The sequence below is a fragment of the Nannobrachium achirus genome (genome assembly GCF_963921795.1).
Source record: "Nannobrachium achirus genome assembly, chromosome: 5".
Lineage (NCBI taxonomy): Eukaryota > Metazoa > Chordata > Actinopteri > Myctophiformes > Myctophidae > Nannobrachium > Nannobrachium achirus.
The window spans coordinates 62,763,841-62,835,929 of record NC_137814.1 but is presented as its reverse complement, the minus strand read 5'-3'; the positions used below and the strand labels follow the sequence as shown (position 1 = coordinate 62,835,929).

Below are 72,089 nucleotides of genomic sequence, written 5' to 3'. Positions count from 1 at the left end.
CAGCGCGCCGCATCCAGTTGGTTACCGTGCGGCACAACGTGCGTCGATACCACGATGCGACGCTGCACAGCCGTCCGCGTTCAGTGTGTGCTCCCCTGTCACTGACGCGCGACACCTTGTTTTCATATCGATATTCACGTTGCGACACAAGCATAAATTATTCGAAGATTATCCCAGTTTGTTAAAAGAAACCAGAGCACTAGCGCAAAATATCTCTGCTCCATTGAACATTCTGTTCTCCCTGCTTTAATGGGTTGTTTCTCTTCAATCAAGTAATGCCCCCAAATGATTTTGGAGGAGTCCCCAGCCCAGATGACAGTGAAGTCATAATTTAAGGACCCTTTTAATAAAGAAAGAAACGGGAAAAGACCATTACTGCATGAAGCCTGGTGGGCGAGGTTATTACTGTATCAACAAACTACTACTAAAAAAAAAACAACAACACATCAGCCATTGTAAAAAAAATAAAAATAAGAAAGGAATCCCTAATTATGTAAGATGAACAATAATGAGGGCAAGTGGTCATGACCTGAGGGCAAGTAGAACATGACCTGTACTTTCCAGACTGACAAGTGCCTCTGAGACCATGGTGTCAACCCCTGGTTGGTACTTTTTTGTATCTTAGCCTACTATTTAAGATTGACCGACATAATAAAAATAAGCGAATATAAATATATTTATATATATATATATATATATATATATATATATATATATATATATATATATTAATTGTTTTATTTTTTCCCCGGACCCGGGCCTGTTTCAAAAAAATATTTGTGGACCTTCAAGATTTGTATTTGAGGACCCCTGATCTATCTGTTCCACGGACTATGAGAGAACCCTTATTGCTGGTGATACTAACTTGCATGTGGACACTGTTACTGATCTTACAGCTATGAGTTTCTTACAGTTACTGCATTCCCTTGATTTTGATCAGCATGTTACCGGGCCAACCCACAATCAAGGCCACACCCTTGATCTTGTGATCTCTAAAGGGCTAAATATTTCTATGGACAGGATTATCGCTAAGCCTGATTTATCAGACCACTATTTACTGTGTTTTAATATGACTGTCTCTGATCTAGAAAAAAACAATAGAGAATATACTATAAAAAAGAGATTTTTCGGTTCCTCGGCAGCAGAAGAGTTTGCCAGCCTTCTTGCGTGTGCACCCCGCCTTCCGGATATTCCCTCAGTAAATGATATGGTTCAACGTTTTAATCTTAAATTGGAGTCAGCTCTGGATATAGTGGCTCCTATGAAAACTAAAAAGAAATATAATTCCAAAGTAACACCCTGGATAAACGATCATATACGTTCACTCAAAAAACAATGCCGCAGAGCAGAGCGAGCTTGGAGAAAAAATAAATTAACAATCCACCTACAGATATTTAAGGCGTCAACAGCCACCTATAATAAAACCATGCGTCTGGCTAGGCAGGCCTATTTTTCCGGAATTATTAATGAGAATAAGAACAATGCTAGGGTCTTATTCTCTACCATTGAACGCCTTTTAAACCCCCCCCAGTCCTACAAGCAGTCACTCCCTGCCTCTAAAGCAAAGTGTAATGAGTTTGCATCCTTCTTTGACAACAAAATTGTTAACATTCGAGCTGGTATTACGAATAATACTGTCACAAATGCAAATGCGGTTAATGGTGCCATGTGTAAAAGCATCGATAAATCTAGGGGGAGCCTAGTATCATTTTGTGCAATTGATGAAGAGGAACTTCGTAAAACCATATCGCAAATGACATCGTCTTCTTGCTCGCTGGATGCAATACCCACGCCGTTTCTTAAAGAGGTTGTAGACTGTGTTATTGAAGATATCCTAAAAATAGTAAACAGCTCTATACAATCAGGTGTCTTTCCAGACTCACTGAAAACGGCTGTAGTTAAACCCTTACTCAAAAAACCCAACCTTGACCCGTCCGTGCTGGATAATTATCGACCCATCTCTAATTTGCCTTTTCTGGGCAAGGTCCTAGAAAAAATTATCTTTCATCAATTGGATGTGTTTCTGCAGAACAATAAGGTGCACAACAAATTCCAATCCGGCTTCAGGAAAGGACACAGCACAGAAACTGCACTTTTAAAAGTTATTAATGATCTTAGGGTGGCTGCTGATAACAAAGATGTGTCCGTTCTCCTACTGCTGGACCAATCGGCGGCTTTTGACACAATTGACCATACAATTCTAATACAACGTCTCGAACACTGGGTAGGACTGTCAGGTACAGCTCTGTCCTGGTTTTGCTCTTATCTGACAGGCAGAAGCTACTCTGTTAATCTAGCTGACTTCGAGTCAAACAAACACAACATCTGCTCTGGTATTCCACAGGGCTCGATTCTTGGTCCTTTATTATTCTCCCTCTATATACTGCCGCTGGGAGAACTTATTTCCGCTCACGGTGTGAATTTCCATTTCTATGCTGATGACACCCAGTTGTACCTTTCGGTGGCTACGGACGACCCCTGTGCTCTAGACCCATTGCTGACGTGCGTGTCCAGCATAAAATGCTGGATGAGTGAGAACTTTCTCAAGCTAAATGAGGACAAGACAGAAGTTCTCATAATAGGTTCTACTGCCCAGAGAGAATCAATAATAAATAGACTTGGTAACCTGGCTAAAGAAAATAACACCTCTGTTAAGAACCTGGGGGTGATCATTGATGCTGAATTAAATTTTAATACACACATTAATCATGTCACGAAGATTGCCTTCTTTCACCTTAGAAATATTGCGCGAATTAGAGCCTATCTGTCGCTGAACGATGCAAAAACGCTGATCCACGCTTTTGTTTTCTCTCGGCTTGATTACTGCAACGCACTTCTCTCTGGTCTGCCAAAGAAAACAACTGACAGATTACAACTTGTTCAAAATGCAGCAGCCAGAGTTTTAACAAAAACTAAGATAAGAGAACATATTACTCCAGTTTTAGCGTCGCTACACTGGCTCCCGGTTGTTTTTAGGATTGATTTTAAAATTCTTTTACTTGTTTATAAAGCTCTAAATGGTCTGGCACCTTCGTACCTCTATAACTGCCTGCATAGATATGTTCCAACCCGCCCACTCAGGTCCTCTAGTGCAGACCTACTTGAGGTGCCAACAATGACATATAAAAAATATGGTGAGGCAGCTTTCTGCTTCTATGGACCGACAGCTTGGAATAAACTACCACTACACCTAAGACAGGCAGCCTCGGTGGATAGCTTTAAAGCACAGCTCAAGACCTATTTCTTTACTCTTGCTTTTAGCTAAATTTTTTAATCCCTATGCTGCTATTGACGTCCGCACGGCTCTGAAATTGTTCTTCAATGTTCTATGCTTTTATTTTTTCTTGCTTTATTGTAATCATTTTACTTATCTCTTTTTTATGTATGTTTTATTTCTATTTTACTTTTTCTCTGTTAAGCACGTGTGCTTCATTTTATGCTCTGTAAAGCACTTTGAGCTGCATTTCATGTCATGAAAGGTGCTATACAAATAAAGTTTTATTATTATTATTATTATTATTATTATTACCCCTATCGTTAAATCGGTCCACGAAGCCGAGGTCCTAGGGCTGGTGTACACGACAAATTTCCAAACCCCGCTGTGTGTTCCCTGGGGGCGTGAAAAATAAGGGGGTGGGCTCTACATGTCCTCTGGGACCCCATCTACGTATGGACACCACTTGTTCGCCCATCCGTCTTACGGATGCTTTTTTATTCCATTTTATTTGTTTTAGGGTCCTATCTTGCAGTTCAAGCCTATTTCCACAGGGTGGCAGGCTACTTTCCCAACCTACTGGAGGTGAACATGCAGGGGCGTCAATTGGGTATGGCAAGCTATGGCAGCTTCCATACCTTGGCTACAGGGGGGAAATAATTAAATGTACTTTTCATCGTGCCTGTTGCTAAGGTATGGCAACATGATTGGTGTCTTGCAAGACACCAGTCATGTTGCCATACCTTAGCCTTTCCTGAACTGACGCCGCTGTGAACATGTGTACACAGCCAGCATATTACTCAATGCCAAACTTTGCACACACACTCCTTGCCTGCCAATCCACAACCTCCACCCCTCCAGGGACCCCCAGGGCTTATCTCCCGATTAGGACACTTTCCAGCATAGTGACATGCAGAACAAACTGTCCATATACGGTAGTATGGTTTACATAAAAGTCAGTTGTCTTTCACACACACACACACACACACACACACACACACATATATATATATATATATATATATATATATATATATATATATATTCATTTATTTATTTCATAAATATTTTTCATCACAATTGGGTTTGTGGGGAGCCATCCCTGCTTCAAGCTGTCACAGCACGGCACCAACACTTCAAACTAGTTAAAAAACCCAATACAGCAGATCTACAAGCACCTCACAGATCTACAAGCACCTCGCACATGCCAGGGACAGAGTAGGTTGGCCTGCATAAGCCTTGCTGTCAACACACTATACTACACCACTCAGGCCACCAAGCCAGGTGTGGTCAATTAGTGCCTTCTTTTGATCAGTGGCTTCTGCTTGATGAGTGGCACCAGTCTGTCTTTGTTCCCTGGTCAGTCAAGTTCACTGGGAGAGAATGTTTCAGATCAGTGCAAGTGTATTTGTTTTCCATTTGGACTTACTGTGTTTTGTTGGTACAGTATGCGTGCGACTAACTAATATTTCTGATAATTCCAATTTGTTTGTTGTTTAATTAGCCGGATTGTGAATGCCCTGCATTTTTCTTTCATCTTTAGAACCACACGTGTGTAACAAAACAGAGTGGTGATCATTTGGTGTGGGTGAAGAGAAGAAAAACATTTCATTAAAGGAGTAGTTCACCCCCAAAGTGACTTTTTTTCTATTGAACTCAAGTCTCCATGGCGTGAGTAATACATTGAAAAAATAAGTCATTTTGGGGGTGAACTACTCCTTGAATGTCAGTTTTGTGGTGTTTTGACTGGACACCCTGAGGATATTGCCAGATAGACAGACAGACAGACAGACAGACAGACAGACAGACAGACAGAGAATTGTAGGCCTTGCATTTATTTGACTTGGTTCCAACAGATGGCGAAAATAGCTAATCTTCAAGCTCACAATGCCTCACTGTTTGGACAAAGAGTTGAGGCGTTACATTTTGTAAAACACGGCCTTGTGAAAATAGCAGATCTACATGCTCACAACACCTCACAACGCAGGGCGGCGTGAGCATGTAGATCTGATATTTTCACAATTTCTGCCCCTAATATTTAATTTATCATTTTAAAAGTATTAAAAAGTCCTTAAATTGTCTCTTTAGAAATGTGCAGATAGCCTCTGTATACTGTTGAGTGGAAAAACAATGTTTCACATTAAGCTAAACATTTGGGACCACCCAAGATCATTTGGAGACCCCTCTAGGGGTCCCATAGTTGAACCACTGACTTATAAGGGGAGTATGGAGACCCCTCTAGGGGTCCCATAGTTGAACCACTGACTTATAAGGGGAGTATATGAGGCTGGATCCGTCTGGAACACTGCACTAGGCTCTCGCCAGCTCTGTAGCTCTCCACACTTGAACAGTTGTGTCCTTAAATTCAATTATAATAATTAACCCCTGTATATACGGGCAATAGTTTTACATGACTTTGTGTACACAGCCAATAGTTTTACATGAACATGTCTAGGCTTTAGTACTGTACTGCCTCGTATAGCCCAACAGAGCCCAGCACAGAACAGCACAGCCCACCAGAGCCCAATACAGCCCCCCAGAGCCCAACAGAGTCCAGCAAACCTAAGTCCAGCCCAGTCCTGCCGAGTAGGAGTATAGACCGGGGAAAGGGGGTAGTTAGATGACTCCACCAGGCCATTACTGTCCAGATCTGGCTTGAATAGGCCAGACCAGGGTAGACAGGACTGCACCAGACTCCACCAGGCTGCTCCAGCCAGCTCTGTAGATCCTTGCACATGCGATTAACCACTGTGTACACGGGCAATAGTTTTAAGTTTTACATGAACCCTCAGAGGGACACTGTGGGCTTATCAAGTGGTCCATGGCCGGTTCTCAAAGTGAGGTCGGGGGGCCCACAGTGTCCCTCTGAGGGGACACGGCACAGACCGTGTACACGAAGGGCAGGAGCAAGTGTTCAAGTCCCATAGAATCTATGGGAAATGTACACAGGCGTGTACAAAGTCACCAGTAGTTTTACATGAACCCTCAGAGGGACACTGTGGGCTTATCAAGTGGTCCATGGTCGGTTCTCAAAGTGAGGTCGGGGACCCTCAGAGGGACACTGTGGGCTTATCAAGTGGTCCATGGTCGGTCCTCAAAGTGAGGTCGGGGGACCCTCAGAGGGACACTGTGGGCTTATCAAGTGGTCCATGGTCGGTTCTCAAAGTGAGGTCGGGGGCCCACAGTGTCCCTCTGAGGGGACACGGCACAGACCGTGTACACGAAGGGCAGGAGCAAGTGTTCAAGTCCCATAGAATCTATGGGAAATGTACACAGGCGTGTACAAAGTCACCAGTAGTTTTACATGAACCGTCAGAGGGACACTGTGGGCTTATCAAGTGGTCCATGGTCGGTTCTCAAAGTGAGGTCGGGGGACCCTCAGAGGGACACTGTGGGCTTATCAAGTGGTCCATGGCCGGTTCTCAAAGTGAGGTCGGGGGGCCCACAATGTCCCTCTGAGGGGACACGGCACAGATTGTGTACACGAAGGGCAGGAGCAAGTGTTCAAGTCCCATAGAATCTATGGGAAATGTACACAGGCGTGTACAAAGTCACCAGTAGTTTTACATGAACCCTCAGAGGGACACTGTGGGCTTATCAAGTGGTCCATGGTCGGTTCTCAAAGTGAGGTCGGGGACCCTCAGAGGGACACTGTGGGCTTATCAAGTGGTCCATGGTCGGTTCTCAAAGTGAGGTCGGGGGACCCTCAGAGGGACACTGTCGGCTTATCAAGTGGTCCATGGTCGGTTCTCAAAGTGAGGTCGGGGGACCCTCAGAGGGACACTGTGGGCTTATCAAGTGGTCCATGGTCGGTTCTCAAAGTGAGGTCGAGGGACCCTCAGAGGGACACCGTGGGCTTATCAAGTGGTCCATGGTCGGTTCTCAAAGTGAGATCGGGGGACCCTCAGAGGGACACTGTGGGCTTATCAAGTGGTCCATGGTCGGTTCTCAAAGTGAGGTACATCCTCAAAGTCCCTCCTTCCCAAACAAAGACGAACCAACCAAGGGTGCACAAGGCAGCGGTGTGCGATGGACTAGAAATATCCATTTAAAACTATTGGTCATGTACACACAAACTAAGGCTCCTGTACACAGTGTTTGGTCTCAATTGTGTGAGCAGCTAAAGGGCAGACAACAGCCTAGAACAACCTAATGGTGCCTATTAAGACTCTAGTACACCCTTTGGCCTCGACAAGCCTGATCATCCTACTATAGCTAGTACCCCCCTCACCAACTTTGTGCTCCCACTTGATAAGCCCAGTGTCCCTCTGAGGGTCCCCCGACCTCACTTTGAGAACCGACCATGGACCACTTGATAAGCCCACGGTGTCCCTCTGAGGGTCCCTCGACCTCACTTTGAGAACCGACCATGGACCACTTGATAAGCCCACAGTGTCCCTCTGAGGGTTCATGTAAAACTACTGGTGACTTTGTACACGCCTGTGTACATTTCCCATAGATTCTATGGGACTTGAACACTTGCTCCTGCCCTTCGTGTACACGGTCTGTGCCGTGTCCCCTCAGAGGGACACTGTGGGCCCCCCGACCTCACTTTGAGAACCGGCCATGGACCACTTGATAAGCCCACAGTGTCCCTCTGAGGGTTCATGTAAAACTTAAAACTATTGCCCGTGTACACAGTGGTTAATCGCATGTGCAAGGATCTACAGAGCTGGCTGGAGCAGCCTGGTGGAGTCTGGTGCAGTCCTGTCTACCCTGGTCTGGCCTATTCAAGCCAGATCTGGACAGTAATGGCCTGGTGGAGTCATCTAACTACCCCCTTTCCCCGGTCTATACTCCTACTCGGCAGGACTGGGCTGGACTTAGGTTTGCTGGACTCTGTTGGGCTCTGGGGGGCTGTATTGGGCTCTGGTGGGCTGTGCTGTTCTGTGCTGGGCTCTGTTGGGCTATACGATGCAGTACAGTACTAAAGCCTAGACATGTTCATGTAAAACTATTGGCCGTGTACACAAAGTCATGTAAAACTATTGCCTGTGTACACAGTGGCTTTTTCCTTGACCTTTCGAGTTAGGAGTGTCGTAGAGACACGAGACCGGGTTTGTTGGATTCAGCGTCAAAAAGTAAGTCAGAATAAGTGTCTTTTATCCGAATGAATGTGTAATCGTGTTGGTGGCGTGCAAATTTCGTGTCTTTTTCGCAATCATAAAGGGTTCAAAGTGTCGGAGAGACACGAAACCCATTCCATCGGATCAGGCATCCTTCAAATATGAAAAGTGTTTCCTGCGTAAAACAAACAGATTTTTTTATTGATTTTAAGGACAAAAATTCGGGTTTCGGTGTCTTTTTCGCAATCGTAAAGGGTTCAAAGTGTCGGAGAGACACGAAACCCATTCCATCAGATCGGGCATGCTTCAAATATGAAACGTGTGTCCTGCCTGAAACAAAACATATTTTTTTGATTTTTTTATTCATTTTAAGGACAAAGGGCCTGTTTTGACGCCTAAAACGACCCTTTTCCTTGACCTTTCGAGTTAGGAGTGCCGTGTACACAGGATCTACAGAGCTGGCTGGAGCATGGAGCAGCCTGGTGGAGTCTGGTGCAGTCATCTAACTACCCCCCTTCCCTGGTCTATACTCCTATTGGGCAGGACTGGGCTGGACTTAGGTTTGCTGGAGTCTATGGGCTCTGGTAGGCTGTATTGGGCTCTGGTGGGCCGTGTTGTGCTGTGATGGGCTCTGTTGGGCTACACGAGACAGTACAGTACTAAAGCCTGAACATGTTCATGTAAAACTATTGGCTGTGTACACAAAGTCATGTAAAACTATTGCCCGTATATACAGGGGTTAATTATTATAATTGAATTTAAGGACACAACTGTTCAAGTGTGGAGAGCTACAGAGCTGGCGAGAGCCTAGTGCAGTGTTCCAGACGGATCCAGCCTCATATACTCCCCTTATAAGTTAGTGGTTCAACTATGGGACCCCTAGAGGGGTCTCCATACTCCCCTTATAAGTCAGTGGTTCAACTATGGGACCCCTAGAGGGGTCTCCAAATGATCTTGGGTGGTCCCAAATGTTTAGCTTAATGTGAAACATTGTTTTTCCACTCAACAGTATACAGAGGCTATCTGCACATTTCTAAAGAGACAATTTAAGGACTTTTTAATACTTTTAAAATGATAAATTAAATATTAGGGGCAGAAATTGTGAAAATATCAGATCTACATGCTCACGCCGCCCTGCGTTGTGAGCATGTAGATCTGCTATTTTCACAAGGCCGTGTTTTACAAAATGTAACGCCTCAACTCTTTGTCCAAACAGTGAGGCATTGTGAGCTTGAAGATTAGCTATTTTCGCCATCTGTTGGAACCAAGTCAAATAAATGCAAGGCCTACAATTGTCTGTCTGTCTGTCTGTCTGTCTGTCTGTCTGTCTGTCTGTCTGTCTGTCTGTCTGTCTGTCTGGCAATATCCTCAGGGTGTCCAGTCAAAACACCACAAAACTGACATTCAAGGAGTAGTTCACCCCCAAAATGACTTATTTTTTCAATGTATTACTCACGCCATGGAGACTTGAGTTCAATAGAAAAAAAGTCACTTTGGGGGTGAACTACTCCTTTAATTAAATGTTTTTCTTCTCTTCACCCACACCAAATGATCACCACTCTGTTTTGTTACACACGTGTGGTTCTAAAGATGAAAGAAAAATGCAGGGCATTCACAATCCGGCTAATTAAACAACAAACAAATTGGAATTATCAGAAATATTAGTTAGTCGCACGCATACTGTACCAACAAAACACAGTAAGTCCAAATGGAAAACAAATACACTTGCACTGATCTGAAACATTCTCTCCCAGTGAACTTGACTGACCAGGGAACAAAGACAGACTGGTGCCACTCATCAAGCAGAAGCCACTGATCAAAAGAAGGCACTAATTGACCACACCTGGCTTGGTGGCCTGAGTGGTGTAGTATAGTGTGTTGACAGCAAGGCTTATGCAGGCCAACCTACTCTGTCCCTGGCATGTGCGAGGTGCTTGTAGATCTGTGAGGTGCTTGTAGATCTGCTGTATTGGGTTTTTTAACTAGTTTGAAGTGTTGGTGCCGTGCTGTGACAGCTTGAAGCAGGGATGGCTCCCCACAAACCCAATTGTGATGAAAAATATTTATGAAATAAATAAATGAAATATATATATATATATATATATATATATATATATATATATATATATGTATATATATATATATATGTATATATATATATATGTGTGTGTGTGTGTGTGTGTGTGTGTGTGTGTGTGTGTGTGTGTGTGTGTGAAAGACAACTGACTTTTATGTAAACCATACTATATGGACAGTTTGTTCTGCATGTCACTATGCTGGAAAGTGTCCTAATCGGGAGATAAGCCCTGGGGGTCCCTGGAGGGGTGGAGGTTGTGGATTGGCAGGCAAGGAGTGTGTGTGCAAAGTTTGGCATTGAGTAATATGCTGGCTGTGTACACATGTTCACAGCGGCGTCAGTTCAGGAAAGGCTAAGGTATGGCAACATGACTGGTGTCTTGCAAGACACCAATCATGTTGCCATACCTTAGCAACAGGCACGATGAAAAGTACATTTAATTATTTCCCCCCTGTAGCCAACGTATGGATAAGCCCACAGTGTCCCTCTGAGGGTCCCCCGACCTCACTTTGAGAACCACCACGGACCACTTGATAAGCCCACAGTGTCCCTCTGAGGGTTCATGTAAAACTACTGGTCGTGGACACCACCTAGGGCCTGTGTACATATGGCTCTCTGCTGCCCCCCATTAAGAAACTATAGACGGCACAGACCGTGTACACGAAGGGCAGGAGCAAGTGGTCAAGTCCCATAGAATCTATGGGAAATGTACGAAGTCGTGTACAAAGTCACCGGTTGGTCCACGAGCCATAGTTTTTTCCATTGTAGCTCCCTACAGTGTACACGACTTTGATTATTATTATTATAAAGGCAAGAATCGTACTCTTGTGTGCCATGTATGGTATGTGACAAATAAAAGAATGCTACTTTTGAATCATGTGGTTGTCTGATTCCTCTTTATTTGCTCTTTGTGTAATGGGGGAATTTCATGTACATAGTGACTATCAGAGCGTATAGGGCTGTCCTGGATAATATTGTCTAGTCTAAGTGGACATGCCTAGCCTCTGTGCAATGGCTGCAACTGCATCTTATAACATAGGCTTACAACTTATAGGTGATTACATCAAATCACCTTAAAATTGGACTGTTCATGAGGTCAGTTATGAGGTCATGCTATAAACAAACTGAATATAGATTTCATAATTAGAAGTTTGCATAAGAAAAAGTACAGGGCAGTACATTTCAGATACAAGGTTTACTACAAAATAAATATAAACAATAGTAGTCTATAAAGGAAAAACAAGAAAAAAGACATAATTAAAAAGGTCAGACCTCAGATATAAAACACAACATACATTACAGTTTGTTTAAAAGTAGCCTACAGTTTCATGACAGTACAAATCACTGGTACAAGGTCAACTAAAAGGAAATCCTAGTAAGCTTTTTGGCTTATTTACAGAGGAACCACTTTCGATATCTCATATAACATTGAAAGACAGACGGATAGAAGTAGGTACCCTGCAAAGGGAATTGTCTTTAACAAAAGGGGAAACAATAAAAAAAGCAGTTCTAAAAAATAATAATAATGAAGTGAAATAGGAGATATTTCCAAAGGCAAGAGGGAGGTAGGTATATGCCTTGGTCTACGGTCAGGGGGAGGCTTTGTCTTTTGTTTATACCAGTTCGAGTTTCTAATACTAGACTAACTTTATATCATGCATCATATTTACAATGTCGATTATCATCTTGCAAACAAAAGAACAGATTCGAAAGTTGATCACAAGCCCTAAAAGTCCCAAAGTTATCACAATAAATGCAACGTTTCATTGTGTGCATAACTACTCCATTTGGGCACACTTTTACGCATGATGTTCGGTAATTACGTAAATCTACACTTTTATATGTATATAAAACTAAATACTAGAATCAGCTTTCTCTAACCGAATGTACATTGGACGTTCATGACGTACGACGGTAGAGCCTCCCAAGGGCAAGACAATGACGTCACAACCCTACATATCCAGGAAGTGGTCATTACATCCCACTAGCCAATGGCTGCTAGCTAACTAGCACTGGGACTGAACCTTGATGTTTCTACCGGGCTTATAACGTGCTGGGGGCCTGATAGTACATGCTTGTTCTTTTCCGAACAGAGAATGATCAAGAAATGGCAAAAATATTATTATAAATGAAATTTCGGACTCCTGCCACGATGTTTCATTACAACCAATGTGGACTATCATAAGTTTAATCATGGATGGGAGAGATGGTAACAACTCTTGGAGTGATTTCGAAAGGATATTCACGGTGGCACCAGGAAGGCATACAGTGGTTGCATTAAAGAAGCGTACGTTCCTAACTATACTATCACCAATTATAAGTGTGGTGGGAGCAAAAAGTGGACGTGGGGCAGAGAATGGCTGTGTGGAACTAGTGGATGTGGACGGGACCGTGGATTCGATGGAAGTGGACGGTACAGATGGTGTGGAGGGGACGGTGGATAGCTGTGTGTCTCCACTGGACACAGGGGAGACAGAGGATAACTGAGAGGCCTGTTGAGTGGGCACAGTGGGCTTGGGGCGGGACAGGGGGGGCCCAGTCTGACTGTTTAACTTGTAATGTCATGAGAGGTATAGAGCGGGCTAGTGTGAGGCAGTGCAGAACAAACAAACAAACTCCAAAGCATAAAGTTTACTTGAATAAATCAGGTCAGGCCAACATCAGGCAACTTCATAATAGAGCATAAAGCTTTCCCAAAGGGAGAATAATGTCTTTCAAGTCCCAAAATCAAAGTCCGTAATCATACTTAACAAAATTATAATCTTGACCGCTTTGAGGCCTGGGGTCCAATCCCTTCCTTCCAGTTCCTCTTTGTCCTCTCTTCCCTGTGTCCTCTGTTTGTTTGCTCTCCCATGTAATCTCCCAGCTCTGCCTCAATTAGGTGCCTCACACACCTGCACCTGTCCATGTGCTGAGGCACCCTGGGAAATGTAGTTTTCATTATGGCGGCCATTTTGTGAGAGGGAATATAGCACCCATCTACAACCTGTCCCCTCGTGATGCAACAAACTTTACAGCTGACAATAACATCCTGCGGCGATCCTTTGCTTGAGCAGTCACTGGGACTGTCATGGAACCGGGTCACGGGGACGAGGTGCGCACCAGGGAGCGGCGGACCGTGTCAGATGGCCGGCGCAATTCTGCGGATTCAGGGGGAGAATAAGGGGACGAGGCCCCCGGTTCCAATACCACAGGGGGAGTATTGGGCCCCGGGAGCGTGGGAAAGTCCAGCAGGGAATATCTATTACTAATGATGATCGGAGGAACATGAGTGGATGTATCTGGACATGGCGCTGTTTTCTCACCTTTTGCCTGACATACTTTTGACCAGGGCAGTGATGGGACAGGGGTGGAGCACAATTGGGGACGGGAACTGGGCTCCATTGGGACAGTAATGTCTAGGTCACCCGTCAACTTGACTGAGACAACGGCAGGACTAGTGTGCACTACCATGGGAACGGTGAGGTCCAGGTCGACCACTGCTGGTGGTGATGAAGCCAGGACTGGACAGTTTTTGGTGTCGGACGGGGCTGTCTCCGGGGCTGAGGTGATATCAGGACATAGGAAGTCGAAGAGCGTCTCGTCATCTTTTATCTAATGTAATATAAGGATTCTTCCCTGGAGTTCTTCCACTATCTGGGATAGGCGGTGGCAGCTGTCGCAATCCGATGTCAACAAGGTGAGTGAGGCCATCGTGGTGCTGGGGAGAGAAAATTTACTTTGGCCAGTAAAGGTGTAACATTAATGTATTACATGTAGTAGCAGGTGGGATGATAAGTTAGCAGTCAGGCAGCTCATGAAACGTACCCGCACAGGCTACACACAATAGCCCACAGCGAGAAGTAGACACAAGATATACAGCTCAGGGGGTCCCGACTGGGAACGAAACTCACCAGCAAGGCCCAGAATACTGTGCCTGTTGCGTTGAGTCAGCCTCGTATAAGATTTGGTGGTCTCCTCTCAGTGACTGAGGGTGGAGATCTCTTGTGATGTTGGCTGGCTGTCAGCTTAGCAGTCGACTAGCACCCGGTAGGCTAGCTGTCAACGTTGCCCCGGGGCTGATGCCGGTATCATTCCAGACTGTGACATACGGCATAAAACTATTTAAAAGTTTGAGATCTATGCATTTGATTGCTTAGATTTGTTGTTGTCCAGCATGACTGATTAAAAAGTAGCTAAAATCTTGTATAAAAGCAAAGATATAAGAGGAGCTGCCGGTAGCGACGTTCAAACGCAGCGCATGCGATCACAGTATTTGCGTGCTATGCTCATTTTTTTTTTCAGGAACAAGAGAAATCCTTTAATAAAGTAAAGTATGTTTAGACAAAACAGCCCTAAAACCATATCAACTTACATTTTGTGTAAACATCAACAAATAACACAAATATATTTAAATATATGTCTCTGAAATAGAATAGAATATCATAGCCAGCGTCCATTACGCAGCTTGTCGGGCAGGTATGTTGTTGTTATGGCATCGGGAGTTGTGGCCTCGAGGGACTGGATGTCTGCCTTAATTCTCTCGCTCTGCATCAGCTCCAGCTCTCTCCTCCAAGCTGGGTGCCTACTGATGTATGCTCTCTCCAGCAGGCTGTTGAGTTTCCTCTGGTCTTCCTGGGTCAGAGGTTTCTCGGCCGCCTCAGGAACCGCATGGCTCTGGATGTCGGAGGGGAGCATGCCCAGCCACTTGACACTGGGGACGGTCAGGTTGCGAGCGTCATATGACATGGCCATTGATCCGTATTTGTATATACACATGATCTCAAAGCCTTGAGGGTCTGCATCCACCAGAGCGAAGGAGGGGATCTGTAGTGTGTCCCAAAGCTTGCGTACCATCAGCCTGGTGTTGACATCCGGTATGCCACTTCCTGTGATCATAATGCTTGGACCCATCTTGGAACAGAAGTCATCGGCCAGCAGTCTTTGGAAGGTGGCGTCCTTTTCCACAATGAGGCAGAACTTAGCCGATGATTCTATGCGGTTGATAGCAGGAACATTAGATGGAATGGCAGTGCTGCGGGAATGGCAGTCAACCTTGGTGCCGCTCTGTAGGAAGTAACTCAGATTGCCAGAGATGAATCCTCAAAAGTGCAAAGCACATGGAGATCTAATCTGGAAGCGCCACTCCCTGCAGCTGGCCGAGACTGAGCGCGAGGGGGGCTTCTCCCCTCACTGTGTCCGCATACGCCGCTGCCGCCGACCTGGGCGCTCTGCTGGGCCGGGCCGGCTTCAACATGCTCACTGTGGACGTCGATGACGTCGTGGTCCACTATCCCGGAATCGTTGAGGTCATGACGGACCTGCAGGGGATGGGGGAGAGCAACTGTGCTTGCAACCGCCTCTCCATGCTGCAACGAGACACTATCCTGGCCGCCGCTGCCGTTTACACATGATTGGCTGGAAGCCTCATGAGTCACAGGCCAAACTGCTGATCTGTCTAAAGTCAATAATCCGTCTGCCACATATGCAGCGTAAAGAATATGTCTGATTTAATGCACATAGGTCTATTTCAACAAACTATCACCAAGTTAAGCAATAAAAAACATCAAACTATAAAAACTGCAATATTGAATAACATGCAACTCCTTTGAACACTTTCAGTGAATTTCATACCATGAGCAACTTGAATGTTAAGCTACCATGTCAAAGGATAATTTTGTCAGCAAGAGCCGTTGACGCCCGCGTCCACGTCCACAGACGCGTCCACGGAAAAAACCGCAGTGGACGTGGGGCTGCGTCCGTGGACGCAAACGGCCGGCCCGGCCGTGAACGCAAACACACAAAACGGTGTTTGTGTGTGCGTGTGTGTGTGTCACCCCCCCCCCCCCCCCCCCCCTCTCCCTGTGTGTGTGTGTGTGTGTGTGTGTGTGTGTGTGTGTGTGTGTGTTTGTGTGTGTGTGTGTGTGTGTGTGTGTGTGTGTGTGTGTGTGTGTGTGTGTGTGTGTGTGTGTGTGTGTGTGTGTATAAAAAATAAACCTTTTCTCAGTTTAAATCTGTCTAACAATCCGCCAGTAACGGGACACAATACAGATTGCTGTATACGTATCCCATTGGAAATTATTGGGATCAGTGCGATCACACGGATTTCACGTAGTCTGTGTGAAAGATAATAATAATGTTTAAGTGAGTAGGAATCGCACAAAGACATCCGACCAGACCCAAACACCCTGAAAAACTGAGTTTTTATTGCACATTATGATCCACATATTAGAAAGCAATGCAGGAGAGCAGAAAGGCACATGTTTCAACGGTAATACAGAATATTAAAGCTCTGACATTGAACCAGAAGTTGAAAACATGCTTTAGAAAACTCTACACTCTACACAGTCGGCACTTGGACACTGGTTGTAGAGTGGTATGAAACATTCATGCTGTACATACACATACATGTATATTTGCAAATATTCCATTTACATAAAGAACCTATAGCAATGTGATGCATGGAGACGTAGGTCATTTGTTCTTAATATATGTACAGTAGGTGGGTTGCTATTACTTTTCTTGCCAATCCGAGTTACCATGGCGACGTAATTCGCAAAAAACTACGCCCAAAAACCCCATTGACTTTGAATGGGGGACTCAAAAAAAGGAAACTTTACCACCACGTTACTTAACTTTTGCCTAGCAACGTGATTTCAGCTTCAAAACACTAATACGACTTGGGACTTTTTCCGGCCAATAGGGACGAGCTGTAATTGGTTTAACCCCGCCCCCTCTGTATTCCTATCGGCTGGGCTTTAAACAGCCATAACTCCAGTTCACAGCATGGTACCGTCTTGAAACTTGGCGTCTGGACTTAAATGGCCAATAGGGACTTAGTACTTAAGCCCCGACTCCTCTTAACCCTTTCCAAGCCACGGGGAGCCCCTTAATGTTAAAACCGTAGTATATCGCACATCCCAGCAAGGAGTCTCAGCCGCGCCGTACTTTCCCGGACTTTGTCATTAAAACCGGAATAAATGATTTTGATCCGAAAATCGGCGATCGTCTAACCTTCCCTAGTCACCGCTCGTCCATCGTTGGCTCGTGGCTGCTCTGACATGAACAGAAGTGACTCTCATGGCGTTTCCTTCTTCAGCCTTCCTTCCTCCCACCCACTTGTTGTTTGGACGTTAGCACTAGCAGAGCTGGAGTGCTAGGTGCTAGGCTATCCAAAGTGGACACATCGACTGTTCAGTCACTCCTGGACTATATGCATGGATCGTTATGCGCGCGGATCGCGCACGCGAAACGCACAGGGAGATCGATGCTCGGCCAAAACCACCACTCTATCCCAACGGAGATCGAGAAAATCACGGTGAGCTAATGACCTGGAGGAAAAAACAACGGCGCTGTCCAAGAAGGAGGGGCGGCGGGCTCATGTTTATAAACATAATATTATGTCTCAGATCACAATACAATAATAGAAATTTCACGGCTAATCTACCAACCACCATTCTATTTTGGCTGGCAAACTGTTAAGCCCCGCCCTATCTTCCTATTGGCTGAGCTTTACACAGCTACCGTATAACTCCAGTTTGCATTATCGTACCGTCTCAAACTCGCTGTGTGTACTTAGACAGCCAATAGGAATGAGCTGTAATTGCTGAAGCCCCACCCCCTCTCTTCCTATTGGCTGAGCTTTAAACAGCCGATACTTGATTGTTCCTTTTTTGGCTTTAACTCATCAACCGTTGTTGTACAAAATTGTGGGTGGTGTGTGTCATTTGACTTGAATAAGAGTCCTTCACCATAATTGGTTTAACTTAGCACCGCCCCCTCTTCTGATTGGTCGAAACTTGATTATTCCTCACCATTTGTCGTACAGACGTGGGTGGTGTCATTTGACTTGTTTCAGAGTTCTTCACCTTATTTGGTTTAACTTAGCCCCGCCCTCTCTTCTGATTGGCCGAAACTTTATTTGGCTATGATTCAACCATTCTTGTGGGTGGTGTCGTTTGACTTGTTTCAGAGTCCCTCAGCTTAATTGGTTTAACTTAGCCCCGCCCTCTCTTCTGATTGGCAGAAGAGAGGGCGTGGCTATAATTCAACCGTTTGTCGTACAAACTTGTGGGTGGTGTCATTTGACTTGTTTCAGATTCCTTCAGCTTAATTGGTTTAACTTAGCCCCACATTTATTTGGCTATAACTCATCAACCGTTTGTCATACAAACACGTGGGTGGTGTCATTTGAATTGTTTCAGAGTTCTTCACCTTAATTGGTTTAACTTAGCCCAGCCCTCTCTTCTAATGTGCTGAAAGTTTATTTGGCTATAACTCATCAACCGTTTGTCGTACAAACTTGTGGGTGGTGTCATTTGACTTGTTTCAGAGTTCTTCAGCTTAATTGGTTTAACTTAACCCCACAACCTCTTCTGATTGGCCGAAACTTTATTTGGCTATAATTCAACCGTTCTTGTGGGTGGTGTCGTTTGATTTGTTTCAGAGTCCTTCAGCTTAATTGGTTTAACTTAGCCCCGCCCTCTCTTCTGATTGTCCGAAACTTTATTTGGCTATAATTCAACCGTTTGTCGTACAAACTGGTGGGTGGTGTCATTTGACTTGTTTCAGAGTTATTCACCTTAATTGGTTTAACCTAGCCGCGCCCCCTATTCTGAATGGCCGAAACTTTATTTGGCTATAACTCATCAACCGTTTGTCATACAAACTTGTGGGTGGTGTCATTAGACTTGTTTTAGAGTTCTTCACCTTAATTGGTTTAACTTAGCCAAGCCCTCTCTTCTAATTGGCTGAAACTTTATTTTGCTATAACTCATCAACCGTTTGTCGTTCAAACTTGTGGGTGGTGTCATTTGACTTGTTTCAGAGTCCTTAAGCTTAATTGGTTTAACTTAGCCCCACACCCTCTTCTGATTGGCCGAAACTTTATTTGGCTATAACTCATCAACCATTTGTCGTACAAACTTCTGGGTGGTGTCATTTGACTTGTTTTAGAGTTATTCTTCCTAATTGGTGTAACTAAGCCCTACCCCTCTTCTGATTGGTCGACATTCATTAGTACCTGTAACCTTTCAACCGTCTATCGTACGAACTTGTGGGTGTTGTCATGTGACTGGTGTAACTTATGCTAATGTTAATTATAATGCTAATGATCAAAAAGTTAATGCTAATGCTAATGTTAAAAATTCTAATACTAATGTTAAAATGAATGCTTATGTTGAAACTAACGCTAAAAATGCTAATGTTAATGTTAACACCCACCGCTACACAAGGTTGCACATACTAGCGAGCTGCAGGCACACTTAAAATGTCTTGGAAATTTTCTTTTCTAGTTGTTATAAAATACAGAGACAATTAATTATTTGTTGGCACCACGACCCATGATGGACTTCTTAGTGTTTCTCTCAGGTCTCAGCAGGATGCTATAACACTTTGGGCCAAATATTGCTGTCAGTAAACCAAAACTAGATGCTAAAATAGCAAATACCTCCACTACATCTGCATATTTGCCAGGAGAGCTTATATATGCTGGGATGAATGCTATCCACACGGCACAGAAGATCAACATGCTGAAAGTGATTAACTTGGCTTCATTGAAGTTGTCTGGAAGATTCCTTGCCATGAATGCTAAGACGAAACTGAGGAGTGCCAGTAAACCAATATAACCCAGTAACACTGCAAAACCAACTGTTGATCCCACATCACACTCATAGACTATCTATCACTGTTGTATTGTGTGTTTTTATGAGGAGTTGGTGAGGCAGAGACAAGCCAGACTGTGCAAACGATTGCCTGGGTGGAAGTAAGAGCCAGAACGGTTCCTCTCTGCTGCACAACACCAAACCACTTCATAATGTCTGCTCCTCCAGGCTTGGAGGCCTTGAACACGGCCAACTCCACCATAGTCTTTACCAGAATACAGGAAACACACAGGACGAAACTGATCCCAAACACTGCATGTCTCAGCTGACAAGTCCACATTCTGGGACGACCAATGAACAGAAGAGAACACAGGAAACACAGTTTGAGAGACAGCAATAGTTGAAAGCTGAGTTCTGAGTTGTTGGCGCGGACCATGGGAGTGTCTCTGTGATAGATGAAGATTCCCAGGACAACGACACAGATAAGCGTGCCTAGCAATGAGATGGTTGTCAAGGTCCTGTCAAAATCCTTTGCTTGACTTAACACATCGGGTGCCCCTGGATTGCCCCATTTATCCCCTCTCGCTGCCCAGGCCCACCACCATTGTATTGAATCCGGCCCTGCTGCGTCAATGCATGCGTCATGACGTCACTTGGTCACATGAGCGCAGACAGGATGTTATTGTGTAACTTACTGTATGGACCAGCGTTGATCATAGCTGTTCATTGCCGATCAGAATTTGGACATTTTGCCGCACCACGCCACAGTTTTAGCCATAAAACAAACATCAGAGATAAAGGGCGTTAAAGATGGGGAATTGCATTGGAGTATACAGAGAAAAACGGCCGCGCGATGCTCTCAGCGTCGACTCGAAGCGACTAGCGGCTAATGGGCTACATCCAGGCGCAGCCCCAACCTAACGGTGAGATTTAAAGTTAATACTGTAAATACAGTAAACACGTCAACGCGTCGTGGGCCTCCAGAGACATCAAAGAGATTGGTGTGTAGACACCTCGTGGGCATCCCATGAGTTAAACATAAAGGCAGACCGGAAATTGGCCTGTTATAGTGCCACCATGAGGATCATTTGAAAATGTTTTTGTGTAATTTCTTCCTCTCCCTAGTGGGAATGTGCGTGCATAATGTCAAGGAAATTGCACATTGCAGTCATTTTGTTCAGAACAGACCAACTTTGGAAGCCAATAATATTAGCCAATCAGGAAGGGATATGAAACATCGGACAGATCTGTTTTTTTCACATGATGATAGAGATACTGTGTACAGATTTGCGTGATGTTTGGACAAAATATGTAGTACTAAGAGGTTCTGTTCTGGCAACCGGGGAGTGTATGTGCACAGTCTTGGCGATATCAGGCCAACGGCGCCAGAGATGAACTGTTCGCAGAGAGACGGACAGGGTGCAAAACATAGTCTCGGCCATGCCTTTGGTCTGGCAGAGACAATAACAATACATAAATGTTTTAGGGTTTAACTAAGTTAACTTTATAAATATTAAAACAACTGTACTTGACTGTAAAGTGCTGAAGTGCTCTGTGCTGTCACCAAATAAACTAAATCAATCAATCAATCAATCAATCAATCAATCAATCAACCAACCTGTCTGATTGCTGATCTCTCCCTCAGAACAAGCAATGCAGTCAAAGCAGCAAACAGGTTCTCCTTTCCTTCTGGCCACACGGGGAGAACAGCTCTCACTGCACACTGACCGAGGAGGCTACAAAGGAAAGGAAAAATGGGCCCGATTCACCAACTTACTTACGAACGTTCTTATGAAGACATTTCTTCTTAGACCCTTTTAAGTTTTTTTTAAGAAGATGTGGCATACACCAATGTTTTCTTAGCTGTGATTTGTTCTTATGTTAAGAAAAAAACTCTACGCACACTCCAGAGCTCGCTTAGTGTAGCCTTTTAGTTCTTAAGAACAATTTTGCCTTCCTAAGAACATTTCATTGATCTGACTCGACTTCTCTTAGGAATTCACTTAACACACGGGTGACTGACCGGTCATTTTGGCCGATTTTGAGATCGCAAAGTGCAATAACTCTCCTCGTGAAGATCTCAGAAATTTCCCCTTCCATGACTTTTCTTAAATACTCAAGATATATGTTCTCGTTTTTCCCCCCCTTCTGAATTGTTTCCTAAGTATGAAATAATATACAATTATATCACTCTGACGTTCATCTGTCTCCCCCCCCCCCCCTTCTGTTTCCCCCATTCTCACTCTCCTGAGAGAATTCACACCTTTAGTGCTCCTGGAGTGCGCCTTTGTTCAAGGTAATGGATCATTTGCTTTTCACTGTCAGCTTAGCAAAGACAATAAAACCACTACCCCTACACTAAGCAAATGGAACCGTACAGGTCCATTTGGTTTCATTTTACACTCACAGGAGTTACATCTCTCTCACACTGGGGACAAATAAAAATAAAAAAGCGTGCTGCGCGCATGTTGTGTTCCCTACGAATGACCCTAGTCCATACGTCACACCGTGGCTCGCAGAGAGAGAAAATGGCGCGACTAGGCTGCATTGATTTCCATTCTAGGCTGAAACATGAAAAGGGCTTTATCTATGAATGAGGTGCAAAGAACGCCAGGGAAGCAGAGATCTGATTGTTTTCATGGCGACACTTTACCACGATGGTCGGCCCCGGTTTGGATTTTAGTTTCGCGAGTGTTTGTAAACAAATGGATTTTCTTCCTCAATCGTCAGTGGACACTCACGTGCACACGCACGAAGCTTCCGAGGCTTCCGAAGCGTGAGTGTACGGCGGCAGCAGCAACAGCTAGAAATGTTAGAAACCTTGGCTTCCCATGTTAAGAGGAAAAGTTAAGAACTCATTGGTGAATCAGGCCCAATGATCAGTTTCAGCCTGAGTTACACCATGAGTTCAATATTAGATATTTTAGGAAGCCAACGTGACCTTTTTGGATTCAAAGCTCCAGAAGATTCTGTCTTCATCAAGGATGAGTTATTCATCTCCGGAGGCTGACTTTTTGACCACACCCACATTGTGAACCTTCACGCTTCCATTAGGAAGCCACACCCAGTTCATGACATCATAGATTGGTAAAGAATCACCATTCTCATCAAATGATACATCATCACCAAATGAAGTGGTGAAGTTGACCTTTTCCAGGTAATAGACAAGCTAGAAAATTATGAAGAATTATGAAGAACATTTTCAACATTTACTTGTGTAATTTAAATCTAATTGTAGGCTTCCAGGGTGCTGCGTTGCTGTCCGCTATCGATCGTGGCGTATTGCTTTTCTAAAACGGTTACCATATGGCAACATGCAAATCATTCCAATATTAAAGAAAAAAGTGCACTACTCCACCACCAGGAAGAGACATGTCCTTGTTTACCAGCCACATTCATCCAGTCATTGTATAGGTGAACTGTGAATTCACATCATACCTGCCATGGCTGTATTGTCTGCAAACTGGCACAGCTGTGCCCAGTGAAAGGCCCTCTTCCTGGCAGACATTGCAACATGTCATGGAGGGCATGGACCAGAGCATACACAGCCTTGTACACATTGTACTCTGGTCTGAGATCAGATACATCTAACAGTGATGTTTCTGCTGTTGCTAGGTCCTCTTGTCCAGTACACACCCTTCCACCAGCATCCACCCACTCTGATGGAAGGGGTTCAAACTTACACTGAAATGTGATCTCCCAAAACTCCCTCACCTGAAGAAACACAATTAAGACTTAAACATAATGAAACCAGTTAAATACCAGTAAGACACCTAAGGGAAAAAAGTGACATTGTGCCATCTGTCTTGGCCATATGGATTATGTTAGTGTGGTTCTCCTCACAGGGCATCATCTGGGATACAATCCCTTCTATGCCCATATTTGGAGATCCCTAACAGAATCCCTTTTATGCCCATATATGGAGATCCCTGCTCTGAGTATCTGACATCACTAATCCCTTTTATGCCCATATATGGAGATCCCTAACAGAATCCCTTTTATGCCCATATATGGAGATCCCTGCTCTGAGTATCTGACATCACTGTGATGTCACCTGTTTATGCCTATATATGGAGATCCCTGCTCTGAGTATCTGACATCACTGCGATGTCACCTGTGATGTCACAGTGACACATCACCACAGTATCAGACTTTACACGTATAGGCCTACATATACATACATACATACATACATACATACATACATACATACATACGGACAAGCTGTGCCGGTTCTGCCAGTAAACTGCGACCTCGGGTCGCAATGAAATTAACCAAATTACTCACTATGCTATTTTCATGTGCGCTTTCAGGGTCGTTGTCAGGATGTATTTTCAATAAGAAGTCCCTGAGACCTGGTATCTCTCCACGACGGATGGCGATACCCAGGGTTCCTCTCAGGTACGAGTCTGGAGTACGGCGAATGATGTCCACGCCTCACTGGCCATCCATTGCAGACCTGTCACGTTCTGCTTTATCACCTTTTGTGTTGAACAAAATGTATTAGTATAATTTCTTTGTCGGTTCGACAAAGAAACCTTTATACTGTATGTCCAAAACCAAAGCTGAGATCAAAATTGAAATAAGAACATGTGTAAAATACACACATACACACAATTGCTGAGCGTTTAAATTGATGAATCTAGAGTGATTCAATTGCATTGCATGAAAACAAAATGCTTTAAAAAATTAAACCTATTTAATTTTATTCTTGAGGATCAAGAAACCTCGCCTCTTTATTTGTTTTATCAGACTTGAGAATATGAAAAGAAATCTAAAATGTAGGCGTGGTTATCTGCTGTTGTGAGGGGAGGGGGCGGAGTATTGCGTGCATATCATTATGTTCTGACACTAGACTAGAGAGAAGCTGTCTGCACTTGTTGCTGTTTGCATTTCGGAAACAAATTTTAAAACCAGCCATTGGAGGTGTAAAAAGTATAAAGATTCAGCAACTCCATGTTGTGTAACCAGTAAAAATGTGCAAGTATTTTACAAACAAGCTGTCTGAGCTTTTATCCATGGTTAACTTTCTCCAGCTCTGGACTGTTACCGCGGGGACAACCGAGCAGAATGGACGCTAGGCGCTAGCGCTGTTGGCTAGCTATTTTCTGACTCTGTAGTGTGTGTGTGTGAGGAACAGATTAACCCTGTGTGGTGCCCCAGGGCGACAAAGTTCAAGTGCCCCCCACGCCGGGTCGGCCACGGTCTCGCAGGCCAAGGCCGCCTCATTCACGGCTGCGGCGCAGTTTTTGTATTTTTGCACAACCGCTTAACTGTTTTCTCCTTCCCATGTTGAATTGTTGTTTACACTGAAATGCCGCCAAAATAGCTGGGCATTGTGGGCACAGGTCAGGATACAGGAAGCGTGGGAGCACCCATTTGGGAGGGGAGGGGCACATGCAGGTGACAGGTCATGTCAGTGAATGAATGGCTGAATCATGTGAATGCACAGACTCAGTGTGGGAATCATTGAGAACTAGGCTACTTTTCTTTACATTATGGAGGCCTACACATATAAAAAATACTATAAATATATACATTGTAGGCCTACCACAACCTGTAGAGTATTTTTTTTTTTCACCACATGATGAAGAATGACTTTTTCCACCCTTAAAATGGACACAGCATGTTTGAACAATATGCTTTAAATATGCCACAAGACCCTGGACCCAAACCAAGCCATTTTCATCTGTGTGTTCCCCCAGCAGCCAAAACAACCCCATTCTGCCACATTTTAAATAGACGTTTTTTTGGCCCACAAGCTAATCCAGGCTAACTGAGAAATTATATCACAGATTCATCAAAAATGGAGCAAATGCTCTAATTCCAAGGTCGAGTTGCTGTCTAACCCTTAATTGCCAACATGACCATGACAACTTTGGCGTTTTTAATCCACTGATTGATTTTATATGATTTTTTATATGAGGCCTCAGTGAGGTCAAAGAGCTAAGCAGCAGACCATATCACCATAATAATTATGAACCATTTCTCAAATGATCTCATCACAACCTTGAGTTCTTATCTAAGGCTTGCCAACTGGTAAATGTAAACTTTGGTGTGTTTGATTAAGATTTATTTCTGTGAAGCCTCCTCCTCCTGCTAATGTAGGCTATGGGGCTCCACATACAGCTAAGCCAGTGGCAGATACATTATGCAAGCTTAATAAATAAAACAAGTACCTGATGCTCCCCTGATCAATTTCGAGTTGTTATTTAACCCTCAGCTTTTAAAAAAAAAAAAGAAAAAAATATGTTTGTGCCCCATTGGCATGTGTGCCCCAGGGCACATGCCCGACGAGGCCTATGGTTAATCCGGCCCTTCATAGTGTGTGTGTGTGTGTGGTGACAGTGCGCGCGCACACACAACGTCCACAGGCACGAAAAATAGCAGATCTACAAGCTAGATCGGCTATGTAGCTATGTAGCCGTAGCAGCACCCGCCAAACAGCGTTCCACGGCATGTAACACGGTGGTTTCGGCTCTGAACGAGACAACGAGACAACAAGCCATGGCTAAAATACTCAAATTGAATATACGACTAAAAACATTGAAAATATATACCCTAAACTATACACTAGAGTCCGACTCGAGAGAGAGAACCTGGAAAGACAGTCACTATCTGCACACAGTGTGACTGTGCCCAGAACTCATGTGCGTTTCCAAATAAGACGACTGCGGGTGTTTCTCTCTGTGGTCAGTACAATGAAACCACGCCCCCCTTGATACAAATCTATATAAAACAAAGGTTAATATTAAGTAGATATGCCTATGTCACGTCACAGAAATAAAACAGAGTGAGCTAATATTTAATGAGTGGTGCCAAATATTCATTTTCTACCCTGAAACTGGAAGAACACAGAAATAGCTACAGAGACAGCAGAAAGCTTTGAATCAACAAGCCTATGGGCAAACTGAACCATATCATTGGTCCCTAATATCACAAGTGACTCAGTGATATAATATACATTTATAGAAAAAGTGATTTTGTGTTTCATGACTCTTTAAAGAATGTATACAATTCAATCAATATAGCAAATTATCATATTCCTTATAATTATGAATGCATCATAAATCATAAACCAAACCTCCTCCAGTAGTTTAGACATATGGGGCTGAGTTACAAATGCAATGACGACGCGAGCTGTGGATTTCATCATCACAGTGACAATCCTCTGAAGTTCATCTGAGTCATAGTCTATAGGCACAACCTCCATGTAGGCTAGACAAGACAAACCAGACTGGTCAAGCTCAGACTGTAAGGATCTGGCAGCATTGTGTCCATAGTCATTATCAATCAGCAGCATTCCTACCCAGGTCCACCTGAACCGCCTCATAATCTGGAGCATAGCTCGTACCTGATGGAGGGATAAGGGATTAGGCTAGAGAGGTCAGCCAACCCGAGCCATTTTGGACCAACACATTTATACAAAAAAGAGCTGCAAAACATATTGGCTATTAAGTGTGTATTATAGCTAAATGAAGGAAATACAAATATACTGTCTGTTTTCCCCAGTTGTCTTAAATGTTTTGCATTTGGAATCCATAGCGTAGCAGGGAATCACACACCGGTTTGTTTACACAAGCCACCTGGCTGGCACCTCGCCAATATTATATTTTATGTGTGATGTTTGGCCTACTACAGCAACGATAAATGAAAGTTAAAATGTGAATTTCCATCAGTGAATCTCCTACACAGATTCCACTATAGAAAAAGCTCTAATCGTTCTCTTTTGATGCTGTCAATAAAGACCTTTAGCAACAAGAGTATTAATAAGAAAGAATGCCTTATTAAACTCAATAGACTTTACTGCAGTGATTCTCAAAGTGGGGTCCAGGGACCCCCAAGGGTCCTTGAGGGGGGTTTAACCACGTTAACCTTTTAGACAGGCTAGAACCAACATACACAACCTTGTGAGCTTGTGGATATTTCATGTGAACATTTTGAAATACTGTGGAAACAATTAATGACATGTATTGAGAACCAATGTTCTACTACAGTACCAGCAGATGCATAGTCTATATAAATTTACCTGGAAGGCATCACTTGGGATTGTTCTAAAGAAGGATGGGAACTGGCTATGGTCACTCAGACAGGCGCAGGTGGCATAGTAACTGACCTACAAAAGGCACAAAACATATGTTCTCTATTATTCAATCATCAACAACTGTCATACGAGCATATGATAAATTATCAACAACAATCCCTGTAGTCTCTCGCTATTTTTGGTACTTCTATGTAACACTGTAGTATGAAAGTATTTATGTATGAAATAGGTTTCAGCTCGACAGCAACAATGTGTTTTATGTCTTTCAAAGACAAAATTTGATTTTAGATTAGTAAATAATGTAAGTAACAAAAATTAGGCATACAACATGTCATGGTAAAAGGCGGTTCAAATAGGAAACTTACTTGTGGCACTCTGTATAAACCTAATATTCTAGCAATAGCAATAGAATGAGTTGAGGACGAATCACCCACAATTCCTAGCACTGGAGGGGAGCCAACACATCTCTCATCCAATTGAAACTGCTCCTCTCTCCCAGTGACCAGTGACAATGCTGCACGGAATGCGACTCCAAGCGTCATACAGGTATCATAGAGACTATATCCCAGAGTCACATTGGGTAGTAAGCTGTTGTTTCTGTTAATCTCATTGATTGCAAAAGCCATGGTCTGTGCAGACCTGAAGCCTTCAATATAAAACCTAACACACAGAAGTCCATTGTAACTAGACCACTGTTGATTCCATCGACTAAAACTTGATGAAAAATGTTCATCAACTACCTTTTTTCACAGATGAAAACTAAAAATTAATCTATGATGACAACAACTAAGACTAAATATATTGACAATGTTGTTAACAAATAAAAAACTGGAGTAACATTTTAGGGAGGGACGAGTGTGGAAGAGATCCAGTAGAAGAACACAACTATCGTCACAAACACGTCATCTTACTTTATGTTTGGTTGCACTTGGGTGTCTTAAAATAGCAGATCTGCAAGCTGAGCTTGATCGGCTATTTTCAGCATGCAGTGTAAAATCAGGCATTCTTACATCAAAGTTGAATACATTTTTGGTTGATAAAATTAACTGTAGTCAATTAAATCTTATAATATTTAGTCGACTAAAACTAAAACTTTTCAGATGACTTACGTGTCAGTACCACACGTAACACACAGAAAGCCATTTTAACTAACCATACACTACATGTTTATCTTGGTAGAAACATGATCAACTCATCCTAATACTATATGGTGCTATCTATCCAAAGGGGGGAAAATGTCTGTGTTTGGGATACTCACCCAGAGCAAGTGACCTCTTGTTGCTTGGAGGTGAAAGGCAACTCAGGGAAGACAGGTGAGCGGTGGATATAAAACAAGCCACCCAGAATAAAGTCTCTGGCCTTGTACATTTTGTTCAGATTAAACTGTTCCTGTAACTCACAAGAAGAGGAAGGTGAGAAAGACAGAGCAGAGAATGAAGACAACAATATCAAGGTCAAGTACATGTATGAAAGCAGGTGTGTGTCTGGAGAATACATCGTGAATGTCCTCCTCTGTCTAACCCCCTCCCCCCTTTCTGAATCCATTGTCCAGTTGCTGCATTTTATACACAGTGCTGTACCGTCCCCTGTGCCGCCTTATGGCATTACGTAATCTTTCACACCATAGGCAGTAGAGGCATGGCGTAGCATGTACACTAGCAATATTTTCATATCAAAAAAATCAAACCTCGGTTCGAAGTGAAGCGGTGAATCTTAGTATAGAATTGTCTGCATGTACAAGACAGATAAAACCTGAAGGCCAAATTATCATGTGAAGCTTGACCAATCCTCAAAGTATCCATTCATCTGACCGGGAGGGACACCGCACACATATTCTGGACGTACAGGACAGATAAAGCCTATTCATTCTGAACTGAAATGACCATATATGGACATGGGACACACATTTTGCTTTTTGAAAAAGCCTATTCATTCTGGACTGATATTTTGCACGTACGGGACAGGAAAAACCTGTTCATTCTGGCCTGGAGTGACCATATATGGACATGAGGTGACATACATTGTGTTATTGAAAAACCCTGTTCATTCTGGACTGAGATCACCATATATGGTAATTAAACGGACATTCTGTTTTTGAAAAAGCCTGTTCATTCTGGACTAAAATCACCATATATGGGCGTGATACACACATAGCCACTCATTGGAAGCGGTTTTCACCGCTTCAAAAATATAGATATACAGTATACTACTAGTAAGACGCCTAAAGGCGACACGCACCATGTCTTGGCCGTCTGGCCAGTGATGTATATCGGATCAGTTACCCATATATTGAGACCCCTGTACCCATATATGGAAATCCATGTATTGTATTTAGAGATATGCTGTGAGACCCCAACCATTCTTACTGATAAAAATGTCTCGTTCCATTTACAAAAAATAAAATAAAGAAAATCCATGCAACCAATTGCATCACTGAATTATGTAAATTATACTAGAATATTTCTTGTATCAAATACTTAATTTGTTTAAGTAGTCAACTTATCTTCTCCAGTAAAATCTACAAGAATTGTCAAGTAAAATCTAAGGCAGTAAAATCTATTAGAATTGTCAAGTAAAATCTACAATGTCTAAGTCACAGTAAAATCTACAAGAAATGTTGAGTAAAATCTACATTGGTCAAATCTACAAGAATTACCCAGTAAAGTCTACAATTTTCAAGTCACAGTAGAATCTACAAGAATCTTATATAGGTCGTCCTCAGACGAGCCCTCCATCGTTGTTTCCAGTCATCTCGGTTCTCCATACATCTGGCCAGCTCATTGGTGTTCTGTGTCCCTACGTCTTCCTTGAGTATGTCCACGTATGTTTTTGTGGGACGTCCTCGCGGCCGGTGCCCGTGTGTTGGCTCCCACAGTACCAATTTGCTGGCTGGAAGCTCCTGGTGTCTTTGGCAGTGTCCTGCTAGTCTCATTCTTCTGGTGGCAATTTTCTCGCTTACCTTTGGTATTCCCTCATACAGGCTCTCGTTTGTAACATGTGCACTCCTGTTGATGTTGAGTACTGCACGCAACATTCTAGTGTAGCACCCGTCTAGAGACTTCTGCAGGGTTGGCTTCAGGGTCCAGCATTCACTGCCATAGAGGAGAACAGACTCCACCGTTGCAAAGAAGAAGCTAAGTTTGATTTGGCGGGGGAGGTTAGAGTTCCATACACTGTTCATGCCGTTCAGGGCCCTCCAAGCGAGTGCCTTCCTTACTTTAAGGTCTTTCTCAGTTGAGTCGACCCATGCGCCCAGGTACTTGAAGTCCTTGACTTCCTTCAACACAGCTCCTTCTGTTGTTGTCAGAGGTGAGTGATCAGGTAGGTTATAGGTGATAACCTCAGTTTTCTTAGCGTTTAGACTGAGACCAACTTTGGCACACTCTATCTCCACCCTGTTCAGGAGTTCTTGTGCTTGTTCCATGCTGTCGGAGAGCAGGCTGATGTCGTCCGCATAGTCCAGGTCTGTCAGAACTACTGCGGGATGCCGTCTTGACCTCCTTGGTGTTAGCGTGAAGCCAAGCTCTTGTTCCCGTCCCCCTATGGCTTTCCTGAGCGCATAATCTAGAACTATGATGAAGAGGTAGGGGGCTAGGGTGTCTCCTTGCATTACCCCAGCTCGGATGTCAAACACCTCACTGCTGCCATCTGGGGTCACCACTTTGGCCCTTGTTTTTGCGTACATGGTCTCGATAGCCCGGAGAATGTTGGGAGGGACATTGTAGGCCTCAAGGATCTTCACCATCTTGCTTCTGTGGATAGAATCAAAAGCCTTTTTGAAGTCAATGAAGCACAGTACAGCTGCTAGGTTGTTCTTTTTCACCTCCTCTATTAATCTCCTTAATGCCAGGATCTGTGCTACGGTTGTTCTCTCCTCTCGAAAACCATTTTGGTTCTCTCTCAGGTGAGGGTCGATGGCATGCCGTATCCTGTTCAGTATCATTCGGTTGAAGACCTTAGCAGTGATACATGTCAGGCTGATGCCTCTGTAGTTGAGGCTTTTACTTGACTACAAGAATAGTCAAGTAAAATCTACACTGTAAAATATTTCGCTGTAAATTTACAGTAAATTACTGGATACTAATTGCATTACTTTCACAGTAATTTTCACAGTAAATATTGCGCAGTAAATTACTGTAATTTCACAGCTGTGAAATGTTAGTAATTTACTGTGATTTAGCAGTATGTATTGCAGTTATTTACTGTAATATTACAGTAGTTGCTTGTATTTTTACACTATTACTGTGAATGTAAAGCAGCTCAGTAGGCAGTAATTTACTGTAAATTTACAGTAAATTGTATCTAATACAGTAAAGTATTGTAAATTTGAATTTATAGGCCCATTCCCACTGGACCAGATAACAGATAAAAAAAAGCTCTTTCTCCAGATATTTTTCCATTCAAAGTGGATGGTAGGTACAGATAAAAAATATCTGCCACAGATATTTCTTTTATCTGTGACAGATATTCTTTATCTGTATCTATCATCCACTTTGAATGGAAAAATATCTGAAGAAAGAGATTTTTTTTATCTGTTATCTGGCTCAGTGGGAATGGACCTTAACTGTGATTTTACCATACATACACAATCATGCTAAAAGAAAAAAAGAAAAAGAAAAAAAAAAGAAAGGAAAAACAACTTCATTCATTTAAACTTTTTATTGTACAATTCCAATACAAAGTGCAACATTTCAAATGGACAAAGAAGAACCACACTTGAAGCCTTTTACTCAGTAGAAGTGTTAAGTCTACAAACACTCCTGGAGTTTGGTCTGGTGTCTGGAGGCCAGTTTGAAAACTGGTTGTCATAGACTTTAGTTATTTAGGAGGCTGCAACACTGTTTTCCTGTGAAACTTCCAGGAGTGATTTTGTGGACTAAAAAACTTCACCTGACTTTGTATCAGCATGGTGGTGAGTAGATACAACATTTTCACTTTTGGGTGAACTGTTCCTTTAACTGCAAAATAACTCATCTACTCACCCTCATGCCAGTTGGAACAGAGGTGAAATGTGTCCATATAACACAAATGGAGGTTGCCTTCACAACTTGGGGAGAAATGGTGACTGGTTCTCTCTGGCAACCCTCCTGTGTGTTATATGAACACACTTCAGCAGGCACGAAGTATGTGAAGTACACCTCCTCAACTTTGCACTCAGTCACATAAGTCCTGAAGGTATAAGGCAACACAGCAGTGGTAAGAACATAGCAACCTAATGATTATAGTATGCACCTTGCTAACATGCAGGCCGAGACAGAAGAGGCGAGCATTGCTGAATGAAGTGACAGGGCATCAGCAAAGAATATTGGCAATTTTACATCCAAATAAGAATAATGGCTGGTGGAGTTGGACAAACAAGAGTAGGGCATCTGAAACACGTATGAGTGTGTCTCATATTCGAGTCCTGAATACCATCGACCATTCAAAGTCCACAAGTTTTCTCAAATGCGTATGAGTGTGTCTCATATTGGAGTCCTGAATACCATCGACCAAGTCCACAAGTTGTCTCAAAAGTGTGCTCACGTGTGGGTTGATACGCCACGCTTCTTCGATTTGGAGCCTCTCTCAGGGTTAATGCCCATGAAGCACCTGTAAACAATAAGACAAGACAACAACTTTTACTTTCACATAAACATATAGTTTATACAAGGCACATGCAGCAGTTCCCCTTTCCCTTAAGTAAACCCTACACCAGGTTTCCCAAACTTTTTAATCCGAGGCACCCCTACATTATAATTTTCACTCCCAGCACCTTATATTTATAGCATATCATCGTTGTCGGGTGGAAACCTTTTATGTCCAAAACCGTTAGTTTTGTATTTATCATCCATAAAATGTACTAAACTAGTGAAAAGTGATTATGTTGAGAGGAAAACGTTGAGATAATAGCCATTTTGGTTAGAACTGACTGAAAATAACTGTACTTCAAGTTTAAAATGATACTAAATATTTGTCCAAATAAATAAATACCAAATATTATCAAATGATCTCGCGGCACCCCTGGACTGCCGTCGCGGCACCCCAGGGTGCCCCGTCACCCACTTTGAAAACCCCTGCCCTACACCACAGAAAGAAAGTAGTACTGAGAGTAAGTAACATTCAAGTATCAATGTTGCAAGCAATCCAGTACAATGCTTCAGTACAATTTCAGTGTTACAATACCTCCAATCCAGAGTACACACACCATCCTCAGGAGCAGATTGAAGTTGTAGTAGATCGCGAAAACCACAGCTATCCAATAATGATCCCATCGTGTTGTCCCATCACACTTGCTCTTCAATGGACAGCATCCAGGCCATAGACTTCATTAAATCACCTGAAAAGAGATACCCATTATGTGATATTGTAGAGGTGAAATGCTAATTGAACAAGAGTAGAATTTCAATGATCAGCAACATCACAAACTGTGACACAACTCACTTTATTTTGATCTTACGGGCATTTAAGACAATTCTCAAATTAGGGTCAGATTCAGCAATGTTTTCTGTCTGGGATTTTGAAGGTAAGACAGAAATATAAGCCAGATTTAGTCACTTTACTTACACTATTTTTACGACCAGGTTGATGAATCGTCCGGGGACCCCCAGGGGTCCTTGAGGGAGTTCTAGGGGGTCCCCAGCTAAATGATAATTAGCAACTAAATGGACCCTTATTGGGTATGTAACTCAGAACCAAATGGACCCTAACAGGTCCATTTTGGTACCATTTGTACACTGAGAATTATATTAACATTGATTTTACAATATACTGTAGATTGGGGTCTCAGAAATAGATATGCCATTAAATGGGGGGTCTGTAGCCTAATCTTATTTTATGGGGGTCCCTGTCATTGCTTTTCAAATGGGGTCTACTGGCTGATAAGTGTCAATTCGAGGGTCCTTGACACAAAAAGGTTTGAGAACCACTGCTGTAGATCAAGACACTGATCAGCTTATGTGAAAAGTAGCTTATGATCACGTAGATTATAATATAAAATCCAGATATCAACAGTACCTTGGACAATCAAGCAGGGGGTGCTTGGTAATTTCTCCGTCCTCTGCACATCAGTGGCTGTGGCACACAGCTGTAAAATAAATAAGACAAGACAACCTCAATGATTGACCATGCCCAAGAGATCTCAATCACATTAGATCTACTTTGTATTATTCTATGCCAAATTCTATTTAAATTCAGTATAATACATTATCAGTAGCCTATAAGTATAATACCTTTGGATAAACTCCAGAGTGCAAGTGCCATCCTCAGGATACTGCAGATTGAAGTTGCAGTAGCCATCACGTGGTCCCATCTTATTCTTCAATGGACAGCATCCTTCATTATATCACCTGAACAGAGATACCCATCGTGTGATATTGTTAAGAGGTGAAATGCTAAATGCATTCCACAATAGAATACACACACACACACACACACACACACACACACACACACACACACACACACACACACACACACACACACACACACACACACACACAATGTATTTATGCCCACAGAGTGGCTTATCACTCTGTGGCATGTACTGTTTTGGTACAGTTTAAAAGAAATGAAATCTTTCCAAAATGTTCAGTTTATTTTACTTTAATATTATTTGATGAAGATAATATAAAAAATAAAATCTCTATTCAGAAACATTCCAGTATTTTTCTGACTTACATTATTTTCTAGGTATGCTTACATTATGATATTAAGGGGGAAAAAATCACCCTATGTCACCCTAATGACCATAATGTCTCACATGTGGAGGAAAGGGGAGGGGCGACTGGGCGAGGAGATTCCATCAAAGTCAAAACAAAGTTTTAATGTAGGCAATTAAATATATACATTTAATCCATGCATAAAGATTTAAGGACATTATACTTATGATGGGATTTTTGACGGAAATTAAGCTCCTACTGCAGTGGACAGCACATCGTCAGGTAGGCTAATAATCAATCATTAATCTGATGGTGTCACCCGTCGAATATAAACCATCTACAGCAGTGGTTCTCAAACTTTTTCACGTCCACAAACCCTAATTTAACAATTATCAGCCAGTGGACGTCCATTTGAAAAGATATACGCCAGGGACCCCCATAAGAGAAGATTTTTAAGGCTCTGTAGTGATTCCATTTTAATTTCAAGGACCCCCAGGACATATTTAATGGCATTTCTATCTCTGAGATGATATATGTTAATTTAACTCTCAGAATGTACAAATGGAACAAAATGGACCTGTTATCATTTAGCCAGGGACCCCCTGGAACTCCCTGAAGGACTCCTGCGGGGTCCCGTACCCCACTTTGAAAACCAATGATCTACACAGGCTCCCATTTGTCGTGACGCTTGGCTTGTGGATCGGTTGCTTTTACAACAGCAACTTTTAGCCACACTGGAGCATAAAACCTCCCCCGGTGCAAATATTATCATTGATATAGTTGAGAACCAAATGGACCCGGCGTAAGGATACGTACAACTGACACAAGGATTGTCTGTGGTTCTCAAAGTAGTGTCCGGTCATTATCGCGTCCGAGTGATGGAGTTCCAGATGGTCCACAGCTAAATGATATAGGAACCAAATGGACCCGTATGGGTCTGTAACTCGTGCGTGCGTCGCGGGGAGTTCTTCCACGCGCGTCGGCCGTATTGAACCGGGCAGGGAACGTTCCCTACCGCGGTCCGCTAGCTAGTAAGCAGCCGACATGATATAGATAAACCCCGCTGACGTGCAGCCTATCGGCGGCAGAAACCACACAAGCACACTGGTGAAACGGCTTGGCGTAGGCTATACACCGAGCGACGCGTGCCACTATGAGCTTGTATATCTGCTATTTAGTTAAAGCGGTTTGTGACGGAAAGACACATTTAACTCGACAGTTTAAATGTGTGTTTCCCTCACACACCGCTTTAACTAATAGCAGATATACAAGCTCATAGTGGCGCGCGTCGCGTACGCCAAGCCGGTTCACCGGTGTGTTTGGGTGGTTTCTGCTGCTCGACAAGCTCACGTCAGCGGGGCAGCAGTGCTGCAGAGCCTGCAGCACTGATACTTTGCTGGAGCAAGACTGAACCACAGGCGACAGCAAAACTAGTTGTCATTAAAGTGGAGGGGGTAAAAAAGAGCGTGACTTACCTTATCAGAGCAATGTTATGAACTTCACATGACTTCTGAAAGTTCCTTTGAATTGAAATTGACTTCATAATTCCATCTTCACCATCAGTTCACTGCTTTCCCTCTCACAATGGATATAAATTTGAAATGTAATCCCACAATGCAGCGCGGTACAAGTAATTTGTTGTGATATCACAATAACATTCTGAACACAATATTTTATTGTGAGATATATTGTAAAGTGTTGTGTAATCCTGATAACAATTTAGAGTACAGTCATTTGTTGTGTTATCACAGATGATGGTGTGATTACACAGTAATATTCAGAATACAGTATTATATTGTGAAATAATAATGTAAAGTATTGTGAGATCCTGGTAATATTTAACAGTGTAGTATAAATATAATAAAATGAATTAACTCATACCCTGCCAAAAAAGACGTTTTCTATAATAAAAACGTCTTTTTAACTATGGACCTCCCTGCCAGACGTCTTCTGGACGTCTTTAAAAAAAAAGAAAAAAAAAAAACTTTGGACCTCCAACAGTGTACTCTTTAAAGAATGTATACAATTCAATCAATATAGCAAATTATCATATTCCTTATAATTATGAATGCATCATAAATCATAAACCAAACCTCCTCCAGTAGTTTAGACATATGGGGCTGAGTTACAAATGCAATGACGACGCGAGCTGTGGATTTCATCATCACAGTGACAATCCTCTGAAGTTCATCTGAGTCATAGTCTATAGGCACAACCTCCATGTACGCTAGACAAGACAAACCAGACTGGTCAAGCTCAGACTGTAAGGATCTGGCAGCATTGTGTCCATAGTCATTATCAATCAGCAGCATTCCTACCCAGGTCCACCTGAACCGCCTCATAATCTGGAGCATAGCTTGTACCTGATGGAGGGATAAGGGATTAGGCTAGAGAGGTCAGCCAACCCGAGCCATTTTGGACCAACACATTTATACAAAAAAGAGCTGCAAAACATATTGGCTATTAAGTGTGTATTATAGCTAAATGAAGGAAATACAAATATACTGTCTGTTTTCCCCAGTTGTCTTAAATGTTTTGCATTTGGAATCCATAGCGTAGCAGGGAATCACACACCGGTTTGTTTACACAAGCCACCTGGCTGGCACCTCGCCAATATTATATTTTATGTGTGATGTTTGGCCTACTACAGCAACGATAAATGAAAGTTAAAATGTGAATTTCCATCAGTGAATCTCCTACACAGATTCCACTATAGAAAAAGCTCTAATCGTTCTCTTTTGATGCTGTCAATAAAGACCTTTAGCAACAAGAGTATTAATAAGAAAGAATGCCTTATTAAACTCAATAGACAGAGATATTTGTCAAATGTATGGAACATGTACTACTTTACTGCAGTGATTCTCAAAGTGGGGTCCAGGGACCCCCAAGGGTCCTTGAGGGGGGTTTAACCACGTTAACCTTTTAGACAGGCTAGAACCAACATACACAACCTTAGTATAGAATTGTCTGCATGTACAAGACAGATAAAACCTGAAGTCCAAATTATCATGTGAAGCTTGACCAATCCTCAAAGTATCCATTCATCTGACCGGGAGGGACACCGCACACATATTCTGGACGTACAGGACAGATAAAGCCTATTCATTCTGAACTGAAATGACCATATATGGACATGGGACACACATTTTGCTTTTTGAAAAAGCCTATTCATTCTGGACTGATATTTTGCACGTACGGGACAGGAAAAACCTGTTCATTCTGGCCTGGAGTGACCATATATGGACATGAGGTGACATACATTGTGTTTTTGAAAAACCCTGTTCATTCTGGACTGAGATCACCATATATGGTAATTAAACGGACATTCTGTTTTTGAAAAAGCCTGTTCATTCTGGACTAAAATCACCATATATGGGCGTGATACACACATAGCCACTCATTGGAAGCGGTTTTCACCGCTTCAAAAATATAGATATACAGTATACTACTAGTACGACGCCTAAAGGCGACACGCACCATGTCTTGGCCGTCTGGCCAGTGATGTATATCGGATCAGTTACCCATATATTGAGACCCCTGTACCCATATATGGAAATCCATGTATTGTATTTAGAGATATGCTGTGAGACCCCAACCATTCTTACTGATAAAAATGTCTTTACAAAAAATAAAATAAAGAAAATCCATGCAACCAATTGCATCACTGAATTATGTAAATTATACTAGAATATTTCTTGTATCAAATACTTAATTTGTTTAAGTAGACAACTTATCTTCTCCAGTAAAATCTACAAGAATTGTCAAGTAAAATCTAAGGCAGTAAAATCTATTAGAATTGTCAAGTAAAATCTACAATGTCTAAGTCACATCTACAACATTGGTCAAATCTACAAGAATTTCCCAGTAAAGTCTACAATTTTCAAGTCACAGTAGAATCTACAAGAATAGTCAAGTAAAATCTAGTATAAGTATAATAAAATGGATTAACTCATACCCTGCCAAAAAAGACGTTTTCTATAATAAAAACGTCTTTTTAACTATGGACCTCCCTGCCAGACGTCTTCTGGACGTCTTAAAAAAAAATAAAAAAAATAAAAAAAAATTTTGGACCTCCAACAGTGTACTAGCCATGATCGCGATCGCGAAATTGCATGTTTAACCCCCATACCAACCCCATCTTTCAAACATGGCAGCCATGTTTGTTTACATTTGAAGAAAACATAAGGGCTGCCTTCTCCTGAATGCCTGAACGGATTTCCAAGCGGATTTTTTTGTTTGAAAGCTGTGAAAAGCATGCACATGCATAGAGCATCGCAGCGGAAGTGGATGCCTGGGGTCACTTTCACTTTCACCATTCATTTTCGCCATAGACTTTTACAAAAATATTTATAACAATTATGTTAAGCCTCGAACCAAGCCATCCAGGATGGAGGTGAATCATGATCATACAACCTTTGATCCTATGTGAAAACATATTTTAATATTACATTATTTGATATACTACATTTAATAACTACCCTTTATTTAGCGATTTTCAAAATGTTCTTTTCATAGAAAAAAAGGTTATATGGTCATGATTCACCTCCATCCTGGATGGCTTGGTTCGAGGCTTAACATAATTGTTATAAATGTTTTTGTAAAAGTCTATGGCGAAAATGAATGGTGATAGTGAAAGTGACTCCAGGCAATCCACTTCCGCTGCGATGCTCTATAGTGCATGATCTGTGCACGAATGTGTGCACCAGCTTGCACACTATTTTTTTTTTAACCCTTTGTTGGCGAACCGGCAATATAAGAGGTCCCACTTTAAATATGGCACCGAAGAAGTTAATTTAATAAATAAATATTAATATACATTTTAACCCTTAAGTTCTGTTCAGATTCACTACACCTTCGTTCTGTTCGGGTCATTTTGACCCGGTGGATATTTGGTTTAAAAAAAACAACACTAATATAAATTTTAACTTAACAAATCATCATGATACATTGACTTTGACTCAATACCAAACAATTCATATGATATATTTGGTAAATGTTTGCATTTCTGCTTTGCTATATCACATTAAACACTGAAAGAGCTAGGCGTTTTTACTGATTTAGCTGAAATCCATGTAAAAAAAATGACTTCATTTAATACTGGGCAATATTGCTCATGCTTATAGGAAGGGGGGGAGGGTTCGGAATGGGGCTTCGGAAGGGGGGTGTTAGAAGTGGGGGTGACTGTGTGTCTGTGTTTTGGCATAATACTGTGTATTTCTGTGCTTCCGGGTCAAAATGACGCGAACAGCACTTAAGGTTCAAAAAATATGAGGGGGGTGTAGCATGGGTGTAGTGCAAAAATATTTTTTTTACATGTTCATCTCAGAAGAATCTTTAAGGCCAGTGAGTTTCAGGTGGAAACATTTTTAACTTCTACCTTTTTTTTCCAAATGAAAATGTAAAACGGGTCAAAATGACCCGAACAGCACTTAAGGGTTAAAGAATAACTTATTTTTTAAATTGTAATTATATGCTATTTCTGAAAATACTGTAAATGCTTATATTGTCCTATGAACACCACCAGCATGAGTCAGGTTTAATAACAACATTTATTCCTCATTGAACCTTCAGGACAGCTACAGTGCAGAACTCTGCTTCATTAAAGCATTCATATTACACAACTAAAAATTGTACATTTAAGTGAAAATATATATTTGAGATGCTTTACATCAGTGCAACAAGTGCATAAACAATACAATATTGGAACAAACAATTCTATTCAAACTTAAAGTGCAGCCACAAATTAATAAAAATAGCAACAGCTGCCTGTGTACTTAGAGAGCCAATAGGAATGAGCTGTAATTGCTCAAGCCCTGCCTCCTCTATCTTCCTATTGGCTGAGCTTTAAACAGCTATAACGCCAGTTTGCAGCATAGTAGGGTCTTGAAACTTTGCGTGAGTACTTAGATGGCCAATAGGGACGAGCTGTAATTATAAGCCCCGCCCCTCCTGTCTTCCCATTGGCTGAACTTTAAACAGCCATAACTCCACTTCCCAACACGTTCCTGGTCTCAAACTCGGTGGGTGGTCCCACAGTCCCAACGGCTAACTGCTAATGCTAACCGCTACTTCTGCTAATGCTAAGCTAAAAATGCTAATGCTAATCCTAACAAATGTTGATGCTAACAAATGCTAATGCTAACACATGCTAATGCTAACGTTAACACATGCTAACATTATGCTAAAAAGTTAATGCTAATGCTAAAAATGCTAATGCTAATGTTATAAATGCTAATGCTAGCTAATGCTAAAATGTTAATGCTAATGGGGGGACTCCGAAAAAAAAGCAGAAACTTTGGCGCCACATAACTCTGGCATACTTTTGCCTAGCAACGTGATTTAAAGACTTTGGATTTTTTTCCGTCCAATAGGCTGTAATTGAGCTGTAATTGATTAAGCCCCGCCCCCTCTGTATTCCTATTGGCTGGGCTTTAAACAGACATTACACCAGTTTCCAGAATGGTAACCTCTCAATACTCGGTGTCTGAACTTAACCGGCCAATAGGGACTTATTACTTAATCCCCGCCCCATTTGACTTGTTTCAGAGTCCTTGTCCTTAATTGGTTTGACGTAGCCCCGCCCCCTCTTCTGATTGGTCGAAACTTGATTGTTCCTCTATTTAGCTCTAAATCATCAACTGTTTTCGTACAAACTTGTGGGTGGTGTCAATTGACTTGTTTCAGAGTCTTTCAGCTTAATTGGTTTAACTTAGCCAAACCCCTCTTCTGATTGGCCGAAACTTTATTTGGCTTTATCTCGTCAACTGTGTCGTACAGACTTCTGGGTGGTGTCATTTGACTTGTTTCAGAGTCCTTCAGCTTAATTGTTTTAACATAGCCACGCCCCCTCTTCTGATTGGCAGAAACTTTATTTGGCTTTATCTTGTCAACTGTTTGTTGTACAGACTTGTGGGTGGTGTTATTTGACTTGTTTCAGTCTTTCAGCTTAATTGGTTTAACATAGCCCCACCCCCTCTTCTGATTGGCCGAATTTTTATTTGGCTTTATCTCTCCAAACATTTGTCGTACAGACTTGTGGGTGGGGTCATTTGACTTGTTTCAGAGTCCTTCAGCTTAATTGGTTTAACTTAGCCCCGCCCCCTCTTCTGATTTCTCGACAACCGTTTGTCGTACAGACTTGTGGGTGGTGTCATTTGACTTGTTTCAGAGTCCTGCAGCTTAATTGGTTTACCTTAGCCCTGCCCCCTCTTCTGATTGGCCAAAACATTATTTGGCTTTATCTCGTCAACCGTTTGTCGTATAGACTTGTGGGTGGTGTCATTTGACTTGTTTCAGAGTCATTCAGCTTAATTGGTTTAACTTAGCCCCCTCTTCTGATTGGCCGAAACTTTATTTGGCTTTATCAATAAAATATCTATACATTATTGTTATAAAATACATAGACCATGTGTTCTCATTTAATTTCTGTGTCTACGTCTTGGTGGTACCACGACCCATGATGGACTTCTTTGTGTTTCTCTCAGGTCTCAGCAAGATGGTATAACACTTTGGGCCAAATATTGCGATCAATAAACCAAAACTAGATGCTAATATAGCAAATACCTCCACTACATCTGCATATTTGCCAGGAGAGCTTATATATGCTGGGATGAAGGCTATCCACATGGCACAGAAGATCAACATGCTGAAAGTGATTAACTTGGCTTCATTGAAGTTGTCTGGAAGATTCCTTGCCATGAATGCTAGAAGGAAACTGAGGAGTGCCAGTAAACCAATATAACCCAGTAACACTGCAAAACCAACTGTTGATCCCACATCACACTCATAGACTATCGTATCACTGTTGTATTGTGTGTTTTTATGAGGACTTGGTGAGGCAGAGACAAGCCAGACTGTGCAGATTATTCCCTGGGTGGCAGTAAGAGCCAGAACGGTTCCTCTCTGCTGCACAGCACCAAACCACTTCATAATGTCTGCTCCTCCAGGCTTGGAGGCCTTGAACACGGCCAACACCACCATAGTCTTTACCAGGATACAGGAAACACACAGGACGAAACTGATCCCAAACACTGCATGTCTCAGCTGACAAGTCCAGAGTCTGGGACGACCAATGAACAGAAGAGAACACAGGAAACACAGCATCAGTGACAGCAAAAGAAGGAAGCTGAGTTCTGAGTTGTTGGCGCGGACCATGGGAGTGTCTCGGTGATAGAAGAATATTCCCAGGACAACGGCACAGATAAGCGTGCCAATCAATGAGATGGTTGCCAAGGAGATTCCCAGGGCCTCGTGGTAGGAGAGGAACTCCAGGCTCTTGGGAACACAGTGGTCACGCTGGGGACTGGACCAGAAGTCCTCTGGACAACTGGTGCACTCTGTGGAATCTAACAAAGACGGCAAGGTTAAAGTGACAGACAAGGAAAGTACTGTATTATTCTAAAGATAACCTAAACTGCTATATCCCTTGTTGTTTTGCAGGAAAATCATGTTGGCAAGGTAACCACATTTCACTGAGATTGTGAAATTAAATCCACAGAGAAAGTAAATGAATGAACGAAAAAGAAAATAAACTAGAAATTCCTTTTTTTAAGTGTGCCTGCAGCTCGCTAAGTGTGTGCAACCTTGTGTAGCGGTTGGTGTTAGCATTAGCATTTTTAGCATTAACATTAACTCTCCTACTGCCAGATTATTTATTTATTTATTGGGTCTGGTGCCATCAAAAAGCGGCTTACCTTTGCAACGTTGATTGATAGACTTTTTCTTTTCTTTTTTTTTTTTTTTGCCTTTTTTGCCTGCCTGGTCTGCACTTTCGCAGACCAGCCAGCAGAGGGCGGCGTAATGCCATTAATGTGAATTTGGCCGGTCCGTCTTGCCATAGATTGGGAACACACATTGCCCACAAAGCCCCAGGGCCAGAGAAAATCAACACGGAAGAGAATTGGTCTCCGTTGATGTTAACGCATAATGGATTTTTAAGACCATCACTGCTCGCCATGTGATTACAGTACACGGCGGCGCGACCCCTCATCAGCTTAAGGACATCAACAAGGTAAACGAACGAACGGCCGTATTGGCGCGGCTCACTCTCGAGAATTGGGGCGAACAGGAATGTCCAAAGGAGTATAAGAGTTAACATCAGCATTAGCATTAGAATTTTTTACATTAGCATTTTTAGCATCAGTATTTCTATTAGCATTAGCTTTAGCATTTAACATTTAGTTTTTAACATTTTTTGCATTTGCATTAAGATTTTTAGCATTAGCTAGGATTAGCATTTTAGCATTAGCTAGGATTAGCATTTTAGCATTAGCATTACATTTGTTTTGCATTAGCTAGCATTAGCATTTTTAGCATTAGCTAGCACTAGCATTTCTAACATTAGCATTAGCATGTATTAACATTAACATTAGCATTTTTAACATTAGCATTTGTTAGCATTAGCAGTTTAGCATTAACATTAGCATTAGCTTTTTTTTGCATTAGCATTTGTTTGCATTAGCATTTGTTAGCATTAGCATTTTAAAAATTAGCATTAGTATTTTAGCTTTAGCTTCAGCATTAGCGGAAGTAGCGGTTAGGACTGTTGGTCAACCCACCAAGTTTGAGAGCAGTAAGCAGTAAGTGGAGGTATGGATGTTTAAAGCCCAGCCAATAGGAAGGCAGAGGGGGCGGGGCTTGAGCAATTATAGATCATTCCTATTGGCCATGTAAATACACACACCAAATTCCGAGACACTACAACTTGTATTGAATTAGAACCACTTGTATTGAATTAGAACCATTCAGTGAGTTAAAACATCAGCATGTGGACCATTCAGATCCGGCAATCTGAGCTATCAGTCAGGGCGGGTGGGGCTCTTAGCCATGGTAGGCAACCCACCTAGGAGAAGGTCACTCTGAGGTAAAAACCAGGACTGTGAGAATTTGCGACCCCACAGTCCTTAAACTAGCATTGAAAAGCCAACCATGAAGAACAAAGTCATCCCAAATCCTATACTTCCAGCGGCGGGAGTCCGCAGGAGCACCGCGGCGGATGGTGGTGCTGGTCCCCCTTCCGGAGGGCATCATGACGACAGGACCTCAAACCCACGGGAACGAGGGAGGGTTCTGTCTGACCACAGCATCCCATCCAATGCACTCATGCGTTGTCGGAGACCATTTGTAATGGGGACCTTCAACGCATGCACAGTGAGAGAAGAAGCTAGACTGGTGGAATTGGCACATTGTGCTGAAGAACAGGGGGTAGAGATCCTGGGAGTCCAGGAACACAGAAGAGTCCACACTGACGACCAGATAGTTTACTGCCAAGTGGAGAAACGCACGTTCATCACTGCATCTGCGTGGCGAAACGGGGCCCAGGCTGCAACAGGGGGTGTAGGACTAATGCTGGGTTCTCTGGCGCGCAGGGCCCTCCGACGGGTTCACAAGCACACCAAAAGGATCCTCATGGCTGAGTTCGCAGGTAACCCAGTAACAACAGTCATAGTGGCGTACTCGCCCACTAACACGGCATCACCTGCGGATGTCGAGGAGTTCTATGAGGACCTCACAACAGCAGTCCGAGGTGTCCCAGCGCACAACTTCCTGGCAATCCTTGGCGACTTCAACGCCAGGATTGGACAGGAGGACGCACCATTCCCATACCATGAGTCCACCAACCGCAACGGAACATACCTCACAGCCCTTCTCATGGAACACCAGCTCCTGGCAGCGAACACCATGTTCCGGAAGAGAACAGGGAAGAGATGGACTTTCCGAGACCGAGCCTCACGTCCTGGGGAGCAACCTAGGCTATATCAGCTGGACTATATCCTAGTGAGGCAAAAGTGGAGGAATTCCATCCTGAACGCTGAGCCATACAGCACGTTCAGCTCTGTAGGCTCTGATCACCGTGTGGTCTCCATGAGGGTGAGACTGAGCCTCAGGGTCCCCAAGCCAAGCCCCAAGGCTCGGCATGACTGGAAGGCATTCACGACCAATCCGGGCCTTCAAACCAGGTACACGGAGGAAGTCAGGAAGCGCTTTCGGCAGCTTGATAGGGGAGAGGAGCCTAGCCGTGAATATGGGAGATTCATCACAGCGAATGAGGAGGCGACCAGACTGTGCGTACCAGTGCTGAACAGAGTAAGAGCACCACCACGGTCCAGACATCCGAAGGTTGTAGCAGCACGAGGCAGGATGGAGGAAGCACGACTCAACTTTGAGCGGGAACCAACAGAGGAGGGTCGCGAGACACTGAACGAAGCCAAACAGTCTCTCTTCAGCACCTACGACACCATCAAAGGGGAGGAAGTGATGGAAAGCGTGCGAAGAGTGCAGGCAGCGCAAGGTGAAAGGCAATACGGGGAGGCCTGGAAGGTAATAAATGAGATGACAGGGAGGAAGAGGGCCAAGGAGGGCCAGGTTGAGGGACACAGCCCAGAAGAGAGAGTGGCAACATGGTTCGACCACTTCCAAAGGCTCCTGGGAACATCAGTGGAAGAGGGAGAAGAGGAAAATATACCAGCAGTCCTCCAGGGCCTGAACATCGACGATGGACCCTTCACAATCAGCGAGCTCGCCAGGGCAAAATCCACCCTGAGAGAGGGAAAAAGCGCTGGGCCGGATGGCATACCCCCAGAAGTCTTGAAGAACTGCGACCTAGACAACCTCATCCTAGACTTTTGCAACAATGCTTTATACAACAAGCAACCTGAAATATGGTCTCTGTCTAACATCATCCCGGTGCCTAAAGCTGGGGACCTCTCAAAGCCAGACAACTACAGAGGCATCAGCCTGACATGTATCACTGCTAAGGTCTTCAACCGAATGATACTGAACAGGATACGGCATGCCATCGACCCTCACCTGAGAGAGAACCAAAATGGTTTTCGAGAGGAGAGAACAACCGTAGCACAGAGCCTGGCATTAAGGAGATTAATAGAGGAGGTGAAAAAGGACAACCTAGCAGCTGTACTGTGCTTCATTGACTTCAAAAAGGCTTTTGATTCTATCCACAGAAGCAAGATGGTGAAGATCCTTGAGGCCTACAATGTCCCTCCCAACATTCTCCGGGCTATCGAGACCATGTACGCAAGAACAAGGGCCAAAGTGGTGACCCCAGACGGCAGCAGTGAGGTGTTTGACATCCGAGCTGGTGTAATGCAAGGAGACACCCTGGTCCCCTACCTCTTCATCATAGTTCTAGATTATGCGCTCAGGAAAGCCATAGGTGGACGAGAACAAGAGCTTGGCTTCACGCTAACACCAAGGAGGTCAAGGCGGCATCCCGCAGTAGTTCTGACAGACCTGGTCTATGCGGACGACATCAGCCTGCTCTCCGACAGCATGGAACAAGCACAAGAACTCCTGAGCAGGGTGGAGATAGAGTGTGCCAAAGTTGGTCTCAGGCTAAATGCTAAGAAAACTGAGGTTATCACCTATAACCTACCTGATCACTCACCTCTGACAACAACAGAAGGAGCTGTGTTGAAGGAAGTCAAGGACTTCAAGTACCTGGGCGCATGGGTCGACTCAACTGAGAAAGACCTCAAAGTAAGGAAGGCACTCGCTTGGAGGGCCCTGAACGGCATGAACAGTGTATGGAACTCTAGCCTCCCCCGCCAAATCAAACTTAGCTTCTTCTTTGCAACAGTGGAGTCTGTTCTCCTCTATGGCAGTGAATGCTGGACCCTGAAGCCAACCCTGCAGAAGTCTCTAAATGGGTGCTACACTAGAATGTTGCGTGCAGTACTCAACATCAACAGGAGCGCACATGTTACCAACAGGAGCCTGTATGAGGGAATACCAAGGGTAAGCGAGAAAATTGCCACCAGAAGAATGAGACTTGCAGGACACTGCCAAAGACACCAGGAGCTTCCAGCCAGCAAATTGGTACTGTGGGAGCCAACACATGGGCACCGGTCGCGAGGACGTCCCACAAAAACATACGTGGACGTACTCAAGGAAGACGTAGGGACACAGAACACCAATGAGCTGGCCAGATGTATGGAGAACCGAGATGACTGGAAACAACGATGGAGGGCTCGTCTGAGGACGACCTAGATAAACTGAAGTTATGGTTGTTTAAAGCTCAGCCAATAGGAAGAGAGGGGTGGGGCTTCAGCAATTACAGTTCATTCCTATTGGCTGTTTAAGTACACACAGCGAGTTTCGAGATGGTACCATACTGCAAACTGGAGTTATAGCTGTTTAAAGCTCAGCCAATAGGAATATAGGGGTGGGGCTTAAGAGGGGGCGGGGCTTAAGTAATAAATCCCTATTAGCCATTTAAGTCCAGACACCAAGTTTCAAGACGGTACCATGCTGTGAACTGGAGTTATGGCTGTTTAAAGCCCAGCCAATAGGAATACAGATGGGCGGGGCTTAATCAATTACAGCTTATCCCTATTGGCCGGAAAAAGTCCAAAGTCTTGTGAGCGTTTTAAAGTTTAAATCACTTAGCTAGGCAAAAGTAAGCCAGAGTAATGTGGCGCCAAAGTTTATTTTATTTTTTATTTTATTTTTTGAGTCCCCCATTCAAAGTCAATGGGGATTTGGGCGTAATTTTTTGCGAATTACGTCGCCAGGGTAACGCGGATTGGAAAGAAAAGTAATAGCAACCTATTTCCGGCCAAGCCGCACGTTTTGATCATAGACTGTAAAAGAAATATGGACGATGCGAAGCCATTGGTATCAATGCCACGAAAATTACGCTTTTTTATTACGCTGTATGGGTGTCGCCATCATTGTTTGAATGGTACCCCAGGAAGAATGCTGTTGGCTGCCAACGGTCACGTGCAACCGCAGGGATACATGTGAGAATGTGGTCGGAGCCTCCCGAAATACAGCACACGAAGAAGAACACAGCCGGCTGGTATCAGTTTAGTTGGCCACGCCCCCCGCAACTTGATCTTCAACTTTTACATAAATGGGACCATATTTGCTCAAAACGCATATCATGGTAATTGAAAGGCAGTTTTTTCACTAGCGACAGGGACCATAAAGTATTTATGACGATGTTTATTAAGGTTAGAAAATCAAAGATGAAAATGAATGGGGTCCAGTGGAGAACAAATCTTTTTGGTACCTCGAGGGGGGAAAACATCGCAACTAGCAGCCAATCATGGGATCTTTCTCTTCCGGGAAAGCTTCATGAATAATCCAGGCAACAACACCCCTGGTTTTGATGTATATATTGCGCGGGTGGCGTAAATCGTGCGGCAGTTATTACATGCAGAAATTTGCGGGAATATTATATATATATACTTATGAAACATCGGACAGTTCCGTCTTGATCACATGACTATAGAGATAATGTTTACCGTTTTGCATGATGTTTGGACAAAATCTCTAGGAGTAATAGGACAATCAAAAATGAATTTTGCAAACATCTGCCTTCTGGTGGCACTATAACAGGCCAATGTCAAATGAAAATTTGGGGCAGAGGTTTTGCTCTGGCACCCATTGTGTGTGTGTGTGTGTGTGTGTGTGTGTGTGTGTGTGTGTGTGTGTGTGTGTGTGTGTGTGTGTGTGTGTGTGTGTGTGTGTGTGTGTGTGCACAGTTTCACATCTATCGTGTCAGCGGTGCCGGAGATTATCTTTTTACAGACAGACAGACGGACACACAGACGCACAGGGTGAAAAACATAGTCTCGGCCACGCCCCTATGCCTGGCGGAGACAATAACTCTTGGATTGTTTGGATTGTATACTCAATTTACAGTGTTTATACTGTATGTCCAGAGGACGGCGATGGAAATAAGTATTTTCTGTGCTAGCCCCAAATAAACCCAATCCATGAACCAACCTGTCTGATTGCTGATCTCTCCCTCAGAACAACCAATGCAGTCAAAGCAGCAGACAGGTTCTCCTTTCCTTCTGGCCACACGGGTTCCCGGAGAACAGCTCTCACTGCACACTGACCGAGGAGGCTACAGAGGAAAGTAACAATGATCAGTTTCAGTCTGAATTACACCATGAGTTCAATATTAGTCGTTTTAGAACGCCAAAGTGACCTTTTTGGTTTCAAAGCTCCAGAAGATTTTGTCTTCATCAAGGATGAGTTCTTCATCTCCGGAGGCTGACTTCTTGACCACACCCACATTGTGAACCTTCATGCTTCCATCAGGAAGCCACACCCAGTTCATGACATCATAGATTGGTAAAGGATCACCATTCTCATCAAATGAAACATCATCACCAAATGACGTGGTGAAGTTGACCCTTTCCAGGTAATAGACAAGCTAGAAAGTGTGATGATGAAAAACATGTATATAAACACACACACACACACACACACACACACACACACACACACACACACACACACACACACATGGCACACACACACACACACACACACACATGGTTTCCGCTAGGCATTTTTGGGGCCGGCCACCTTGGCCGGCAGGATTATATTTTACCGGCCAATCAATTAATTTATCGGCCATATTATATTGAACGTCACATACGTGTTTGCAGATGAGATACTGTATCTGCATGGTGCACCGTGCACCCAACTGATAATTACACCATTTTATGTTTGCGCTGGGCTTCCTTCCTCTTTATCACAGATGCAATTGCAATATGTTCCAACAAAATAATATCCTAACTATCTACTTATGTAGAGGTATCGCTTGCCAAAAAAAAAGAAGTGAATAGGTTAAAGTGGGCACGCAACTCAAGCGAACCGTGCGCGCCCTGCCACACAGTGGCCTACACATTATAGCATATGATTTTGGCTTCACGTCTCATTAAACCTTTAAGACACATTTGTTTTATTTTGTTAATGTTATGTTATGATGGCGCAAGGAAGGTTGACTTGCCTCTGTTGCTTTGACCACGATGGCATCACATCCATGCGATCAGAAAGTCATGTGCGTGCTTGTATAATATCCATGATTCCACAGAGTTCGGGTCCCTTTTTTATTATCGTCTACTCTACTGGGTCCAGCTTGGTATAGATTACCTCGGAAGAACCCCAGTTCGTTCTGATTATAACACTAAACCCACGCTGATTGTTACAAGGTGCTGGAACTGTCAGCTGTGAAACGTGATGTGTGCTTCTCCGTAAGGCCGTGTGCGTGTCTAAAATAGCAGACATAAAAGCTCACAGCGCGGCGCGTTTCGCCTTGTTGTGAGCTTGAAGCTCTGATATTTCCAATGCACGTAACCATGCACACAGCGCAGTGGAGATGGGATTTATGGCTCTTTGAAGTGAGCCGGATCTCTGGGATCCGTTCCTTTCAAAGAGCCGTTCAAAAGACTGGCTCATTCTAGTAGTTAGTCTACTTTGTAGATTTTGATTATAATTACAAATAACTTCAACCCTATATACATTTATTTCGGACATATAGGTACATATCTGCCATTTGAAAATAGCTGATCTACAAGCTCACAATGCTATCGTTCATTTCAAAGAGCCGTTCAAAAGACTCGATTCGTTCGTGAACGTCCCACCTCTACAGCGCAGCATGAAGCAGCAGCAGTGGCGGTGAGCTCCGCTGTCGTCAGACAGACTCACAGAACATGATACAAATTTAAAATTATGATAGGTTTTAATGGTTGTAGCTTTACTACTTTAGACAAATAATTATGTGTATAATAAGATTAAATGATAAAATAGCCTAAGAGGCATTTTCCCAGCCGGCCACGGTGGCCGGTGGACTTGGCCGGTAAATACCGGCTAACGGAATCTCTGATATATATATATTATATATATATATATGTTACAGTCATTTTGGGTAACTCAGTGAGACTGTGGTAAGAGCGCTCGTTTTGTAGTTCACCACACACCAATCACCACCAGATGGCGACAACAGCCAGTCAGCCATTCACTAGTGCAGGCGCTGACGTCACTCGTTTGCGACTCTCTTTCGTTTATTTACTAGCCCAGCTCGGCTGTGTTTAGCCATTAGCTTACTATGCCTTACTCTAACCCTAACCCTAACCCTAACCTCAGTAAAACTATGCCTAACCCTAACCCTAACCTCCGTGGGGTGCGCGCTATCATTCCTGCCGACGCTCCGTTTCTCTATCTAACCGTTTCTCTATCTAACCGTGACACACATATATATATATATATATATATATATATATATATATATATATATATATATATATATATTAAATGGGCCCTGATGCCACAACGTTGGGAACCGTTATGGGCATAGCCGTGGGAACTCATTTGAGGCAGGAGGGGCTGTCGATCGTGCCACGCACGCGCGCGTGACACGATCCCCGTGCGCGCGCGCGCTTGCGGTTATTTGCAGATTTTAATTGTGTTTTATAACCTTTTTTGCAGGTTTTATTCGGGTTTCCGCGGTTTATTTTTTTGCTAAATGTAACAAAATTGGGAACTGCACACTAAACTTTCCCTTTGCCTCTCCAAACGGGCTGTGGACAGTGCGGAGACATATAAAAAATGCGCACACAGTGGCCATATGCCACTGATCTGATTGCAGCCAGCAGGATATTATTAGATGCTATATAGACCTACTGTATATAGATGGATTTCTTGGTACCAACACTGAGACAGCAAGTGCCTGTTTCATAGGCCTATATACCAATCATTTATTTATTCCCAACAGAAACGGCCAAACCTATTTTAGGGAGCGCATTGAATAGGCCTACAGCTGATAATATACAAGCTCATGTCAGTTGTCAGTAACGAGGCTTAGCTGATATGTAACAGCATTTTTATTAACCCTTTTAACAAATCAATTAAATAGCCTAAACATGAGCGAGGAACAGGAGGATATATAGATGGCACAGAATAAACATCAGAACAATGCGCCGATCATCTTCAAAATAAAGTGCGCTCAAAACTAGACTCACACTGGCATGGCACAGCCACAGTGGCGGCGGCGATAATAGGCTAGGCCGCCTATATTAAAATAAAACATAGACAAAGTGCACAGAAAGTCTGGCAAACATGGCGATACCCAAAAAAAAACAATTAATTATTAGACCTATTGCGTAAATTGCATTGGTACACAGGGCGATGAAAAAAAACAAAACAAAAACAATGTGTAGGTCTATAAAGTGCAGTAGCTGGCACAAAAGAAAGAAAATATAAAAAACAAACCTATTATCAGTTGTGTAATGTAACTAAACATTTGTTAGGTAGGCCTATCTGTAGGCTACTTTACTGGAGTATTTCCAATAAGCCCATTTTACTTCTAGGCCTAAGGCCTAAACTCCAGTAGCCTACTCCACATCTTGGATTAAAAAATAATTGTACTTTTACTCCACTATTTGAAAACTTTGGTTACTAGTTACTTTGCAGATAGCCTACACATTATTACAAACCATACAAAAAACAATTTAGCCCAATTTTAGGCTATTAATAGCCTATATGCCCTGGTAGCGGCCCATCTTCTATGCGTCCTGGCGGTGCCAGCGCCCATCAGAAGAACACACTCGTCATTATTACCCTGCAATGAGAGTAATGGATGTATTATTGATATGAAAATAAAACGGTATTATTATGACAACATATTAATGTGTCCTAGTAGGCCTACATAACATTTGCAGCAACAGTTGGCACATAAGAAGCCTGACCAACGTCAGAACGCAACATAATAGTATTAATAATATGAATACTGTTGTTAATAGTAGTAATATGATGATGATTATTATTATTATTACCTTGAATTATTCCAAATGTGCTCTTGCGCTCTGGGGTAACGCTGATGAATTCCCTCATCATGGCATGTATGTCCAGGGTCTTCAGAATGTCACTGTGTACATGCATAAGGGACAGATGTGTCAGTCTTTTCTGGGTCATTGTGCTGCGTGTCCACGTCTTAAGCCTCCGAAGGGAGGAGAAGGATCTCTCTGAAGATGCAACAGATATTGGCAGACTGAGGCACAACTTTATGAGGTTTTCGACATCTCTGAACATTTCCCTGGTTTGTGGTTGAAGTTTGGCGAGACATGAACCAACTTCTGCTACTGTTGTGCATTTCGAATTCTTAGTTTTTTCTCCCAGCATTTTGAGTTGGAGCTGCAGGCGATCTGTGTCAAGCTGCTCGGGAAGATGAAGCGCCTGTGCGTCAAATTCAAAGGTGCCATTTGCTGCGTTGATAACGGCCCTCTCTCTGCTTGCTGCTATACGCATGCTGTCCTGGTCAAATCTCCTCTTCAGCTCAGAGTGCACCAGGTCTACAGCTTCATAAAACTCGCGTCTCCACGGGTCCACTCCTGATTCATCAGCCAGCATTTCGGGCTCCTCTGTATGACGTAAGCGGGCTGGGGTTTTGCTCACTCTTGGTGGGGCAGTGGGCATTTTCAGGCCGAGTTTGTGGGCACATGTTATCACCTTGGCTGTTATCTTTCCCACAACGTCATCGTCTCTCAGTTCTGCTACCTGGGCTGTCAGACTATTTGCGCACTCTAATGCTCCTAGTGCACTGGCGTTTGAGCTCTGCAGGGTTTTGGCCACTATCTCACAGGGCTCGAACAGTGCTTTACAGCAAAGAAGCGAAAACAACGTTTTTCCTTTCAATGCCTGTTTGTGCAGGCCCTTGATTTTCGGTCTTGTTTCCTTTCTTACACTGTTGTCATCTTTTAGTGTGTCAAGTGTGGCTACTAGAGTGCTGTATGAGTCGCAGACGCGCGTAATTGCCTTTGCGCGCACGCACCACCGGGTTGGGCACAGACTCAAAATATTGATCACCACTTCATCCCCACCAAAGAGAGACTCAAAAAGTTGCGTGCGTTTTGATGACTCGTTTATGACCACTGCTACACCCTGAACAAAGTGCAGTGCATCCGCCACAAGGCTCACGTCACGGGCAACTTCTTGCAATACCAGGTCCAGAGAATGGTTACAACAGTGAACATACATCGATCCTGGGCACAGCTCTTTCAGTCGTGCTTGTACGCCGGGAAAAAGGTCCTGACATGTTGCTTGCACCATCAAAACAAAACCCAGCAAGCCGTTCAATGGGGATGTTTAAATGCAGAAAAACGTCCCTCACACAGGTAAACAGCGTTTCTGCAGTAGAATCGGGGGCGTTGTAGAATCCCAAAAAATCACAGTGTGACTCCAGGCTCTTATCCACATATTGTAGGCTGCATGAGAATTGTTCCATCGTACTGATGTTGGTTGTGCCATCAGCTGTCAATCCATAGAAAGCACATTCTGACGAGCGTGTCACTATCTCCCTCTGTATGGCGCGGCCAAACATTTGAATGACCTCATTCTGGATAGTATTTGACATCCAGTTATCTCTCCTGCGAATCCATTCGTGTTCTTTTGGGAGATTGAATGTGCGTTCCAGCATGTACTCATATAAAATACCATCACGAGTACCATCTCCTCGGAATGGTATAGACTGGCACCCGAGGAAACGAATGGATCTGAATAACAGCTCCAAAACACTCATTGCTATTTTTTGCTGTTCAGCAGCTACATTTGACAGCATGGCACTGATTGGTGTGTCTCCGAGACTGCTCAGCTTTTGTACAGATCTTGAGTGCGCGTCTGACCGTTCATGCTCCTTGAATTTGTCTACAGCTTTTCGCCAATTAGTGAAACCACCTTTGACAAATGTGTTGTCAAGCCTCACTGTCTCTTGACTGATTAGTTTTTTCTCAACTGCAGAAATACACGAAAAGCACACAACACAGTCACTGTTCTTCACATAGTGTAACCATGGCCATTTTTCAAACCATGTAGGTTTGCACGATCTGTTATAGGTTTCCTTTCCAAACCTTTTCCCTGGGAAATTGAAGTCCTTGGGCTGGAAGGGTTTCTCAAGTGCAGCTAAACTAGGCATGAGTTGGAGCTGCAGGCGATCTGTGTCAAGCTGCTCGGGAAGATGAAGCGCCTGTGCGTCAAATTCAAAGGTGCCATTTGCTGCGTTGATAACGGCCCTCTCTCTGCTTGCTGCTATACGCATGCTGTCCTGGTCAAATCTCCTCTTCAGCTCAGAGTGCACCAGGTCTACAGCTTCATAAAACTCGCGTCTCCACGGGTCCACTCCTGATTCATCAGCCAGCATTTCGGGCTCCTCTGTATGACGTAAGCGGGCTGGGGTTTTGCTCACTCTTGGTGGGGCAGTGGGCATTTTCAGGCCGAGTTTGTGGGCACATGTTATCACCTTGGCTGTTATCTTTCCCACAACGTCATCGTCTCTCAGTTCTGCTACCTGGGCTGTCAGACTATTTGCGCACTCTAATGCTCCTAGTGCACTGGCGTTTGAGCTCTGCAGGGTTTTGGCCACTATCTCACAGGGCTCGAACAGTGCTTTACAGCAAAGAAGCGAAAACAACGTTTTTCCTTTCAATGCCTGTTTGTGCAGGCCCTTGATTTTCGGTCTTGTTTCCTTTCTTACACTGTTGTCATCTTTTAGTGTGTCAAGTGTGGCTACTAGAGTGCTGTATGAGTCGCAGACGCGCGTAATTGCCTTTGCGCGCACGCACCACCGGGTTGGGCACAGACTCAAAATATTGATCACCACTTCATCCCCACCAAAGAGAGACTCAAAAAGTTGCGTGCGTTTTGATGACTCGTTTATGACCACTGCTACACCCTGAACAAAGTGCAGTGCATCCGCCACAAGGCTCACGTCACGGGCAACTTCTTGCAATACCAGGTCCAGAGAATGGTTACAACAGTGAACATACATCGATCCTGGGCACAGCTCTTTCAGTCGTGCTTGTACGCCGGAAAAACGTCCTGACATGTTGCTTGCACCATCAAAACAAAACCCAGCAAGCCGTTCAATGGGGATGTTTAAATGCAGAAAAACGTCCCTCACACAGGTAAACAGCGTTTCTGCAGTAGAATCGGGGGCGTTGTAGAATCCCAAAAAATCACAGTGTGACTCCAGGCTCTTATCCACATATTGTAGGCTGCATGAGAATTGTTCCATCGTACTGATGTTGGTTGTGCCATCAGCTGTCAATCCATAGAAAGCACATTCTGACGAGCGTGTCACTATCTCCCTCTGTATGGCGCGGCCAAACATTTGAATGACCTCATTCTGGATAGTATTTGACATCCAGTTATCTCTCCTGCGAATCCATTCGTGTTCTTTTGGGAGATTGAATGTGCGTTCCAGCATGTACTCATATAAAATACCATCACGAGTACCATCTCCTCGGAATGGTATAGACTGGCACCCGAGGAAACGAATGGATCTGAATAACAGCTCCAAAACACTCATTGCTATTTTTTGCTGTTCAGCAGCTACATTTGACAGCATGGCACTGATTGGTGTGTCTCCGAGACTGCTCAGCTTTTGTACAGATCTTGAGTGCGCGTCTGACCGTTCATGCTCCTTGAATTTGTCTACAGCTTTTCGCCAATTAGTGAAACCACCTTTGACAAATGTGTTGTCAAGCCTCACTGTCTCTTGACTGATTAGTTTTTTCTCAACTGCAGAAATACACGAAAAGCACACAACACAGTCACTGTTCTTCACATAGTGTAACCATGGCCATTTTTCAAACCATGTAGGTTTGCACGATCTGTTATAGGTTTCCTTTCCAAACCTTTTCCCTGGGAAATTGAAGTCCTTGGGCTGGAAGGGTTTCTCAAGTGCAGCTAAACTAGGCATGGTACTCGCCCTCGCTGCTGGTGCAGCCGGGAGACTCGGCCCCGGCTGGACAGTGCTTCTGCTGGGGTGAGAATCTCCCAGAGGCCGTGGAACCTCCGCGTCCTCCACAGGCTCAATTTCCTCCTCCTCCGATGATGATGACAACAAATTGACCGACTCATCTTCAACAACACAACTCTTTTTTGATTTAGGCCCACCAAAGAAATCTGTCATACGTTTCTGAGCCATGATGTAGATGGAAACAAAACAACCTGCTGACAGTGACAGCTGACAGCTTCATGCGTCCCGCGCGTAAAAGGTAAACAGGAAACTGCGCCTGCGGACAGGTCTGCTGCCAGTAAACACAGATTCGTGATGATGATAATAATAACAAAAGCCAACGTGTTGTTTAAGAATATTTATTTCTAAAACAGGCATATTTTTTCCCCGACCCTTACCCTGTCCCATTTTTTAATTATATGTTTTTTTTTTGTTTTTGTTTTTTTCCCAAACCCCCTTGTGGGGGGGCGGGAGGGGTGGCGGTGGGACCTGGGGGAGAGGGTGCGGGCGCACCCTCAGCACCCCTACTTCCCTCGGCTATGGTTATGGGCATATGCACTGATAAACATCAATCTCACCAAGGCGATTAGTATTACTTTACAACTGTTCCTGGCATAAGCAATATAAGTGGTTGCCTAGGGTCACAACCACTAAGGGAGCACAAATAACAGGGAGAATATTATTATTTTATTGTTTTACATATTGTTACATTATTTCATGTTTCTTCTATCCAAAGACTTGCGTCATTATTTTAATATCCAATAAAATGAAGATCTCACACAAGACACAACAGAATAAGTCAATATGCCTCCAAAATGAACATTTAGATCTGGTGCTGCAGTGGTTATGACTGTGTGTGTGTTGTGAGCTGCCAGTCACACGGCTGCTCCAGTCACTGTCGGTAATGAATCAATGTGTGATATACCGGTGACACCTGTATCCAGCCATATATATATATATATATATATATATATATATATATATTAGGGCTGGGATGTGATTAAACATTTTAATCTAATTAATCACAGGCTCTGTGATTAATTAATCACAATTAGCCTAATCGCATTTTAATCGCACATCGATATTTGACCTGAGAAGCATTTTCTTTTTTAAGTAAAACACATTTTGTTGTACGAGTGAATCAACGAGTGAGTTTTTTAAATCTACATTTTGCATCCACTGGGCCAAGCTATGATCGGTATTGGTAGCTTCCTTCAGCCAAATTGATATCATGCAAGTTCAATGCATTTCACTCAAAATGTATTCGCTTCGTGTTTTGCACTAATGCGCATTACGTTTTTTTTTTTTTTTTTTTCAATAAAGCCTCAAAATCCACCTCCTCGCATAAAAGCTTTTGCGGATAATTAAAGTTTATTAGAATTTTGTGTTTCCATTAAAAGATTTAAGCACAAAAGCCTTAATGCGCATTAAGAGGCTTTATGGAAACGCCACAAGTGAGTACTGCATTTTTCAAATTATGAATTAATAATTCACCTGCCATGGCTGTATTGTCTGCAAACTGGCACAGCTGTCCCCAATGAAAGGCCCTCTTCCTGGCACACATTGCAACATGTCATGGAGGGCATGGGCCAGAGCATACACAGCCTTGTACACATTATACTCTGGTCTGAGGTCAGATACATCCAACAGTGATGTTTCTACTGTTCCTAGGTCCTCTTGTCCAGTACACACCCTTCCACCAGCATCCACCCACTCTGATGGAAGGGGTGCAAACTTACACTGAAATGTGATCTCCCAAAACCACCTCACCTGAGGAAACACAATTAAGACTTAAATAAACCTTGTAAAACAGACATCACAGTGTTAAATTGCAGCTTAAATACGAAATGAAACAGAAATCTCACAATGCTATTTTCATTGCTTTCATGGTCATTGTCAGGATGTATTTTCTTTAAGAAGTCCTTGAGACCTGTTATCTCTCCACGACGAATGGCGACACCCAGGGTTCCTCTCAGGTATGGCATGAAGTGAGGAGTCTGGAGTCCAGTATATGTTGACCAGGACTCACTGGCCATCCATTGCAGACCTGTAACATTCTGCTTTATCACCTATTGTGTTGAACAGAATATAGTAAATTACCATTGAAGCCGTTGGAATGCTTATTAATAGTTACTTGCACCAGCAGAGCGTGCAAGTACTGCGTTCAGTGCCGTCTGTTTCTGGCCGACAGTACAAAGGCAGATAGGGCCACACACCTACAAACTAAGCACCGATCGCAGTACGTGTGTGCCACAAGTGCAAGTATTCAAAATTTAAAATGCCTCAAATGTGTACTTAAGTACTGTACTTTAGTAAATGTACTTAGTTACTTTACATCACTGAATGCATCTTAAACCTAACCTCCTCCAGTAGTTTAGACATACGGCTCTCAAACACAAATGCAATGACGACGCGAGCTGTGGATTTCTTCATGACAGTGACAATCCTCTGAAGTTCATCTGGGTCAGAATCTATAGGCACAACCTCCATGTACGCTAGACAAGCCGAACCAGACTGGTCCAGCTCAGACTGTAAGGATCTGGCAGCATTGTGTCCATAGTCATTATCAATCAGCAGCATTCCTACCCAGGTCCACCTGAACCGCCTCATAATCTGGAGCATAGCTCGTACCTGGTTGGAGGGATACATCCTTAGTAGGGGTGTGAAAATACAATACACGTCACAATACAAGGATACAAGGTTGGCGATATATGGACAATAATCGTTCATTGACAGCGATACTATGTGATAACATTATTTAAATATGATTCAGTAACCTATCCATTACATCTATCTGTGTGTAATGTATAAGTGTAGTAGAGGATTTGTCTTTAAGGGACAAAATAATTGCCATGGGTATAAATAAGTAAACTATGATTCACATTTTATTCGACCAAATTTTAACAATCTCACACCTTGACAGGCATGCAGAGATTCCACGCATTATAGATATGATACTGAATACAGTTAGGCCTATATGGCGTTAAGTCATTAAACCCCTCTTGTTTTAAGTAACATTGCTGTTTACAAGAAGTTCTTAGTATCGATAAAAAATGATTATTTGCAAGGTGACTCAACTTTAGATTGTTTATTGTTTATTTGGATCCCCATTAGCTACCACCTTAGCAGCAGCTACTCTTCCTGGGGTCCACAGAGATTAAAACAAATACATTACAAAACATTAATACATTTCACAGTACAATAAAAAAAAATCTAAATACAACCAAAATATAAAACAAATAAATAATGATGGTGAGTATTGCATAATGATACAAGTCACATTAAGTTCTGTTCAGATTCACTACACCTTCATTCTGTTCGGGTCATTTTGACCCGGGGGATATTTGGTTTTAAAAAAACTAATATAAATTTTAACTTAACAAATCATCATCATACATTGACTTTGTCTCAATTCCAAACAATGCATAGATATATATGGTAAATGTTTGCATTTATGCTTTGCTATATCACATTAAACACTGAAAGAGCTAGGCGTTTTAAACTGATAGCTAAAATTCATGTACAATAAGAGCTAAACACATGTGAACACACATTAAATATATTCATATTCATAATTCCATAAAATATAGGCCTACATATAAAATAATATATTCATAATATATTCATAAAAAAACAAGAGTAGTAAGATAGTATGAGGGCTGACTCACTTGCCAGAAAGCTGCGCAACAATAGCTGTGTTGATTTTTGGCAAGAGGTCAAGTTGTTAAACAGTAAAATGTCCCTGCCATCGTCCATTGATGGAGTGAGTGGAGCAGCTAATATTGCAGAGTTGTGGCGACAACATTACCAGCAATTATTCAACTGTGTTAAGAGTGATGCTTTTGTGGTTACTGAGAACTTGACTGTAAGATCAGCATACTCTCCAAAGTACTGGAGATAATTCTGTTGAACAGGCTGGAGATGTATGTTACCATAGTGGACAACCAATTTGGTTTTAAAAGAAAACACGGCACAGATATGTGTATTTATGCTTTAAAAGACATTATATCGAAGTATAGGAATCAAAATTCCACTGTGTTTTTATGTTTTATTGATGCGTCTTGTCATAAATAAGGGTGATTCACAACAAAACAGGGAGCCCACACACAAGTATAAACCTTTAAATTATATTTATTATTCTAATTTAAACCAATAAAACCAATAATCAAACAAACTAATGGTGTGAACAAGTCAGTAATCAGTCATGTCTGCAGTGTATGGATGTGTGAAGTGTGCTGTGTGCGTGTTGTATAAAAGGTGCGAGAGCACAGACTGCTGCAAAGGAGTGGAGATCTCAAGAGAGCTCCCTTTATACTCTCCCAACCAGGCCACCACACCCAAACCCAGGTGTGCCAAATTGGCCTGACGGCCTGCTCCACTCTGCCCCAAGCTGCCAGCCTGCAGAGAGGGGCAGGGCCGTCACACCCCCCCTCATAAAAAAAATGGGGTTCCACCACTCTACGAAAAAACAAAAACAAATTAGCAACAAGCATATAACAACTAAGATTTTCCAAAACACTTTAGATTCAAATGTTCAATTCAAACTGATTCAAATAGACACATAGTCTTTAGTTTAACATATCCAAGCCCCAAACAGCCCACAAAATTCAACTCGCCATAACTATTATTTTATCCAAAACAAACCTGACTTGTATCCTATACAGTCTACCTACCAATACCAGTTTCTCCGTTTTGCCACGCCATCCTGCCTCCAGCCTCTGCAACCTCGTGCACAGGAGCGATCTAAGAGAGCCAGAGACAGGACGGCCTATAATGGAGAACACAAGACATTAGGAAAGTCAACAAAACAGGTCTGTTCACTGTCAAAACCTTTAATATGGCACCTCTACATTGTAGGGCTGCAAAAACAAATGTCAGTGGACTGGCCCTTTAAAGCCACTAGTGGAGTTAGACCCAAATTTTACCATTAGCTCAACCAATGTTAATTTTGTCAACCAAGACCAAGACTAAAACCAAAAGATTGATGTTAGTCAATAGACTAACCTAGACTAAACTATTTCAGATGACCCAAACCAGGATTATACCAAACTGAGTCATTCAAAAGACCAAAATTTTCTGCAAAAGGACTAGAACAAGGTGAGGGAGAAGTAACCAATTGTCTGAGCGTGCACAGGCCAAAGCCCATGCTATACAGAGCAATCAAACATACCGTAGCCAAACAGTCAAATGTCATTGTCCAGGCAATCATGTGTACATTTTCACCCAAATGATCCCCACACACAGGCCAACTCCCATGCTAGATTAGGGACCATACAAGCCAAGCACTACGTAGACCGTCTCAAATGGAGAGACAGTCGTAGGCAAACCCGAATTTGGTATTTCTTTTCAAATTTAAGAGCCACCATGCGTGCGGAATTACAATGGTTCAAAGGAAACCAAATGAAGTTTTGAATGAACATAACTGAACTACGGCAAACCAAATGAATTTATCCCCTCAAAGCCATTACTTTAGACTTTTTTTCCGGGGATGCACAAGTCCTCCTTGCCCTCTGCAGGACAACATCAAAGGAGGCACCAAACCAACCAGTGTTCCCATTAACCCAAGGGAACACACAGACAAGTGACAACCCACAACGTATACAAACAGTGAAGTACCGTTTGGGCCATTCGTCACCCGTTCCCGACCAGAATTCCGCATTTGGGCTCAACGGGCCAGCTTTAACACAGATGAAATTTTTGTACACCAATCAACCTGCCTCAGACATATCCAAATTGACCCCTTACTTTCAAGGCTAAGGAGACAACACCAACTTAAGCAACCAAAACAAATGACTTTAGACAAACCAAATCCAAATGAGACTTCAAATGCACTGCACCGCAGTACCATGTATCAAGTATTTTTTCCAATTGGCATGTTTTGATTCTCCCTCAACCAAAACTCTTCTGAAACCTGTCCTCCATACAACAATTTTCCAAAATCCAATCCGAGCCAATGCAATCAAAATTAAAGGTCCTTTACTCCACTTTAATACTAACTAACTCCAAACTAACCTGACCAAAAAAAAGGAAGTGTTGGGGCTGTATAACACAAGGGGTGTAGTTTAACTTTAAGAAAATTGGAACAAATCCCACCCTAATTAACTAATAATATCTACCTACCTTTGCCTACGGCCGACACCCGGGCATGGAGAATTGTCCCCTAACTCACGTATTGTGAATCCCAGGATCTGTCGCTTCCAAAATCACCACTAAGGGGAAATAACAAACTTAGCAAAACCACCAGTACCCTACCGGCACTGGCGACTTAGGGATTTGCTCCAACAAAAAATACCTACTACACCCTGTATTAACATCCCAACACTTACCTGAGAAAACTGCATTCTCAATGGGGTCAAATGCTCTCCAACTTCCTGACAAAAAAAAACTTGTGTGAGAACTCCCAAACCAAACAAATAAAGTTTCAAACAAATTTCAAACTGACAAAACTAAACTTTCAATTAACCAAACCAAACCAAATTAAGCTTTTGGACGAGCCCCCATTTGTCATGAATAAGGGTGATTCACAACAAAACAGGGAGCCCACACACAAGTATAAACCTTTAAATTATATTTATTATTCTAATTTAAACCAATAAAACCAATAATCAAACAAACTAATGGTGTGAGGTGTGTACAAGTCAGTAATCAGTCATGTCTGCAGTGTATGGATGTGTGAAGTGTGCTGTGTGCGTGTTGTATAAAAGGTGCGAGAGCACAGACTGCTGCAAAGGAGTGGAGATCTCAAGAGCTGAGCAGGAGAGCTCCCTTTATACTCTCCCAACCAGGCCACCACACCCAAACCCAGGTGTGCCAAATTGGCCTGACGGCCTGCTCCACTCTGCCCCAAGCTGCCAGCCTGCAGAGAGGGGCAGGGCCGTCACAGTCTCGAGCATTTGACAGACTGAATCACTACAAGCTGTTTGATAAAATGTGCCAAAGAGGTAGGTACATAATCAGAATTTTAGCATTTTGGTATGCACATCAGACAATGCAGGTGAAGTGGGGTAATACAATGTCTGAACACTTTCTTGTTGGTAATGGGGTGAAACAAGGTGGGATTTTGTCCCCTTTTTTATTTCATCTGTACATGGATGATCTGTCAAGGGATTTGAACCTCTGTAGAACTGGCTGTGTCAATGGCAATATAGTTGTCAACCATCTCATGTATGCGGATGATTTGGTAATCCTTTCCCTGCATAGTGCAGGGTTGCTTCTGAGGATTTGTTCCCAGTATGGCACAGATTTTAATATTAAGTATAATGCCAAGAAGATTAGCATCCTGATTGTGCGTAGTAGAGATGATAAAAGGGCTGTTTTCCCTAATTTTATCCTCAGTAACAATACTCTTATAGTATGCAAAGAGATTAAGTATCTCGGTCATCATATCTCTGACGATCTCTCTGATGACAAAGACATCCATAGACAACGTTGCAAACTGTATGCCCAGGCAAACATGTTAATGCGTAAATTTCACAAGTGCTCTGTAGATGTCAAGGTATCACTTTTTAAAGCATTCTGTACACCTTTGTATACTGCCCACTTGTGGAGCAATTACAAGGCTAGCAGTATGCAGAAGCTAAAGGTGGCTTACAATGACGCATTAAGGTTACTGGTTAGGGTACCAAGATGGCACAGTGCCAGCCAGCTGTTTGTTAACTTGGGGGTGCTTACTTGTCAAGCCCTGTTAAGAAACTTATTGTATAAATGTATGTGTCGTCTAGAAGAGTCTGAAAACAGTACCATTGTGATCTTAACTAACCCTGTGAAGTGTTCCAATCGGTTCTCGTCCATGCTCAGGAGACATTGGCGTAATAGCCTCTACAGACTGTGAGCATATATTTATATATTCTCTTTTATCTGACCTTTGTAATTTTTTTAAATGATTTTATTTTTATGTTTTATGTTTTGTCATTTCTATGTTATATGGACCTGAGTCTGAAATAAAGATTGATTATTAATGTCACATATGAATGTACACTAGGAAGCACATGCTTCACAAACACAGACTGCATGTGAGGCACATTATGAGCTTCTTGCACCTCCTGCAAGCAGTCTGTCTTCCTGTCTGCTGTTGTAGGATACAATGAACAGCACTTTCTCTTGCCAGATGCTTCAACTCTAAGTTCACGGTTTATTTTACCATTTCTATCATTTGGATTGTTTGGAATTGAGACAAAGTCAACGTATGATGATGATTTGTTAAGTTAAACATTATATTAGTATTGTTTTTTTAAACCAAATAACCCCCGGGTCAAAATGACCCGCGAACAGCATTAGAGGGTACAAAATTGAGGGGTTGTAGCATGGGTGTAGTGCAAATATATTTTTTTACATGTTTATCACAGAAGAATCTTTAAGGCCAGTGAGTTTCAGGTGGAAAAAATATTAACTTCTACCTTTTTCTTTCAAATGTACATGTAAAACAGGTCAAAATGACCCAAACAGAACTTAAGGGTTAAACAATATGTTGCTGCTTACATAAGCCTACCGATATAGTTTGATCATTAACATTAAAATAGTTTGATCATTGAAATTCAAATTGATACATTGATACAGTTACTGTTACACCCCTAGTGCTTAAGCTAGATTATTCACATAGTGAATCTCCTTCACAGATTCCACAACAGAAAAGGTTTAGATAAACTTTTTTTTGATGCCATCAATAGAAAAGACCTTCAGCAGCAGCAGCAGCAGTATAGTAAGGGGAACATAAGAAAATCTGCGAAGTAAATCGTTACCAAGACATTTCTTCACTCTAATGGTGTGTAATAATATGTACTAAAAGGTTGAAATTCAACTCCTGGGGGAAACCTCATACATTTTTTTATTTGTGTTTGTGTCCCATTAACTTTACTATACAGGAAAAAACACAGAAAATAAATATGCTTTAAGTAATATGTGAGGGGTCAAACTAGGGGTTTTTCATGATGCTGAATCCATTGCAAGCATTGTTTTGCACAAAAAAAACATTCCATGGGTGACAAATGGCCCCCACAAAACGGTGAAAAGTGATGATTCATCACTAAATAGTAACACTATAGTAAACTAGAAATACTGTTCCTTCGAAACAGTGTGGGCTCGATTCCAACCCAACAAATACGATACTTTAAGGTACTGTAAGGTACAGTACCCTACAGTATTGTACTGTACCTTACTATACTGTACTGCACCTTACTGTACTGTACTGTACTGTAACTTACTGTACTTTACTGTACTCTACTGTACCTTACTGTACTGTACTTTACTGTACTCTACTGTACCTTACTGTACTGTACTGTACCTTACTGTACTATACTATACTGTACTCTACTGTACCGTACTGTACCTTACTGTACTGTACTCTACTGTACCTTACTATACTGTACTTTACTGTACTCTACTGTACTTTACTGTACTCCACTGTACCTTACTGTACTTTATTCTACTTTACTGTACTTTATTGTACTTTACTGTACTCTACTGTACTTTACTGTACTCTACTGTACCTTACTGTAGTTTTGTACTTTACTGTACCTTACTGTACTTTACTGTACTCTACTGTAACTTACTGTACTGTACTGTACCTTACTGTACTGTACTTTACTGTACTCTACTGTACCTTACTGTACTGTACCTTACTGTACTATACTATACTGTACTCTACTGTACCGTACTGTACCTTACTATACTGTACTTTACTGTACTCTACTGTACTTTACTCTACTGTACTTTACTGTACTCCACTGTACCTTACTGTACTTTATTGTACTTTATTGTACTTTACTGTACCTTACTGTACTGTACTTTACTGTACTCTACTGAACCTTACTGTACTTTTACTGTACTCTACTGAACCTTACTGTACATATTCTATGTGTTCTAGAGGTGTATATTGAGTGCATATACTGTAGGTTAACAATCCCAGATCACATCTGTCCTCCACTATGTCTATAACCAAGGCGTTCTTCTATGTGGCCACTCCAGACTGAGGAGTGGAGCATGACTTTTATTGTGTTTGTGGATCTGATTTGAAAATGCATTGGTTGTATCTCCCTGAAAACCAACAACAACCACTAATACGGCTGATTGTCCCTGCGGGTTCTAGGATATATACTGTAAATCCCATTGCCCGGGATCGTAAAACCTTATTCTTTTTAAGTACAATTTCTAAAACACTACAAAACATGTCTCAAAGACAAATACAAGCAAACGTCTCCACAGTAACACAGTAACAGTTGTTGTGTGTGTGTGTGTGTGTGTGTGTGTGTGTGTGTGTGTGTGTGTGTGTGCGTGCGTGCGTGCGTGCGTGCGTGCGTGTGCACATTGTAGATCAACTTCATAGCAGTATTAAGTGGTCCATCTATGTTTTTTATTAATAATAAAATCTGCAAAGTAACAAGTAACTGAGGCTGTCAAATGCTGTATTTATAGTAGAGTATATGTAACAAAAATGGAAAGTAGAGTAAAAGTACCTCAAAATTGTACTGTAGGTACAAGTACTTGTATATACTTGAGTAAATGTACTTGGTTACTTTGCAGCACCACAGAACAGCCAATGACAGACAGGCCTTTAATCACAGCTGTCTCAATCAGTAGAGTGGAGAGGGACATTTATAGATATTTGTAGTTTTAACTCAGAATATATACATCACAAAGCTTAGATATTTGGATCAAATCAGAGAGCAGACCTGTGTGAACGCAATGATATAGATAGCATATCTGAAGTGTGAACACTGCAGCCACAGCGCCTTAACATAAACATGGGTCTATTATCCTTCTCTCCACTCTGTCCCCACTCACTAAACCCATTGGAAATGCATTGGGTGCTTAAAGTTAAACATTTTTATTTTTTATATTTATACTACAAAACATTTCAAAACCAAGAATACAAGCACACGTGTCCTCAGTAAGCTGAACACATAAAAATTTGAATGGTGTTGAAAGGTGTAAGCGTTTAAGAGATGAAGCGCGCCAAAGTTTTGAGGAGATACTGACTAGTATATAAATAATGAAGATAACATACGTGTGCTCGCCTTCCAGGCGAGCCCACAATTAATGGGACACAAACACAAATCAGTTTTTTATGAGGTTTCCCCCAGGAGTTGAATTTCAACCTTTTAGTAAATATTACACACCTTTAGAAACACATTGGTGAAGACATTTCTTGGTAACGATTTACTTTGCAGATTGGTCAAATATCTTATAAAATCCCCTTACTAGTAGTAATACTAACAATCAAATCAGAGATGATGCAATGTCTTATTGCACAAAGGGAGGTATTTGTCAAGTGTGTGGAACATGTACATTACAATTCTCAAAGTGGTGTCAGGGGACACCATTGACTATTAAATAAATAAACAAATCTTGGAAGAAAATGGGACGGTTTTGAAATATTTTGGAAACACAAATCTTGTATGGAGGTCCCTGGCACAAAATATTTTCAGATTCCATGGCCAAATACATTTAGGGCCGATGCATACTCCTACTCCACTTTTAGAGCCAACACTCTAAACTACAATATGACGTTATTCGGCTGTTCGTTGCCACCATGATTGTGTGACTCCCCGAACAGAAATAAATTTGTCTCTAAAAGTGGAGTATGCATTGGCCCTTAGGGGTCCTTGACATGAAAAGGTTTGAGAAACGCTGTACTACTATATAGCAACAGATCTAAAGTCCAAATAAATTCACCTGAAAAGCGTCACTTGGGATCGTTCTAAAGAAGGATGGGAACTGGTGATGGTCACTCAGACAGGAGCAGGTGGCAAAGTAACTGACCTGAAAAGGTACAACACATCCGTTCTCTAATAATACAAAATGTATTTAACAAAAGTCCCCTGCAAACAGAGAATATGAGCATATGGCAATATGAGAACAAGCTTAGTGGCATTGTGGTTAGTGTCTGCCCTGAAACTGGGAGGTTGGGGTTCGATCCCCGGCCGGGTCATGCCAAATACTCTGAAAAATGGCACCGCGTGCTTCCCAGCTTGGCACTCAGCATCAAGGGTTGAATTGTGGGGATGAGTCCCTGCGACTGACTAGCGTCATGTCCAGGGGGTGTTCTTGTACAAGAAGCTGCCTCACGCTACATAAACAGGAGATAGGCTCTTTTCCCTATGGGCCTCATGGCTGGGCAAGGCTTACTTATAATATGAGAACATAACAATAAGCATGCAATATTGTAGTAAAATGGGGTTCAAGTAGGATACTCACCTCGGGCACTCTGTATAAACCTAATATTCTAGCAATAGCAATAGAACTAGTTGAGGACGCAGTACCCACAATTCCTAGCACTGGAGGGGAGCCAACACATCTCTCATCCAACTGAAACTGCTCCTCTCCCCCAGTGACCAATGACAATGCTGCACGGAATGCAATTCCAAGCGTCTGACAGGTGTCATAGAGACTATATCCCAGAGTCACATTGGGTAGTAGGCTGCTGTTTCTGTTGATCTCATTAATGGCAAAAGCCATGGTCTGTGCAAACCTGAAGCCTTCAATGTCAAATCTAACAGAGAATTCCACTGTAAGCAAACATGTCTTGGTAGAAAAATACTTCAAATACTCCTATGATACTATATCATCAACGACGGTACGGTCTTGCTTGCTATTGTATTTGTGATACTTACTAGTGGTGTAACGATACATTTTAACAGCGATACGATACACATCAATACATGGTTAACGATATGATACATAGACAATTTCATTCATGGCAATATGATACAATTCGATTCAATGATTTAAAATCGATATAGTAACTATTTAGCAAAGAAATTAAATCAGTGTAAAACGTGTAAAAAGATCTTATTATGGAAGTAAACACTGTGATTATCTAGCAAACCCTTGGACATTATATTTCAACACATATGGACAAACCTACCTTGACATGAACACACAGATTACACACATTTATCGATAGAACATGAGTATCTATATGGAATGGAAAGTATAATTGCTGTAGACTCCTCTTTTTAATTTTCTTTCTTAAAATTCAATTATTTGATCAATTACTTGCATTGCAAAACGATTCGATACCGATTGCCGCATTTTAAAACAATACAATACGATACAAAGCCAAAACGGTACGATGTTTTGCTTTTGCAAACGATATAGTAGATCATTGCAAATTAAAATCGATTTTTCGATTCCGTTACTATATCGTTACACCCCTAATGCTTACCCATAGCAAGTGGGCTCCTGTTGCTTGGAGGAGAAAGACAACTCAGAGTAGACAGAGTAGAGGTGGATATAAAACAAGCCGCCCAGAATAAAATCTCCGGCCTTGTACATTCTGTTCATATTAAACTGTTCCTGTAACTCACAAGAAGAGGAAGGTGAGGAAGTCAAAGCAGAGAATGAAGAGGTCAAGTACATGTATGAAAGCAGGTGTGTGTCTAGAGAAGACCTCATGACTGTCCTCCTCTGTCTAACACACCCGTCTCTAAATCCATTGTCCAACTTTATACACAGTGCTGTGCCATCCCCTGTGCCACGTTATGGCATTACGTAATCTTTCACACGACCCATCTGGGCAGAGGAAGTAGAGTAGAGGCAGTGCTTAAAGGGATAGTTCACCTATTTTTGACATGAAGCTGTGTGAAATACTTGCCATTCAAATAGTGGTTACACATGTATTAATCCATTACCAGAGTCACATGGTCAGAGTTCTGGTCAGTTTTAGATGAATATAAAGTAGTTCCGGTGATTTGGCAGGGGCTCATGGCCCAATCATTAAAAATAGATGAATCCACAAAACTAGCTTCATTTGTATTGTTGACCTATTTCTACCAAATAGACCAACTTTTGTTCAACTTTGACCCCTCTGTCACATGGTACTATTTTTTGTGTCCAGTATCACTACGCCGCTGCAACGTATTTCCCCAAAACAAGGTGCTTTGCAGGCAGCTGATCAGAACGAAACCTTGCTCTATATGGTAGA

General features: G+C 42.6%; 1 protein-coding gene and 1 pseudogene across 2 annotated transcripts; both read right to left on the bottom strand.

The window, feature by feature from the left end:
* Positions 1 to 19,655: 19,655 nt before the first annotated feature.
* Positions 19,656 to 29,350, bottom strand: LOC308285256 (extracellular calcium-sensing receptor-like; annotated as a pseudogene). Its single transcript has 10 exons — positions 29,241 to 29,350; positions 28,348 to 28,642; positions 27,968 to 28,054; positions 27,023 to 27,292; positions 24,226 to 24,419; positions 23,377 to 23,652; positions 22,880 to 23,107; positions 21,570 to 21,674; positions 21,257 to 21,389; positions 19,656 to 20,472 (listed from the first exon to the last, which is right to left on the bottom strand). The product of its transcript is annotated as an extracellular calcium-sensing receptor-like (transcript).
* A 13,700-nt stretch (positions 29,351 to 43,050) lies between these two features.
* LOC308285339 (extracellular calcium-sensing receptor-like) lies at positions 43,051 to 71,560 on the bottom strand (the record flags this gene model as incomplete). The annotated part of the gene is made up of 9 exons (XM_080726063.1): positions 43,051 to 43,964; positions 50,368 to 50,491; positions 50,576 to 50,803; positions 59,663 to 59,938; positions 60,034 to 60,237; positions 60,530 to 60,799; positions 69,839 to 69,925; positions 70,361 to 70,655; positions 71,331 to 71,560. The coding sequence occupies 9 exons, from the start codon at positions 71,558 to 71,560 to the stop codon at positions 43,051 to 43,053; spliced, it is 2,628 nt and encodes an 875-aa protein (XP_080582189.1).
* Positions 71,561 to 72,089: the final 529 nt, after the last annotated feature.